The sequence below is a fragment of the Prosopis cineraria genome, unplaced genomic scaffold (assembly GCF_029017545.1).
Source record: "Prosopis cineraria cultivar Desert tree isolate PC_DT_omini unplaced genomic scaffold, ASM2901754v1 PC2, whole genome shotgun sequence".
NCBI classification, from domain to species: Eukaryota; Viridiplantae; Streptophyta; class Magnoliopsida; order Fabales; family Fabaceae; genus Prosopis; species Prosopis cineraria.
The window spans coordinates 2951935-3022862 of NW_026555333.1; the positions used below are offsets into that span (position 1 = coordinate 2951935).

The 70928-nt window shown below is 33.7% G+C and overlaps 7 protein-coding genes and 1 non-coding gene across 14 annotated transcripts; 4 read left to right on the forward strand and 4 right to left on the reverse strand.

The window, feature by feature from the left end:
• Positions 1-5368: 5368 nt before the first annotated feature.
• Positions 5369-8605, forward strand: LOC129303838 (BTB/POZ domain-containing protein At1g21780). Its single transcript, XM_054943380.1, has 4 exons — positions 5369-6352; positions 6447-6592; positions 7491-7606; positions 7791-8605. The coding sequence occupies exons 1-4, from the start codon at positions 6240-6242 to the stop codon at positions 8394-8396; spliced, it is 981 nt and encodes a 326-aa protein (XP_054799355.1). The 5' UTR covers positions 5369-6239; the 3' UTR covers positions 8397-8605.
• Positions 8606-9424: 819 nt separating this feature from the next.
• Positions 9425-23524, forward strand: LOC129302775 (F-box protein 7). Of its 2 annotated transcripts, XM_054941659.1 has the most exons (11): positions 9425-9581; positions 10418-10504; positions 10617-10729; positions 16999-17115; positions 17198-17294; positions 17463-17536; positions 19613-19666; positions 19742-19843; positions 20032-20090; positions 22653-22863; positions 23215-23524. In XM_054941659.1, exons 1-11 carry the CDS (start codon positions 9572-9574, stop codon positions 23272-23274), a joined length of 984 nt encoding a protein of 327 aa, XP_054797634.1. In that variant the 5' UTR covers positions 9425-9571; the 3' UTR covers positions 23275-23524. The 2 variants fall into 2 exon arrangements, with proteins under 2 accessions (XP_054797634.1, XP_054797635.1); XM_054941660.1 differs by lacking the exon at positions 19613-19666.
• Positions 23525-25546: 2022 nt separating this feature from the next.
• LOC129301735 (V-type proton ATPase 16 kDa proteolipid subunit-like) lies at positions 25547-27786 on the reverse strand. The gene is made up of 3 exons (XM_054940327.1): positions 27589-27786; positions 27115-27400; positions 25547-25901 (listed from the first exon to the last, which is right to left on the reverse strand). The coding sequence occupies exons 1-3, from the start codon at positions 27662-27664 to the stop codon at positions 25769-25771; spliced, it is 495 nt and encodes a 164-aa protein (XP_054796302.1). The 5' UTR covers positions 27665-27786; the 3' UTR covers positions 25547-25768.
• Positions 27787-28926: 1140 nt separating this feature from the next.
• Positions 28927-33570, reverse strand: LOC129304206 (chlorophyllide a oxygenase, chloroplastic). The gene is made up of 9 exons (XM_054943894.1): positions 33412-33570; positions 32690-32917; positions 32385-32489; positions 31974-32249; positions 31381-31528; positions 30897-31081; positions 30658-30770; positions 29914-30208; positions 28927-29545 (listed from the first exon to the last, which is right to left on the reverse strand). Exons 1-9 carry the CDS (start codon positions 33487-33489, stop codon positions 29381-29383), a joined length of 1593 nt encoding a protein of 530 aa, XP_054799869.1. The 5' UTR covers positions 33490-33570; the 3' UTR covers positions 28927-29380.
• An 8536-nt stretch (positions 33571-42106) lies between these two features.
• Positions 42107-43939, forward strand: LOC129301864 (uncharacterized). The gene is made up of 6 exons (XM_054940476.1): positions 42107-42124; positions 42260-42694; positions 43030-43347; positions 43437-43540; positions 43657-43720; positions 43805-43939. The coding sequence occupies exons 1-6, from the start codon at positions 42107-42109 to the stop codon at positions 43937-43939; spliced, it is 1074 nt and encodes a 357-aa protein (XP_054796451.1).
• A 17982-nt stretch (positions 43940-61921) lies between these two features.
• Positions 61922-63748, forward strand: LOC129303796 (uncharacterized). 2 transcript variants are annotated; one of them, XM_054943317.1, is made up of 3 exons: positions 61922-62324; positions 62853-63040; positions 63275-63748. In XM_054943317.1, the coding sequence occupies exons 1-3, from the start codon at positions 62024-62026 to the stop codon at positions 63581-63583; spliced, it is 798 nt and encodes a 265-aa protein (XP_054799292.1). In that variant the 5' UTR covers positions 61922-62023; the 3' UTR covers positions 63584-63748. The 2 variants fall into 2 exon arrangements, with proteins under 2 accessions (XP_054799292.1, XP_054799291.1); XM_054943316.1 differs by having other exon boundaries at positions 61925-62324; positions 62853-63130.
• A 957-nt stretch (positions 63749-64705) lies between these two features.
• Positions 64706-64777, reverse strand: TRNAQ-UUG (transfer RNA glutamine (anticodon UUG)). Its single transcript has one exon. It is a non-coding gene; the product is annotated as a tRNA-Gln (tRNA).
• A 1525-nt stretch (positions 64778-66302) lies between these two features.
• Positions 66303-70386, reverse strand: LOC129303641 (filament-like plant protein). 5 transcript variants are annotated; one of them, XM_054943082.1, is made up of 5 exons: positions 70145-70381; positions 69373-69534; positions 68589-68925; positions 66995-68286; positions 66303-66793 (listed from the first exon to the last, which is right to left on the reverse strand). In XM_054943082.1, the coding sequence occupies exons 2-5, from the start codon at positions 69481-69483 to the stop codon at positions 66398-66400; spliced, it is 2136 nt and encodes a 711-aa protein (XP_054799057.1). In that variant the 5' UTR covers positions 69484-69534; positions 70145-70381; the 3' UTR covers positions 66303-66397. The 5 variants fall into 5 exon arrangements, with proteins under 5 accessions (XP_054799057.1, XP_054799056.1, XP_054799058.1 ...); XM_054943081.1 differs by having other exon boundaries at positions 69373-69541; XM_054943083.1 differs by lacking the exon at positions 70145-70381 and adding an exon at positions 69808-70008 and having other exon boundaries at positions 69373-69541.
• Positions 70387-70928: the final 542 nt, after the last annotated feature.

A 70928-nucleotide genomic window follows, 5' to 3' on the forward strand; every position in this document is an offset into this window, starting at 1 on the left:
GATGATCATGAGGAGCAAAAGAGATGAGACATAATGCAATCACACCCATTTAGAAAGAATAGTGGAATGGTTGAGAAGAATCACATAATGAATGTCACCTTGAATTGTGATATCAAGATGAGATTTGGAATCTAAAATCCAGATCGAGTCATGGATACCTGTGATCTATGATACCTATGGCCAAATAAAGAATTGCTTAAATAAGGATGTCATGAGTTATTAGTGGAATTCTAGTTCAGATATTGTGTGTATCTAAGACTCAAGCTTAAATGGTGTTGATAAATGAAAAATCAACATGAGCTCTTAAGATAAAAAACACCATAGCATGCAATTTATATTACATGTGCTCATTTGATTATAATAGTGGATGTGGATGGAAGGACCCTTGTTTCGTCACTATGTGAGTCCTAGAAAGATGAAAATCCTTCCATAGTGCCCTTAAGACTTAGACAATGTCATAAGAGGTTGATTTAGTGAGAGTTACTTTAGCTCATATCTTATAACCATGAATAATTTGACCTAATAAGTTGAGGACTAGGAAAGCGATCAAGTTAGACTTGATTGGCATATGGTTTGAAGGAAGATTAACCCAAAAATACTCTATAATGCTAGTGTTTGAGATATGTCCCTTTAAGATGTAATTGTAAGTGCAGGTAGTAAGTATATGAGAAGGTAGTTTGAGTTAAATAATTAACTCTAGAGGGATTAAATATGCATGAGTAATGTGTAGGGGTAAATTTAGGGTGCTTGAGGCAACTTGTACATGTAATGCAATTATGCAACAAGATGTCTTTATGTGCTGATCTTGTCATAGGACTTCTAAAGCATAAACATCCAAATCGAGGACATCATGCCCATCAAGTATGAAGTTAGAGAGATAGGATTTATACCATGGTAATCCATCAAGTGCAAATAGGAGATGTTGGAATTACATATCCACCCTTGATGCGAATGAAGCAATCATGTCAGAGTAATCAATGGATCCGACATTATTTCAATAATAATGAGTTGACCAAAATTAGGAATTAATGTGAGAATAATTTCTGATTGATTTCCCAAAAAAAAAATATTTCTCTGCAATAATGGTAATTATTCCAATCAATTTATTCCATCCATAATAAGTGAATTAATACAGATTAGATTTTTCTTTTCAAAGGTGGTTTCCCTTCACTGAAAATATATACAAGTGGTTGAAGGTAGAACTCACCCTAGAGCGAACAGTTCTCTAAATCCTCTTTCTTTCTTCAGTGCATCTGTTGTGCATTATAATCTAGATTCTAATAATCTAAACTTGTGTGGATGGTTAGTTAGGTTCTATTACGCCTAGATTTGATAAGTCTCTCATCTGACTCATTTATTTAATTTATTATTTATTTAATATTCCCTCAGTGCGTTCCAGTTAAATGCGCGGATGAGTTCAAAATATTAGCAGAAATTATAAATCGTCTAGGAAAAAATTGAAAAAGGTGAGTGGGATGCGAGATATATTACGTAATAATCACACGCTGGGCCTTGCGTGTTCCTCTCTGTTTCTGTCACAACTTCACTCAAGGTTTACTGCATAGGATCTTTAGAAAAATATCATGTGGCGTCATTAGGCTGTTTTAAACCCGTTGGGGCTTGCTTATTAAAGTCTGTGTGGGATTACGAGTAAAGTGGAATTTACATATATTATAATTATAATTATACATATAATAATTAATTAGCTCAACTGATATATAACTAATGTCATGAAACCTTGACAATGTTTTGAAAATCTGTCAATGCTTTTCACTAATGATCGGAAGACGTTTAAAGAGACTGCTAGAGCGAAAAGAATTATATAAGACATTAAATTTATAATAAACCAAGTTATTCAAGAATAATCAATATATCAAGGTTATATGGAGAATGGATCACGCAGGGGTGAGAGGGAAAGGTGTTGTCAACGTCAGAGTGGTTGAATGTTTTGTTGAAAACTAATATTTGTGGTGTGAAGGAAATGTCACTCTCGTCCCGGCAGTGCCACGGACGAAAGAATTGTGACTCATCAACCCTAATAATGAAATCCCCCCCTTGCCCCTTAATTAGTATGCCCACAGCAACCACACATACTTTCACTTTTCCAGCTCTCCCTCACAAAAACTCGCATATATGTTTAAGCATCACTCATCACTGCCACTCTCTCAAATTTTCTTTGGATTCCTTTCTCATCTTTCCCATGAAAAAGACCACTTCTGATCCACCTTCATTTTTTTTCTTTCTTTTGTTTAATCTTTATTTATCGCTCTCGACTTTTCCTTGAAGCTTAGCTTGTTTGTACTCTTCTCCCCCGACATGCCAAAAAGTTATCTCTTATGATCAGAAAGTGAGAGCTCCAACTGACACTATGACAGGTCGTGAGTTCAGTCCCACCAGCTTCAAAAGTTTAACTTGCCCTGTGTACTCAAAAATTGAAGACGCGCGAAAAGCTGGTAAAATTGTCACTTTCATACGAAAGAAGATATGTTAATCTCTAGTTTTGGCCAAACAAACAAACAAACAAACAAAAAGAAGCTCCATGAGAGTAAGACGCTGTTAAATTTCTTTTCAGGTTAGTTATTATGAGAGATCTAGACCTGGACAACGAATCATGCAACAGAAGTTGATTGTGGTGGTTTGGATTATCTAGAGGCAAAGAAAAATCACGCATTGACAGAAATCTAAGTATGTTAGCCTGATTGCCTGGCCAATTAGCAGTGGTCCATATATATAATTAACGGCCACATTGACATTAGTTGATCACATCTACAACATAGTAAATCATTGTAAACTATACAGATGAGACATTCAGAGCTAGCGGGGTGTGGGCAAACTGAAAACTGAGTAGCATTCAAGCTAGAGATATACCCACCAGCAGATCGATTCAGTAACATGTCGGTGTACAATTATTACTATTACATATTTATATATAATAATTGATTACAAATAAAGGAATCGGATGCACACGTCTATGTACGCTTATTTAATTATTGCAACTCTGCTCAGCTGCTGTCCTATAAACAATACATATTTTCATATTAATTTATATCTTTAAATGTCTTTCATTATTTGGCAAGATTTTTTTGGCTTCAATTTTAAAAGGAACGTATTTGAGTCATAATAATTTCAAAATTATAAACGCACGTCGGTGCGAATCTGGGTAATTTCTTTGTGTTGAGTCTGGATATTCATAATTTCATTATGCAGAGATCCGGCTACTGAGGCAGGTGAACTAGACTATGCAAATTCTGGAAACAGGCTCTCACGTCAGACTTCTCAGTTACTGGGCCGAGACACTGGGCTGGACTCTTGGACTTGTTGTTGAGAAGTAATAGAAGTGTCGATTTTTTGAACTTATTTTTTAAAAATTCCCTTGTGTTTTGACAGTCACGTGTGACTATGAGTTCGTCTTTAGAAAAGGTGCTTTGAGGCAATTTATTAGTCAATGGCGACATTATTTCTCGACAAAGATGTTTTCAAAGAGTAGATGCGTATTTATATCAAAAAGGCCTCTTTTTTAAGTATTTGCTAAAAGCTATGAGAGACAAGACAAATAAATTAAAAAATATCGTATATATTATTAGTTTGAAGGGTACATTATATGCACCATAAAATTAGATAATACAATAATGACTAATAATTATATAATAATATTTAATAATATTTAATTATATAATAATATTAAATAATTTTTTAAAAAATAATTGAGAAATATGCACAATAATAATAGAAAATACTTGAATTTTCTAGATAACATTTATGATTGTGAAAGATAAAATATTCTGACATGTTAATTTAATGTTAAATTTTTATATTGGTGGTTAGCATAGGGCGGTTGATTAAAAGGAACATGATAAAGAGAAACCACAGTAGAAAATTGATTAAGTTTAAAGATGGCAAATTGATAAAAATTATAAAGAAGATCCGGGGTCAGCAGAGATGCAGACAAAAATAGCCTCAGATTAAAACAACCAAAATAGATGATAATGCGAAGCTTAATTACTAACTGTAAAGTATGAGCTGTAAATATTAGAAAAATTACGTCAAACAATTTGACTAACAGATGCATCGACAGATTTACTTATAATCTTCCGTCTCAATGGTTGAAACCTTAGTTTTAGATTTTCAAATTTAATTTGAGTTGTAAATATGTCAGAAAGTTTAAGCCAAAAACACTGCAACCTAGCACAAATTTTTTCTTAATACAAGGCTATGGTTAAATCATGCAAAAGAAAATAATTATGACATGCCTAAATTTATAAAATTACAGCACCTAGGGAAGGATCATTAAAAATCCTAATATCAAGATTGACATTATGAGCCAAATGAGCAAACCAATGTGTGCATTGATTAAATTATATAAACATGCCTTGGTACAAATCAATTATCCAATCTTTTATGATTAGGTCTCTCATCTTCTCTATAATTTTAATTAGCGGATGGTTTATGTAAAATCGTGTTAAATAAGAGTACATGAAAGTTTTAAGAAAATCAAAATTTGAAACATGAAAAAAATATATTGTTTTAAGTTTCAATGAATTTGGATTTTTCTTTTGTATTAAAGAGACAGATTAAAGCCTTGACAAAAGAGTCTTACATCAGTTTATTAGACCAATAAAGGTCGGTGCATTCCATTAAAGGTTAATACTTTTGAGCATCTTTAGCAAACCAGTCTGCTAATTGAATCAGCTCCCTATCGGAGTACAAGAGCTCTACATCCCAGTCCCAGAATAATAATTTCCTCGCCTCATGAATATCCTCCCGCATAGGATGATTTAAATCTCCTCCAGTTTTGAGTAGTTGGAGGCCCTTAAGTGATTCCATATAACACTTAACTCTTGTTATCTGAACTTGTTTGCACAAAGAAAGACCCATTTTCAAATATAACAATTCTGCAGCAACGATTTTGCATTTTCAATCGGCATCATGGCAGCTTCATTAGAAAGCCTTGTTCCACTGTTTCTTTCGTTCTGCATTTTCAACTGAAAAACTAGCTTCACATATATCGGCGTCTCATTTCAGCTCGAGGCCGTACCAATGATTGTTCGATCCATTAGGAAACTCGTATGCTCTGATGTTCATATAATTTTTTGTGATCATAATATTTATACAGATAATTTGCAGCATTACAGGAGACCCAGCTATAATAAAAAGGGTTGAACGAGTGGATTTCAACGGAACCAACTTGAGTGGATTTCAACGGAACCTATGATTGACTCTAGCCATTGCCTATGACTCAACGTTATTACCAAATATTTTGTACGAATGGGCTCGTCTTTCCCCTTCTTTTTGGGCCAAGTATGGGCCCATTTCAATGAGGTTCATGTCCGGCTTCATTTTTTTCTTGGTTTCGCAAATACAATGTAATATAAAAACGAATGCAGAATAATGTTGTAAGAAGCATACAATTAACTGTGACCCAAAAACTAATGCAGAATAATGTTGTAAGAAGCATACAATTAACTGTGACCCAAAACTAAGTTTGAGATGGACACAGCTATCTTACCTTGGTACAATATCTATCACTTAGTCCGGTCATATTTACAAGATAATATCCATCCATTATTTTCTTTGATTTAAAATATAAACATTTTTTTCAACTAATTTTAATTCAAAATATAAATAACATAATATATGCAATAAAATTTTCTCATTTTATCCCTTTGTTTATCAACTTAAATCTTTATATACATTTATTTCTCACTCATCATGAAGTGTACTCAGAATTGGGATTAAAGATAAAAAGATAAAACAATACTTATTTTTATAAGAATGATGATTTTATTGATATGCTATTTTTTTAACAAAAAAATGTTTATATTTTATACTAGATGAGTAATTAAAAACAAAAAATTATTTGTAAAATCTAGAAAAAACATTTATCACTTATTCTCAAAAATTACCAATATCACTTTTACTCTTAATTTAAATAATGTTTTAAATTCGGTTAAATTTAAATTTAACTAATATTTTTTAGAAAAGTAACTGAAGCAGGAGAGCGTCCAATTAGCATCAACCGAAGGGTGGGGCAAATAAAAAAAATGAAGAACCCCTGACCCGCCCAACGTACGAAGACCGGGAAGCTTGTGGTAACCACAAAGACGAAGGGCAAACCAAGCCGAAACGGATTCCCCACACTGTCCCCCTGCGATATTTGACTTCCGTCCCGTTCTTTTGGCCGGAAATCTTTTGCATTTAGGGATCACCCAAAAGTCAGCGCTTCCGAAAACTCAATAGGCATGGCGGATTCAAGGGTGGAGACCATATCAAGGCTAGCCCAATGGAAGATTGACAATTTTGGACCTTGCTCCTACAAGAAATCCGATCCTTTCAAGGTCGGAATCTGGAACTGGTATTCCTCTCCCCCCCCCCACCCAACCCGCCACCTGAACAATATCTAGATTACGCGTGATTGAGCTTGAAACATGTTCAATTGGCATCTTCAGGTATTTATCTATAGAGAGGAATAGGTACCTGTACATACATCTATTTCCTGAGCCTTCCCGGGCTTCTAAGGAACACCCACCCATTGCTCGATTCATTCTCCGAGTTTCTAATACTGGCTCTTCCCGCAGATTCTACATTTCTCCTGGTATCTATCGACGCTTGATTCTACTGTTTATGATCATACAAGATACTGGGTATTTTCTGAATCGTAGCTTTATGTGTCTAAATTGGGGAACTATACTTTTATAAGCAGCATGGGAAACATTTTCTCCCGTGTTTTGGGAGGTTGGAGAGTCGTGTACGATGTTGATCCTTATCTTCTTATCCTTCTTTTGCATACTGAGAAGTTTTGAAAAATTTGCGCCTCACAGAAGTGACAGTTTGTCCTGTTTTACTTTCCTTTTGGCGGTTACCATGCACGTTTGATTGATCCAACATACAATTGTTTTGAAGCCAAAAGCCTACTATAGCTCTAGGAAACGAGACATGAATTCCTGACTAATGATCAAGCCACCAGTTGACCGGCACATAAAGCAGTACATCTGTATCTATAATCATAATAGGCAGTAGTACCAACTTTTGAAGGGCTTAAATGCTATAGATCATAACGTTGGTTTAATTTAATGACTAAAGACTGAAGTCAACTCTATCTTTCTACAGCTTCTCAGTTCTATTATCTTTCTCTTGTTTGCCGGAACTTGTCTTCTTGTTGTTGGCCTAATGTTTGGCTCCTGATCTTTTGTTCCCAGTTGTTATGACAAAATATCAAGCATCGAGGTTTGTAATTTCAAATAATCCAAGTGGGTAGCATAGCACAATTACAGTGTCTTTCATCTGAAACAAAACGAGGCTTAATTTTGTTTATAATGTCCACAAAAGAACAATGCAGTAAAACCTTTGCTTTGCCTATTGTTGACCCATCAAGCCGCTGCAATTGGCATTCACCAGCGTTGAAAATACAATTAAATGTAGCACTTTCTGGATTATGTTGTGTAATGGCGACACAGTTTGTGTCTTCACTTGTGTGTGCTTGCATGCCACAGTTCATGAACGACTGCTCAGAACATGTGATGACTTTGTCTGGCCTGTTGATACCTCATTTGTTGGTCGCTTCATTATTGATGTTGAATTCCTTGACCTGAAGATCTGTCCTTTGAATGTAAGTTCCTGTGCTTTTTAAATTTATTATTATGAAATTGATGCAAGCGAAACAGTTTTTAGAGAAATATGCGGCAGTTGTTTTTCTGACCAAGATGCATAAAATATAATTTATGGCTACTCTTCTGACACCTGAACCGGTTTAAATCTTGCTTGTTAACTATTTTATAATCCTCACAATTCAGGGTGGAGAAGCTAGTTCTATATGGCCGTCTGATGGAAAATTGCAATCTGTTGCTGCGCAAAGTACCCTCCAATGCCTCTCTCGCATGCTTGATGAGGGCATACATGCTGATCTCACCATTAACACCGCAGATGGTACATTGAGAGCTCACAAGGCAGTTTTATCTGCAAGTTCTCCTGTGTTTCAGAGCATGTTTCATCACAACCTGAAGGAAAAAGAATCATCTACCATCCACATAGAAGACATGTCTCTAGAATCTTGTATGGCTCTACTAAGTTACTTATATGGCACAATAAAGCAAGAAGATTTCTGGAAGCACCGGCTTGCGTTGCTTGGAGCAGCCAATAAATATGACATTACTGGTCTTAAAGACACCTGCGAGGAAAGCTTATTGGAAGATCTCAACTCAGGAAATGTCCTTGAGAGGCTACACGAGGCATGGCTTTATCAGCTGCACAAGTTAAAGAAAGGGTGCTTGACGTTCCTATTTGATTTTGGTAAGATATATGACGTTAGAGAAGAAATGAATAACTTCTTCAGGCATGCAGATAGGGAGCTGATGATTGAGATGTTTCAGGAGGTGCTTACAATTTGGAAACCAGTATAGAACCTATAGGTTGCCAAAATCATTGTATAGCCTTTATACTTACATACCTATGCACGACTGTTTTGAGGATTTATTGACTGCTGTATTACATTATGCATAATGCTTAACTGTTGTCTGATTTCCCAGTCCTTGGAATGACAAATGGGGTGTATTGCAGAAGATCTGCCACGTATTAATGCGACGGAACAGCCAGTAGCTAGTTACCCTGATCCCAAAGAGCATCATTAACTCTCCAATCTCCATGCCATAGCCTGTACCTTATAGCATGTTACAAACTTTTTTTAATATTTTTATTATTATTCTCAGTGCTTTTTGTATCCTCTTCAAGCTTAAATATTTTTAGATATATGAGGATCATCATTTTAGTCGTCACTTAACCCTTCCTCCTTTTTTCTTCTTCCCTACTTTTAACATAATTATAATTTTATAAGATGTATGTCTTATTCATGAAATTTGTATATAAAATGTAACATAATTTATTATTACTTATATTAAATTATTTATGAAATAGGAATATGTTATATAAAATTTACGAATAACAAATAAGAGAAACATTGCAATTTTTAAACTTGGATGGGGAAAGGGATGTGGCAGTTGAAATTGGGGGAGGGCAATTAAAAAAAGAGAATATAGTTATGTTTTAAAAATTGAAGCAATAACAGTTAGTTTTTTCATAAAATTTTCTAGAATTTATGCTTATAAGTATCTAAATTAATGTTTCGAATCCTTTCTTAAAAATATTTGATTGAAGACTTATTGTTATTAATTCAATCTTTTATACTTAACTATCATTTTTTTATTAAAAAAGAGGTGGATCGTAGGAGTGCTGTAGAACCTTTTTTTTTTCATTCAAAAAAGTAAAACAAATTATTGGAATAAGCTTGGTTGAAACCGAGTTCAATGAGAAATTAATTTTGCAGGTTGAATTTTGTATATCATATTGGTAAATTAATTTAAATTTATGGCATTGTGGTATGTATATATTTTGTTTTAATTTTTGATTTGTAGTGGTATCCCAGTGAGTCAATTTGCCTCGATAGCCCTCGTTCTGGCGCTCACGTTGCTATTCGCTCGCTTCCTATCCTTCTCTTCTCTCCCTCTCCCTCTCCCTCTCCCCCTTTTTCTTCTCAATCTTCCCGGGAAAGTCGCGAACCAGCCTCACCCTGCTGGTCGTCATGGCTTCAGGTATGATGACACCTGAAGTTGAACCTCCTCACTTCAATCATGGTGTTCTTTTCGGGACTTTCCTGCTTCGATGTTCTAGATTCTTAATTTAAGCCATACCCTTACATGATTGATAATGCATATTATCATGATTTCTAATTTCTAATTTCATTTCTGGGACCCATTCACGGCTTATAAATTTTGCGATTGATAGAAATTGAACTTAACGAAGAACAAGATCAATTCTCGAGCTGAATGCGCATTTAATGCAATTTGTTCGTGTTGAGGGAGGGCGCTCTAAATTTCGTGTGCCATGTTATATTATCTATAAATTTTGATTGGATGGTTCTATTTGGACGAATTATTGGCTTGTCTATCCGACTCTAAATTGCAAGAATTTCACAACGACCGCCTCGCCCGTTGAAGCGTATCTTCGTCTTTTGACAAAATATGTTGGTGATAGGATATCACTTCGCGAGTGTTAGGTTCATTTTAAATCGTAAAAAGACCCAAGGGGATCGGATATTGTGCCTTGATGGACAAGATCACTTATTGTCTGGGGATATTTATTTTCTAAATTTAGTAATAGCTGCACCTGAAACTAGAATTATAGGGCACCCAAGTTACGAGCGACTAATAACAATGGGTATAATGGACTCGTAACCATAAGAAAATGCACAACTTCATGATCAAGACTAACTACTCAAAAGACTTTGTCTAGATTAAGTGATGTTTGGCATATGCATCATGTTCATATTTCCAAGTTTCAATTTGAGCCACCCAAACATTAAGGCTAGTCAAATTCCTCCGTATTTTTATCAACATCCATTTATTTCTAATAGCTATTTGTCATGCAGATCTTGCAGTAACGGTTCCCCAAGAACTGGAATCTGCTTCAAGGCTGAAGACTGTTGAGTACTTTGTTACAAGAAGGCCCTGGCTTGGTATGTTTCGTTTAACTCATGCTGCCACATCTGTTGTTTTAGTTCTTGTGCTGTCTTGCTGCATTTGTCTGGTTCAAGTTCGTTCTTATTTTTTCCAGGCATTCTGTTTCAGATCTTTATGGAGTTAACGTGAGACCTGTTGCACCAGTTGGAAGTACAAGTAGAAAGCCTTATGTGGATTCTGCACTTATACATTGTCGCTTACCTGATGAAATGCTCTGTGAGGTATTTCATATGAAGAAAAGAAGTTCATGTCATTACTGAAAAATGTCAATGGGTATATTTTATCTGATAACTTTTCAATGCCTTTTGTGGTTCAAAATGCTCTATATCCTTTATTCAAACAATAAACCCAATATTTTTTACTATTCTACCCGATATACCCCTTATAAAAGACACTAAATATTTACAATAATTACAATTCTATCCACACTCTCTCTCAAGTTGGATCATAGATGTTAATCATATCCAACTTACTTATACAGTTAAAGGCTGGCCCATGAAGTCCTTTTGCAAAACATCGCAACCTATAGTGTGGTTGGCAAATATATGAGACAGATGGTTCCCTCTTCCACTTTTTCTCTTATAAAGTGCCTATCTATCACCTCATGCTTGGATCTTTCATGTTGTACAGGATTGAAAGCCATATTGATAGCTGCCTTCTTGTCACAATAAAGCTTTAGTGGGGATTCCACCTTGACCTGTATTTCATCCATTATACGCCTTAACCACAATTCTTCCTTTATTCCTTGAGCTAAGACCCACAGTTCAAATTCAGCACTACTCTTGGAGACCACCCTTTGTTTTTGACTCTTCTAGGTTACCAAATTTCCCATATAAATGAACAATAACCAGATGTGGATCTTCTATTTGCATGAGTTCCTCCCCTCTCTACGTCTGTATAGATTTCTATAGTTCTTTGTTCTGTCCTTTTAAAAAACAACCCTTTACCAGGTGTCCCTTTTAGATATTTGAGAATTCTTTATGCTGCTTTCATGAGTTTCTTCCTTGGATCACACATATATTGATTGTCTACACTAACCGCAAAGGCTATATTAGGTCTAGTATGAGAAAGATATATTAGTTTTCCTACCAATCTTTGGTACCTGTCTTTGTCAACTGGTTCATCATTTTCTTCTTCATCTTCATCATTTGAGACATCTTCCCTTTCATCTAGTTCATCCTTCTTGAGTGTCTTCTTTTTCTTCTTCACAACAATTGGTTTGTCTATCGGTTTACAGCCCAGCATTCCAGTTTCTGTTAAAAGATCCAGAATGTAGTTTCTTTGAGATGTATAGATCCCTTTCCTGGACCTTGCAACTTCCATTCCCAGGAAATGTTTTAGTTTCCCGAGATCTTGAACTTCAAATTCTCTTCCAAGAGCTGCCTTAACTCTAGTAATTTCTTCCTCACGATCTCCTGTAATGATTATATCATCAACACATACGATAAGAATACATCTCTTACCATTCTCATTTTTAACAAACATTGTGTGATTATAAATGCATTGCTTGTAGCCTTCAATCTTCAAAACCTTAGAGAATCTGTCACACCATGCTCTTGAAGATTGCTTCAAGCGCAGAGTGATTTCTTGAGTCTGCAAACCTGTCCAACTTTCTCTTCTTCAAATCCTAGGGGTAAAGACATATATACTTCCTCTTTCAATTCTCCATTTAGGAAAGCATTTTTAATGTCTAATTGATAGAGCTGCCAATCAAGATTCCCTACAATCGATAATAACACTCTAATGGTGTTTAATTTAGCTACAGGGGCAAACCTTTCTTTATAATCCAAACCATAAGTTTGTGTAAATCCCCTTGCAACCAATCTAACTTTCAGTTTGTCTAGATTACCATTGGCATCATACTTAGGAGTAAACACCCACTTGAGTCCAACCACTTTCTTTCCTTTAGGCAGGTCTACAATTTCCCATGTGTCATTTTTCTTCAAGGCTTTCATTTCTTCCATGACTGCACTTCTCCACCCAGGCATCTTTAGTGCTTCATGTATATTATTGGGAACTTTCACCCTGTCAACATTAGTAATAAATGTGCTGTACCATGGAGAAAGAGCATTATAACACGCATACTTCTTTATAGGGTGTTGGGTACAAGATCTAGGTTGCTTTCTTATAGCAATTGGTAGATCTAGATCATTTATGAATGTCTCTTCACATGTCTCCACCTCAACAGCTCCCTCATCAGGTTTCACTTGGTTGGCTTTAGGAACTTTGATCGAGTTTGATTCTGGAAGTGCATAGGGCATGATGGTGCTATTATCACATTTCCTCTTTCGTTCATAAATCAGTGTATAATCTTTGTTTCTACCTATTGAGACAGAAGGAGTTTGGGTTTCGAGTAACATAACAGGTTCAGGAACTCTCTCCCCCTCACTTTACAAAAATTGATATTCATCATTCCACTTTCCCTGAAGTGAAGGTTTTGGAAAAAACGGCTCATGTTCAACAAAGTTAACATCAAGGTTGGTGTAGAGGCGCTTAGTGGTAGGGTCATAGCATCAATATCCCTTTTATGAAGGAGAATACAACAACAACAACAACAAGCCTTTATCCCACTAGGTGGGGTCGGCTACATGGATTGCAAGACGCCATTGTGCTCTATCATTTATTAAGCTTTTAGAAATATTATTAATTAAGAGATCACGTTCAACAACTTCCAAGAGTGTTCTCTTAGGCCTTCCTCTACCTCTCTTAATCGGACTCAAAGTTATATGTTCCACTCTTCTCACTGGTGCCTCCCTTGGTCTTCTTTGTACATGCCCAAACCATCTCAACCGATTTTCTACCATTTTTTCCTCAATAGGTGCCACCCTCACTTTTTCACGTATGTGCTCATTTCGAATTTTATCTTTACGTGTATGTCCGCACATCCATCGTAACATTCTCATCTCTGCTACTCCAACTTTATGCTCTTGCTGTCCCGTTAGAGCCCAGCATTCACTACTATATAACATTGCCGGTCTGATAGCAGTACGATAAAACTTTCCTTTAAGTTTATTAGGCACCTTACGGTCACAAATAACTCCTTTAGCTTTTCTCCAATTAAACCACCCAGCTTGAATTCTATGCGAAATATCTCCACTGATTTCGCCATCATTTTGAATAATGGCTCCCAAATATCTAAACTTTTCCACTTGAGGTATGATTTGATCTCCCAATTTCACTTCCAAATTATTTTCGAATAGTCTTTTACCAAATTTACAATATAAATATTCCGTCTTACTTCTACTCAGACGAAAACCTTTCGACTCCAATGTCCTCCTCCATAACTCAAGTTTGCAATTAACCTTTTATGAAGGAGAATAACCTAAGAAAATACATTTGACTGGATGGGGATCAAGTTTGGAGGGATATGAAGTATGAACAAAAGATGTGCAGTCAAAGACTTTGAGAGGAACGGAAGAATTGAGGTGGGTTAAGTTAAGAGATTCCTTGAGTTTGTCAAGTGGAGTAGAGAAGGAGAGGACCCGACTTGGCATTATATTAATAAGATAAGTGGCGGTGAGAATAGCATCCCCTTAGAAATACTTAGGAACATTAGAAGTAAACATTAAGGCTCAAGCGAGCTTAAGAAGGTGTTGGTTTTTCCTTTCAGCAATCCCATTTTAAGACAAGTACTCTTGTGGAGGATGCCATTATTTGAGGAAAAAATCCATTTGGTTATTAAAGTACTCAGTGCCATTATCAGTGTGGATAATTTGAATAGAGGTATGGAATTGATTTTTGATCATGGTATAAAATTCAATGAAAACAGAAGAGACATTACTTTTTTCCTTTAAAAGATAGACCTAACAAAGTCTAGTATGATCATTGATGAATGTGATAAATCATTTAGAATGTGTTCGATTTGGAATTTGTGATGGACCGCATAAGTCACTATGAACAATTGAGAAGGGATGTATTCAGATTGAGGAAAAAAAGTTTGGTGATGTTTGGCTAATTCACTCATTACAATGAAAAGACGTCATTTTATTAGAACAAAGTGCAAGAAACAGATGAGACAAATATTGAAAATTTGGGTGACTCATTCTCCTATGGCACAACATAATATCCATATTGGATTTATTCTTAGAGGTATAAACTAAATTGCATTGAATGCAAGACCATAGGTTAGTCACGGTTGATCCATCTAGATAATAGAGACCATCATATTCCTTAACACTACCAATCATTTTCCCCGATAAAAGGTCCTGAAACATACAATGAGCAGAACAGAAATGAGCACAACAGTTTGCATGTTTTGTAATCTTACTAATGGATAGTAGGTTACATGCTAAATAGGGAACATGTAAAACAGACTCTAACTTCATATGATCAGATGTAATCATGCTGCCCTTGCTAGCTATAGGAGAGGATGATCCATTTGCTGTGTTTAGTTTTTCATTTCCCGCACAAGGTGTATATGTACTGAATAACTTAAAATCACACATCATGTGGTCTGATGCTCTAGAATTCACTATCCATTTGAAATTATTTGAGGTAGAAAGGAAAGCACATGTACCTTTGTGAGCTACAAAAGCAATAGGATTAGATTTTTGAGATGAATTAGTCTTTTGTAAGACACTTAACATCTCTTGAAGTTTACTTAGTTGCTCTTGGTCCACATGAGATGCGATAGATGACTTAGAACATTCTTGGGAACTGTCATTAGATGCTTAATAGCCACGAGACTCTCCTCGCCTTGGTTTCCAATCCAGTGGTTTCCCATGAAGATCCCAACATACATCCCTGGTGTGTCCTTGCTTCTTATAGTGTTCGCAGGTCACCTTTCCTTTCTTGCCCTTTAGATTAGTATCATTACTACGACTAACCAATGCAGAAGGTTCGGAGGGTGAAGTTGGAGTAGGGAGAGACTCTGGCAACATTAGCTTGCATCTAGATGCTTCACGACGTATCTCTGAGAAGAGTTCCTAAGTGGACAGAAGAGGTAATCTACTCAAGATTCTATTTCTAACATCGTCCAATGATGACTTTAGTTCAGCTAGAAATTGGAAGACCTGTTCATGCTCAATCTTCTCCTTGTATTTTATTGCATCACTTGGGTCTTTCCATTCCTCATCAGACATGAGGTCAAGCTCCTGCCATATTGCTGACATCTAGTGCCAATACTCAGTTTCAGTGCGTTCCTTTTGTTTCAATGACTAAGCCTTTGTCTTTAACTCATATAATTGTGCGAGGTCCTCACCATTAGGATATGAGTCATGAACTGCGACCCAAATATCTGTTGTAGTGGGTAAAAACATGAAGCTTCACTTGATTTCGGGAATCATAGCATTAATAAGCCAAGAAAAGACTAGTGAATTGTTTGTATGCCACTGGGTGAAGGCCTGCAACTCTGTTTCATTGGGCATTTTTGTAGCTCCAGTGAGAAAATTCATCTTGCCTCTACCACCGATTGCTAACTTGATAGCTTGTGCCCATTCACGATAGTTTGACCCATTCAACTTGTCGGTCACGATCAGTATTGAAGACCCTTCGAAGCTAGTAGTCGACGTATGGGGACCACCAGCTTTACTCGGATCTCTTGATGAGGAGTCCACAGTCTTGGACATCGGGTCTATTGTTGAACCCTTCAACTGTGGAGAACTCGACTTGTCTGAGGTACCTTCATTGTTAGAGTTGCTGCCGAAGTCGTGAAAGGGAACCGGCTCTGATGCCATGTGGTTCAAAATGCTCTACATCCTTTATTCATCAAGTCAAGAAATATATACAAGCTTGGGAATCAATCTAATCCCATAAACCAAGCCGAGGATATCGAAAAAGAATAAAAAACAATAAAACCAATATCTTTGACTATTCTACCTGATATTTCCCTCATAAAAGACACTAAATATTTACAACAATTACAATTCTATCCACACCTTTAAATGCTGAACCAACATTATTTTACACTTCTGCCATCTGTTGCCAGAATGGACTGAAACAATCTGCTTCTGCTCTCCTGTTTGCTTTAATTTCATTTTATCTTTACTTAAACTTGTGTGGTAATGTCATATTCTTGACTCTGATGGAGAGGCAGGAAGGGGGTACCATGTCTTCTGCGGAACTAGCAAAATGTACTGATAGGCCATGTTTCTAAAATTATGTCAAACTGCTTTAAACAAAAATCAACTACTTTTTGGAATAGGCTGTGTGAATTTCTTGGACTGTTCATATCTCTAACCTGGAAAATGAAGTACTTTTCACCTCTAAGTCCTTGAATTTGAGTACTTTTTTTTTCCTTAGAAAAAGTGGTGTGAAAAGACTCTTGATAACCAACTTGGTAGTGCTTCTTGAGTTGTCTTCAGTCCTTGAGTTGATAGAAAAAACTGTTCTTAAAGTAGGCCCTAGAACTTTCAATCTATTTGAAACATGTGTCCACAACTCCTTAGGCTTTTCCAGTGATTTCTGAACAAATTAGAGTGAGAATTTATTGATAGAAAGGTATGCAGCTGTGCCCCAGAGAAAACTCTGATGCATATATATTCTTTATAAGGTATTTGCCCGGATGAATCCATATGACTTGGGAAGGGCATCTTGTGTCTGTCGAAAATGGTGGTACACAATTCGTAACCCTGTATACTGGCGCACTGCTTGCTTGAAGGCTTGGCAGGTAAACTCAGTAAAGGGGTTACCTTTTACATCTCACTGCATATAAATTGATAGTTTCTAAACTTGGAGCCACTTGTATGAAGATCTCTGGACTGGTTGAAAACTACAAGATCTTGCATTCTAAGTATGAGAGTTCATGGCGGAAAATGTGGCTCCTAAGACCAAGGTTGCGAACTGATGGTAAAATCAGCAATCTTTTATTTCATAATCTTACTCTGTACTCCTTACATTGACCAATTGCATGAAGTGGTTCAATTTAATTTTGTGTAATTTCAAGGAAGGAGATTCATGCTTTTACCCCCTTTCCCTTTTTTCTTACGGGTGACTTCTTTGGGCCCCTCATTTCAGGTCTTTATGTTAGTAGGAATAGTTACATTCGAGTTGGAGTTGCTGAGTGGAAGACCACTAATCCAGTCCATTTGGTAGGATATTTTTTCAGATGCTGGCTATATATATATATATATATATTTGTATGGATTTTCTTCTACTTTTGTGGACATCCTGTTTTTCATTTGCCAACAACTATTTTGACTGAATGTAGATTTAAGTATGCAGCGTCCAATGCATAATGTTTCTTTTTGGAAACCTTTCTATACGAGTTTTACAATGTGCATTTTCGTTGAACAACTGCTGTAACTCTCTGAAGTTCACTGCATAACTTCTGAGCAATATGGTAGCCCTTGTGTTATTGACTTTTAAAGTTTTGTCTTTTAAGATAAATAAAAATAAAAAAGATGCAACAAACCTCAAAAGGCAAACTATAGTTCCGTGTACCCTCAGGATCAGGACCCTGTAGGATAGGTATAAAGTAATAGTTCTTTGAAAGATAGTTTGTTGGTCTTACAACTTTAAGTAGGGATTTTATATAGGGTTAAAGCACTAATTTGCCTTTGAACTTTACTTTTTTTAGGAGCGCTAGGCATCCTAAAGTTAAAGGTGGTGCAATATTACCCTTCATGTATTAAAAAACAAAACAATGTTGCCTCTCTATTAAATATCCATTAATTTGACTGTTAGTTGACCTAACAAATTATAGGGAATGAACTAGAAAATTATAAAAAATGACTCAAAAAATTACAAACAGGACCTTGTAAGAAAATTAATATTGATTAAATCCCTTAAATTACAAACAAATTCCAATAGACTAATTTTATTTATAAAAGACCAATTGGACTGGCTATTAGGTGATTATCATATCACTATTACTAGCAACAACATGCATAAGTAATTAAAAATATTATTTTTTAAATAACATCTTTTTAAAATATTAATACTTTAATATTTAATAATTTACATATTATTCTTACTATTTACAAATCTTCACGCATAATTTATAAGCAAACTTTTGAGATAAATAAATTTTTGCAAGAGGATTTGTTAATTTTGGAGGAAGACTTATAATTTATTATATTATTTTAATTTACAAATCACTTATAACTTTTAGAAAAACTAGTTGAGCTATTAATATTTACTCCCTTCATTCAAAAATGTAAGGTATTTTTAACCAAATTTCACCCCCTAATAAAGTAGTTACTTGTTTTCAAGCTAACTCTATCTTTTCATTTTTACACCTATTTAATATGGTGTTTTATCCACAAATAAATATAAAGTAATTTATTCAATAGGGGCACTTTTGAAAAAAAATGCAATGATTACTCCTTGAAATATTAAAAATGCCATACATTTTTTAATACCTAACCCCTTAAAAAATGTCTTATATTTTTTAATAGAAGGAGTAAAAGACAAATTTTAAATTTTGGATAAATATTTATAAATAATATTATTTTAATTATTAAATATTAAAATATTTAATATTTTAACTGGATTTTATTGGAGCAAATGTTATATTTTTTAATTACTTATCGGTATTTTCAACATTGGTGACCTGATAAGCACCTTGTTGTCGGTCAAATTGGTTGATTAAAATGATATTTTCATATTTTATGTGGGTAAGAACTAAGAAATAACATTAGGCTATTAGAATTTTTTTATAATTTAACGGACTTAATCAGTATTAATTTTCTTATAAGGACAAGGTTGTTTTCAATAATTTTTTTTGGATCAACTAATGGTCAGATTAACAGATATTTAAGGGAGCAGTGATATTGCTCCATTTTTTAATATATGAAGGGCAATATTACTCTACCCTTGACTTTAGGGTCCCTAACGTTGTTAGAAAAAAAGTTCAGAGACAAGTTAGCACTTTAACCCTTTTATATATTTAACTTGCCTATGCTTAATTATTAGTTATGGTTGTAAAGTACGATTATTAGTGTAGAGGGGAAAATTATGAATGTACTGCATTCCAGACTGTTCCTTGTAGTCGTGAGTGCTTTTTCTTTTTCCCCTATATGTTAATGTTGGAATAATAAGAAATAAAGTTTCTATGGACCCTGTTGAAGTTTGTCTTTTCAGAAAACGACACTAATATTTATGTACAATAATATTCTTATTTTTGTCCATATAAAAAATAACTTCTTTCCTTTATTCTCATGTAGGTCTGCTATTTTCGGTACATGAGATTTTTTCCTTCTGGGCGATTTCTTTATAAGGTTATGATTCTGTGCCTAGTTGATGTAATATTTATATTATTGTTGTACCTGATTGTCCAATTTTATGTCGTGCAGAATTCTTCTCAAAAAATTAAGAATGTTGTGAAGTGCATGAACTTCCGATCATCTAAAGCAGACTGTGTCTTTGGTGGCCACTACACATTGTCAGATGACAAGGTTAGGTTTAAATATATGTCAAATTAACTAATAGAACCTTTTCCCTAATCTGTCTGTTTCATTATTTCTTCTGTAAACTTCATCATCTACATATTTTTACTGACATTTCCTTTTAAGGAATGGCATCACGTATTGGTATATTTCTTTATGTGGCTGTTGAGGTATTTCTAATTAAACTATCATTGCAGGTTGAAGCGGCTGTCTTGTATCCAGGCATGCGGCCTACTGTGTTGAGGATTCGCTTAAGGTAGTTTGACATGTTCACTTGAATATTCTGCCGTCTTGAAAGTTATTTTCATGAACCGGATGAAACAGTTATCTTCTCTAATTAGGTTGTCTGTAGCTTGTGCTATCATTCAACCCAAAAAATAAGTTTGTGTTGTTACACTCATTCTCGGGGAGTAAACAAAATTTTCTTGGTATTGAGATTTCGTGTTGCGCTGGAAGTGAAAGAGATGGCATAATAGTGATGGGCTGATGGATAGGTTTAATTTTTTCCAATTTGGAATTCACCGTTCCCAAATTGATGGCATAATAGTGACAGACAGCCAGAAGCATAAGGATACTTTTTTCTATGGAATTAGAAATGGTTTTTGTTTGCGCTTGGGAAGAAAGCAGAATTAGGATGGGAACAATTTGGTATTGGAATTAGAAATGGTTTTTATTTAGGCTTATGAAGAAAGAAGAAAAATGATGGGGCAAGGTTGTTTGATAGAAAATTACCTGAACAGAGGGCAGTTTTTTATATCATAATGAAAACTTTTACCCTATGATTGGATGGAGAGAAAAATAGACTGATGGAACCCTCTACTCTATTAACCTTAAAAACAAGCAAAACAAAAAAATACACCTCAAATGGAACTATTGCTGAATAACATAGTTGGATTACAAGCAAAATAAGGACTGAAAATATATGGAACAGCACCAAATACACTCCAACGAGCAGCAATACAAATATAATCACTCACTTGCAAGCACACACTGAGCAGAAAGAAAAAATGATGAAGAAAGCCTATCTCCCTCTGCCCACCCCCAACTTGGTATTCGAGAGGCCAAAGCTCTCCCACTCTCAATTTTCAAAAGACTTCCCCCCTTCCCTTTGCATGAAAGGACAGATCTAAAGAGCCAAAAAGTAGTCATTGCCCCTACCAACAGTACTTGTACCTTTGGCTGCTCCTAACCTGACTTGTCCTTTACCATTTTAATCCTTCAGATAAAAACGTTGGGATAAATCTCTTGACCACTGGTGTTTAGTCTTCTCTAAATTCCTAGATTGTCTACCATATAGATCTTAGGAAATGACATCCAAATCTTTCGGGAATCACCAACTGTACTAGAGAGGAAGGAAAACTATTTGAGAAAACTCCTAAAAATAGTAAAGAAATTTATTATTTTTTTGAAATTTCTCCTCTCAGTTTTCTCTCTTCCCTATTTTCCCCCACTTTTCTCTCAATCCAAACAAAGCTTTAATGCAAAATGCAAATGAAAGAATGAAGACTTACTTCCGTTTGGTTACAGAATAGATTTTGATTGGAAATAAATAGAAAAGCATGTATTGACTATTGTGTTTGATATGATATGTACAGGAAGATAAATTTTTTTATTTTCGTATATTTAAGTAAATGAACAAAATAACCTTAGAAGAATTTCTTTTTCTCCCGTGTTCTTCTTCTTTCCTAGGTCCAATCTTCCTCTCCACTCACTCATCTATTCCTAGCTCCATTATTCATCTGAAGCAAAAATTGAAAGATATGAACTATTAATCTAAATCTAAAATCCTCAAGTACTGATAAAACGAAAAAAAAACTATACGATTCTAACTGCTGAAAATGAAAATGAAGATAGGAAAATCCGCATGAATCTTGACATTGCAAGTGTAGATTAATCTTCATGTGCCACTGGCCACTGCAACCACTGTCCCAGATATGATAATCCCCCTTGCTAGCCTTCACCACCGTGTCACCATCCTCCCCATCTACAGGCTTCCTGCCACCACCCATGCAATGCTTGCTGCTGAAATCAGCAATAGAAGACAGCGACGACAACAAGCCTTATCCCTCTAGGTGAGGTTGGCTACATGGATTATATAACACATTGCACTCTATCATTAACCAAACCTTTGAGAATGTTGTTAATCAAGAGGTCTAGACATGGGCTGTGGATAGACATGTGAAGTAAAATAGAACTTGGGCTGTGGATGGTCAAGACAGTAGACAAGTATTATAAATTATTCTGTAGAACATGTTGGACACAATAAACTGAAGTGTGGTGGGTCTGGAGCAATGGATGAGAGGATCCTGGAGGGTAGGGGAGAGGATATTGGAGGATACTTTAGTCATTGTAATATTCATTCCATGGTCAAAATCCTTGTTCCTCCCATTCTTAGGAGAAATTATTCCTTTATTCGTGGGAATGAGCTTTCCTTTTTAATGTGAATAGCAATACCCAAATGTACAAATCGGTGGAATGGAGATGCTTTTCCCATACTTCGGATGGCCCATTTCCGGGCACCAAACCAGCTCTTAGTTAAGAGCTGTTATCAATGCTTTGGAATACTTATTGAACTTCCAAAACTAATATATCTGGATTTCTGTGTCTGGCAAAAAAAATATATATATATATACATATATATATGTAAAAATTTATATATGATTTGCTTGCTTTAGAGAAAGAGGAAGATGTGAAAGTTTGCTAGACTTTGTATCACGTTTTAAATTACATGGCTTTGAATTTTTATTTCCTGACAGTGTGAATTTTCCCCCCTAGTACGCTGTTAAGCTTTTTTCTATGGATCTGCTTGTGGTACAAGGTTAAGAGGGACAGCTGCTGGGGCTAATAATAGGATGGACTTGATCTCCCTTGTCACTAGCGGCGTGAATGAGAGTGAGGCTAGTGGACCTGATGAAGGCATTCTTGGAGTTGTTGAGGGATGGCAAGATGATGAAACACACAACCCAGATGTGCCAGCAGTCTCACACAAGAGGGGCATGACATCCTTTGTCTTTGTTCCATTTGATGAGGTCCGTTATTTACCTTTTAAAAAAAATTCTAAATTATTGGGTAGAATTTGGATTTTCATGATTCAGCAACTTAATCGGAGCGATGAAAAATCCATGAGCCGTGGGTGTTAACACGTGCATCTTATTTTCTGTTCTGTTGGCTGATTACCATCTCCTTTTGTTTAACGCTCCAAGTGTTTCTTTACCTATCTTTAAGGTTTTGCTAGCCTTTTAGAATTCATTAATTATCTCCATGCTAACATGTAAGGTGGATTATGGGGTAGATTTTTTCCCTAAATGATTTGGGTATGATTATGATCGAAAACATCTCTATGGACGCTTTTAATTAAATATTTGCTTTCCGGTGTATAGGCGGAGGCGTCAGTTTTCAATCTGCCCGTAGAGAAGATGGATTATTTTGTACCTGGTTGACTATTGCCTTGGAACAATATTGGGTTATATTTGTAAATAAATCTGTTGATTCCAAAAGGTCCCCCGAAATTGTGTATTTATATATGGATGGCAATTGGGTGATGATTTGATGCCCGCATCAAGCTGTGGAGTTGTTTTCAATTTCACTTCGATTGTGTAGAGGTGCACAAAGCTATCTTGTGAATTTAGTTACTTGATTGACTTGTGTAGCTGTCGATCGAATTGTTAGATTGCATCAATTATTTGATAAGGTTGAGGGGACAAGTTGGGTGCAAGATCTGAAGGCAGACGTAACTAGTAAACATGTCGTTAATGTTTAATCATTTCATCCCCCCAATATCAAGGCAATAATTTGAATTAGACAAGCTTTTTGTCAAGTATAATTTAAATATTTGAAAACAATTATGCCTCATTTGATATGTTGGAAATGATTTTGATAAAAATGAAAATGAATATAAAAGTGGATATATATATGAAAATAAAAATGAAATTTAAAAATATGTTTGGTGTATTTATAAAATAGAGAGATTATTTTTATTTAATATTGATATTTAAAATATAAAAAGACTAAAATGTTCCCATCTCCAACAAATCATGCTCAACCCAAAATCATCGTCCACTGCCCTTCAATTTCACAACTTCACCAAATCAAAAACAAAATTGAAAGTCAAAATCCAAACCAAACGTAGAAATCACTAGACTAGACTAGAAAATCAAAATCACCAAACTAAAAATAAAGTTGAAATCACCACACCAAACTTTGAATTCAACTAGATATTGGAAATGCCCTCCTCTTTGGTTCTTCTCTATCTCTATGTGTGAAGAGTGAGGGCAAATATTGTTGAGGATCGAGAAGAATAAGTGGAGAGTGAAGGAAGAGGCCACTTGTCAAGAGGGAGATCTAGACTTGGTCATCACTAACGAGGAAACTTACACCAAAGACAAATATTGCTAAGGATTGAGAGGGAGAAATGGAGTTTTGGATGAGTAATGATCAATGAAGGATGGAGACCAAATGGCTAAGCAATAAAGGTCAAAGATCAAAAATTAGAGGTCAGAAGATTACAACTGGTTCAATGGTGAGTGGTTAACAAGAGATGAAACAGGAGCTAACAGAAATCATTGACTTTTAACAATTGTGACCATGACGGTGGCAACCTAGTCATCTCGCCAACCATCTCTCCATCACTCACATTAGGTCTTCATGCTACCACAGCATTGACTATGGAGTCCCAAAGTAGACGGGCAAAAAGGTCAAGGTGTTGGAGATGTAAATGGAGAGGAAATATGGAATTGCAAAATTGAGATTTTATTATGAAAATTAATTCCATCATTTTTGGTGAAATGGCTTCCACATAGAATTGGCTTACATCATACCAAACAAGCCAAAATCTCATTTCCATCATCAATTCCATTTTCACCCTTCTCAATTCAAGCATAGCAAACAGGCCTTATTGGTCTCTGTTTTTTTCCCTCCAAGTGATTCAAACTGTTCTCAACATATGAATTCTTATATAGCGAAACCTAGAAGTTATCAGAAATAAATAATCATGCAAACTGGATCATGGGCTTTAACTCAAACATTAGCTGTTTTCCACCAGCCATCACAGTGATTATGGCAATGATCAAGGGTCTTAAACTCTCCTAATCTAGGCCTTAAGAGAGTTAATATATTTACTGATTTTGCCGAATCGGTTAACTTAATTACCAGATGTGATGTATCTCAACATCCTAATAAGGATGTGATTGATCGCGCTAGATATTTGTTGTATAGGGAATTTCTGTCTCTAAATATGTATAGAGAGAGCAACTTTTATGCGCATACCTTAGTTCGGAATTTCCCTTACTTGGTGGAAAGTTTTTGTGCTTTTGATCATCCATTACCTTACTGTAGATAGGTGGTTCCTAGCCAGAGGCTTAGATCTAGCCCCATATGCTGATTTTTTTTTTTTGGGCAACATATACTGACTTGGTTCTCTCTCTCTCTCTCTCTCTCTCTCTCTGTTTTTTTTTAATGATATTCCTATTTTCAATCCAAAAAAAAGTTATCAACAGGTATTAGCGATTCACCAAAAATTGTGTCTGTAATGTACCATCAAATCGAAGGTTAAGGAGAAGCATCTCGAGGCTGATAGGAAAGGCGCAATGACCTATCGTCCCCCTCTCAGCCTCCACCTGTAGGTGTTCTGCAAGAGAAAAGCATCAAGAAACAGAAATACTAACGCCACAGAACACTCTTTAACATATCAAGAAATTTGCAAATTCACAAGACTACATAAATTTTGATCGTTTATAGGAGAATATTTTGAATGTTTCACAGAACTCTAGATTAGCGTTACTTCAATATCAATCCATCCAAATGAATAATCCCGCAAGAAAATACAACATAAAACCGACCGAATTCAGATTTCGGAAAGAGGAGTTGCCAGCTAAAATAAATGTAATCATGGGAAAACAATAGTATTTGACTATGATCTAAAATTTATCCTCCGAACTAATCAGCACGAGATTGGCCTGCTCGGGATGAGAGAATGATACCCACGATGAGGCCATAGAGAGCAAGAGCTTCGGCAAAGATCAATATAAGAATCATACCAACAAACAGCTTCGGTTGCTGGGCGTTTGCCCTGAAAGTTAAACAAAGCCCAAAAAAAAAAAAAAAAATGTTATGAGAAGTTACACAAGACATACACATTGCATATATTCATCGATAACAAAATACATTACAAGCTACAATGGCCCAACAAAGTAAGAATAAGATATAAAAGTACATAAGCACAAAAATTTAGCGTAAGCATGAGCAAGCAGCTAAACAACTCAAACTCTAGTAATAAATAAGCTCAAAGAAACCAAAATGCTTGCAAAGAAATTTATATCAACCTTCCGCAGAATGGATAAGTTGTGCTCAATATTTCTGCAATACATTTAAGAAGAGCACGCAAATCCAGAAAAGAACAAAAAATATCCAATTGAATTTCTCAAACACCGCCGTTATCCCACAAATAACACTCAAAGCACTGCATGCATTTACAATTCAGTTTACATGCCAACTATACAAAAGGAAGTAAAAGGCACAGCATCTCATCATACATGGTAATCAAGATCTAGAATCTTCTCATATAATTAATAAAATCACATCCTTTTTTATGACGACAAATTTGGACCACAAAAATATAAATACCACATTTCCTCTAGCATGAATCGAATGATTTGCTATATGTTTTATCTTTTACATTGACTTCTTGAAGAATGATCGTTAATATGAAAACATACAACAGAACTGGAAAAAATATAGCGATATTTAAGTAGAAGATAGAGCAGACTAAGAATCTTCAAGAACAAAAAATTTTGAGAGTTAAATGTGCTTGCCAAACCGCATTAGTAATCTCCATTACCTGTACAATCCGGATGCACAACTGATATCATCCATTAATACAAGGAAACGAATTTTCACAGACGACAACATTCAAAGATGATATTCATAAACAGCTGACTTAATGTTCAATTTCACACCGCGAACAAGCTCTACTTGACTCGAGTAATTAATATGAATTTAATATTACTATTGCTTAATCCCGCTTTATACCCAGACACTGTCCCTAGTCTACACTAGAATCAAATATAAAATAAAGGATCGAGCTAGTCATATCTATGATCATCCCCCACCTTCCTTACAAGAGGTGGGAAATGATGATAGATTTAGGGGAAATGATTAACTCTTTCGTTTCCTTTTCTGATTTTCCTCTTGGTTTCTTGTATTTTGTTGTTTCTTCATTAATATATGGTTCAGCATTTGTACAAAACTACGTAGAAAAACATGAGTAGATAAATAAAACATACCGAACTCCAGCATCACCAACAATTCCAATTGCCATTCCAGCAGAGAGTCCAGCAAGGCCACAAGCAAGGCCAGATGACAAGTGGGCGTAGCCATCAAAGAGATAGTATGATTTAGCCTTGGGGTTTATTCCAGTACTAATAATAACAGCAATAATTAGTCCATAAATACCCAGCACTCCAGCCATAACTACTGGAACAATGGATTTCATAACCAGCTCGGGCCGCATAACACCCATGGAAGCTACGCCTACTCCACTCTTTGCAGTTCCATATGCAGCTCCCATACCTGAGATCAACAAACAAATTTGTCGCGATGACACTTATTTCAAACAAGCAAGAAAACACAGAAACAAACACATATTCAACAAAAAGATCATTAGGAATCCCTTATTTGAATTCGACGCGGAATTTAACGGCTAAAAAAAGAGGAAGACGAAAAGAAAATGAACAAGACATGGAAAAACAGGGAGTTACAGGAGAAGACGAGAGCAGCAGCGGCTCCGAGGAAGCCGAAAAAAGGAGCAGTTTCGTCACCGCTGAAACCTGCCATCTCACACAGACTTCTTCTCCTTCTCCTTGGAATGGAAGATGAAGATGGAAGAGATCGGATCAAAGCAAATAATTCAATGTCCAATAATTGATTTGTTCGTTTCGATCAAGGCAATTGATAGGAGTCGCAGTTGCGAATTTACAATAGTATATACGTTTGCAGCCCTTCTCGAATTAACCATTTAAAAAAAAAATTTAATTTTTTAATTTTTTAACTTTTAATTTATTTATAACTTAATTTTTTTAATTATAATTTACTGTGACTCAACTTTTTAATTATAATTCATTACAATTCAATCTCTCAATTTTTGATTTACTTATAACTTGATTCTTATTTTTAATTTTTTTTAAAAAAATTATCAAATAAAAGAGATAAAAAAATACTCATATATTATTTTAAAATACTCTCTTCTAATTCATTAATGTGACATATAAGTTAACATGAAAAAAAATTAACAAAAGTTAAGGAACTAATTTGTAAGTGATTTAAAAGTTGAGGGAATAAGTCATAGGTGAGTTATAATTAAAGGATTGAATCATAGTGAGTTATAGTTGAGTGACTGAGTTACAAATGATTTAAAACTTGGAGGATTAAAAAATTAATTTTTTTTTTTGTTTTTTTGATAAAATTCTGGAATTAACAATTGTCTGAATGGGCTCATTCATCGTTTTGGGCTACAGCATGGGCCCATTACCAAGAAGGTTTTCAATTCCGGATTCAATTTCACTTGGTTTTTATTTCAAAAAAAAATATATTTCAATTTCAGACAACATTAATACATAAAAAAGTGTATGGTGGTCCTACATGCATGAATTAACAGTAAATTAATTGTTGGATGGATGAAAACAAAATAATAAAAGTAGAAGGGAGGATTATATTTTGTCACTCTTAATTTTAGGAAAAATTCATATAGTTTTAAAAATAAAAGAGAAGTATATGTAATTAAAGTAAAATAGGAGGAAAGTCAACGCATTTTACTCCAAAAATCGACTCATTTCATCTTCCAAAAAAAAAAAAGCAAAATAAAGTTGTGAATCTAATCAAATGTAAATCCTTGATGCTCAAACTAGGTCTGAAACGGACAATATTCTATTTAATCGCTGTTATTCAATGAAGTGCATTGCATAAGACTTGCTCCAGAGTAATGCACGGAACAGCTAGTTGCCTTGTTACTCTTTTCTCTGATTATGAGGCTGATTTTAACTCACTCCACATATCAACAATATTTAAGTAAATTCAGAATTAACATATTGAATGTCAGATTGGAAGTTCAATAACGTTTTGAGTCTGTCTATTCCATTACATGATTTTTTGTATGACAGGAATAATCAAAAATTGTAATTCCAAGTGAATGACAAACTTCAAAATATTATTGAATAACGTTACATCATAAGAGAGCTGCCTCACATACAGGTTGGGGTTAAGCCACCTCTTGAGATAATGGATATATCAGAATGCAAAAATGGACAGAAAAACAATGAATTTGACACTGTACACATAAATAATAAAAGAAGTGTACAGCTTATGTTGATTGATAAAGAAGGTTCTGATCATTTCCTTAGCTCTCCCACGGCCTTTCAGATGCGTCTTCAGGAACCAAGGCAAGGTTAACTGCCAGCAGGCACGTTTAGCTGCAAGAAAGTCTGAGGCAAGGTATGAATCCAGGTCCCCAAAAAGCATCATTAACTCTAACTGTGCAGTTGCCATGAATAAATTCTATTTGCTGAAGGGCAGTCGTTTAGCTCCTTGCTCCAAGGCATCTCTCCAGAGCCTGTACCTTACCCCAAGCTTGTCATATGATACCGGGAAGTTCCAGACATTAGCACCTTTGTTCATCCGTTCCTGCTGCCCTTCCACTAGCCGTAGATCCTCATTTAAAACCTTTAATATGCCAGCATCACCCCATCAATGAGGAAAGTTGAATATGAAAGTGAAGAATCTCTTAATGCTGAATGAAATAAACCAATATGCTACATAATAACAGAAATTCACGTCAAAGTTTCTGAAAGGCTCGAAACTGACAAGTTTAAAATGCAATAAATTAATTTGTGGGCATAAATATCTCCTGTTCATTATAGCATGTCAAATATTTTATGGTAATCCTCAGCGCTTTTTGCATCAACTTTAAGCTTAAATATTTTTCTTTTAGATATAATAGGATATCCAATTCAATCATCACTTAATCCTTCTTCTTTTATCTGCTTCTCTAGTTCTAAAATGGGTAATCATGCATTGAACAATCACTCTACCTGTTCTGCAAAATGTCTCCATAGATATTGCATAAAAGGCATGTGCTTAAGCAGAGGAGCAAAATCCAGAGACATTCTGTATAGTAATCTTGTTTTTTGTTTTGTCGACGGTAAGCAGACATGAAGTTGGTGCAGGTGCGTGGCACACTGCTTGGTGTTCTGTCCCTCCAGTTTTCCAGGTTTTGAAATTCCAATGGTTGATAGAACCATGCAAGGCGGTCGAAATTCCATATCAATTGGATAAGGGTCCCAGTGCCCTTGTAGCCCAGACGCAGGAGTGAAAAATTTTACCAAGCTGCAAGTCCAAATACACAAAATGGGGCTGAGTTGGTTCGAATTCATTTCATGACATAAAACTTCTACTTATGCTGGTTTAGTCATTCATAATGCTAGATGATCAACAAATAAGGCATATTGATTAATTTTGGATTACGGATTAAAGGTAAGTGAATCAACTGCATTCATACGTAACTTAGTCCAAAGCAAGGTAGTAATTGTATAATAAACTGGCAATATGAAGAATACAAATCAATTAACCTGCTCAATTGCTAGATAAAATTCTTTTAGTTAACTCAAAGCTACAATATTTGTCCAAAATAGGTATCAAAAGTTTTACAATCAATTCGTAATGAATTAAACTGTCACTTCATTAAAAAGTATTTGGGTCAATTCATCACTTGGATTCTTCTTACCATTTTAAATGACAAATTACTCTCAGATTTAACAGTATGAACCAAAACAAACCTGGGAACGCTCCATCCCTTAGCAAAAGTTGAAGTGTGAGTAAAAGGAGCGTGTGCAAGGTCCAAAAGGTTGTCCAAAAGTAATCCATGTTCTATAGGAAGTTCCATGACAATCTGTCACACCCAAAGAGGCACCATCCAGGCATCTAAGTCTCTTTAAAAATTGTGCGATAATAATTATTGCTTCGTACATTTATTGCAAACAGCATATAAAGGAGAAGGATTGTATTCATAAAGTACCTCAGCATGTACTTCAAACCCTGATGGAGGTTGTAATGATGGAAGTGTGCTTTCAGGAGGGTCAGTACCAGGCCAAATCCAGATCATCCCCTCTTGCTCAAAACATGGCAATGCCTTGATCTTTACATTTAATTGTCGAGTGGATGGCATTTTCTCACATTTTCCATCAGTTGCATACTCCCAGCCTGATTTCACCCACATGTTAACTTTTGAGTCTCTATACATGTGCACGTGCAAGACTGGTAGTGTTATACATTCATATTTGAATAAGTGCATGCAACAACAACAACAAGCTTTATCCCATTGGATGAGATTGGCGACATAGATTGCATGAGTCATTATGCTCTATCAACAACCCATTCTAAAAATATACTTGAATATGTGGATGGATGAGAAATGGTAATAGGATGTAATTAGACTACAATGAACATGTGTATGGAAGAAAGAGAATATAGTCTCATAATTTGTTTCAGTCATTGCATACCATGATAGGGGCACTGGATACGACCCTCCCTCACGGAACCAAGGTGCAGAGGACAGGCTCTGTGTGCACAGGTATTCTGGACGCATCCAGGTTTCCCATCTTTCCCTCTAAAGATAACCCATGGTTCATCAAAACAGTCAATTGGGATCTGAAACAGAAAAGTAGTAATACATTCGTGAATCATGAGAATTCACATTCATATTCATATTCAGATATCAGAGTCACAAGTGTAAGAAAAAAATGGGGAGAAAGTGTAGAAGAAAATATTAAAAAGCAAGTTAAAAAATAAGTGGTGAAATTTCTCTCTTGCAATCAGTCAAATTTGCCAACAAAAACAAAAGGGCATTATAAATATCTTGCAGAAAAATCCACCTGCGAACCTTATATGGAATAACGACTAAGGTTAGGCTAGAGATCTTCAGTTCAGTTACAAGCTATGCCAAACGTCTATCCCTTTTATGATGTCATTTACTCAAAGACAACGTCCACTATCCTATCATAATAGTTTCCACTTAATCTGAATTAATGTGAGAAGACAAACACTATCAAGTAAATGATATAAAAAGCATCATGGTACAATTCCAATGACTTACCATAGTATCATCCTTCAGGTCATTAGAGAAAGCAACAGGGTACCAGAAATTCTTCAACTGGGGATGGTAGGATTGAACTGGACCTGACACGTTCAAGCTTCTCCGAGGCAGTTTTCCTTTGTCAATATCAACAGATTGTGCAGAAGTACTGGGAGATAAGGATGCTTGGTCAACTTCAGTTGCAGAGTTGCCTTGTAACAGCCTATCATTCACCAATGCTTCCATGTGAGCTAGTTTATCTAAAGCAGTGGAAACCCTTGCTTCAGATATATGAACCTGTTTGGTCAATAAGTTTCATAAATATGGTCAAAGCTTAAAAGTTCATAAGCAATTTCACACCGGGTAAGTTGAATGATAGACATCTCAGTTTCAAGTTGTGCTAATTAGTCTACAGCTGCTAATGATCTATACCTGTCTATGCGCTTGAGCTAATTCTTCCTGCAAATCTGCCAACTCTTTTTTCATGGTGCTGATTGACTTATAATCACGAGCTAGAGGATTAAGGACATCAACCACCTAAGCCCATTTTTACACAAAAAACCAATCACATGAAATGAAACAAGCATGTTTAGACAGTAAATATATTATTCTGACATTGCCAAGTTCATAAAGATTCAATTTCAAGTGATTGAACCTCAATCAAAAGATACCAGGGTTTGTCCATATATCAAACATGACTTAAAAAATAAATCATACCAATCAAAATCAGTCAATACCTTTTCATGGAGGAGCATAATGGTAAGCACATCTTGACGAGCCCGCCAATCACAGTACTGAATATCATATCTAGCCACTTCTAGGGCTTGGTATATATCCAAAAATTTCCCTTTATACTGAGGGACTTTAGATCTTGGATCCTCCACATCAAAGAGCGCACCCCACGCATTCTTCCTACATAGATCCTCTCCAAATACAGCAAACACTCTAAATCTTCCTTGCAAACCCTGAAACACATCATACCATACAATTTGTAAATGTAATGTCTAAAAACTATATATTCGCTGAGGCATAGAAGAGACAGAAAATGTAGCCTACAAAATAGAAAATGATGGGCTTCGTAGCTATGCTAAGTGATCATATCTAGAGTTTTGATGAACCCCAGATGAGTTAGGTACCGAAACCCACAGCAAATCAATCAATATGACGTTGAGCATGATATTTTCTGCCACAGATAATTTCAGATAACAAGCATCTATATTTATCTTATCTCGTGAAACAGAGGAGAAACCAATTTGAATTCGTGTAAATTATATTAGGACAAAACAAGTTTTCCTCAGAATTAAGAAGGAAACCAATCACTTTAGCAGTAAAACAAATAGCAACGTGAATCCGCAAGCCCTAATACAACTGAAACCCAGCTTAATGCCAATTTAGCCTGGTTCTCGATCAAAAACAGCCTGGCAGACCTTAATGGCGAACAAAGAGATGAAACGCGCACCTTCTTATGATCAAGTTTGCACGATCTAAAAGAGGAAATGGGCAAAGAGAGAGCTACCGCAGTTGCTACGGCGTTCATGGCGGTGCGAAGCTGACAGAACAGAGGGAGCGAGGAGAAAGATTAGTGAAAGAGTACCAATTTGGTGATTTTGTTGATAAGAGGTTGGTGCACCGCGCGATCTCGGCTGGCCTTCAAAGGGGCGCCACGTGGACGCAATGCCTGCATACGTGGCAGCTCCATCTTCCACATGTTCTTCAGGGCTCTGACACTCCTCAAGTAGCAGTGGGGCCCCTGATCTTGCCAGCTCGGACGGGAGAAGATATATTCTCTATCCTTTGCGTGCTGGGTCGTTTGTCATTTTGTGGGACGTTGTGCTTGGGAAAAGCTCGGAAAGATCTGTCTCTTGGTTTTCGGGGTTGTGAGATAAATTTATTAAAAAAAAAACAAAAATAAAATCTCAAAAAGAAAGGGATATCAGACCATCAACTCTTCCATGGTACAGCGGACCGGTTGTCGAATAGTAGATTTTATTGTCTAATCTCTAATGGGAACCTATACGGTCATCCGTCACTTGCATCCATTATCCATCGCTGCCTGCGTCAAATCTCCCAAAGAAAATGGCAGTATTATATTTCCTCGTTTTTAAAAAAATTCATATTTTTTATAAAAAAATATATCATTAATTTTTTATTTTTTTATTTTTTATAATATTGTATCAATAGAGCAAACGAAGGACAAAATATTTTAAAAGGCAATATATTTAATAAAAATAAACTATGGAAATTATGTACAAAATAATAATTTAACTGAAGTTCCTTAATTTTGATAAAAAAATTAAAAGTAATTTATATATGAAATCCTGATGTGTAGTGCTATTTTTTTTCAAATGTACGGTCTTATATCTACAGTCCATTGGTCATAAATTTTGCGGATTTGTTATTGTCCTGAGTTGCTTAATGAGATTTGAGGAATGGGACAATGACAATCAAGTCTCAAAAAAAAATAATTAAATTTAGTTAGATCCCAAGTAATTTCAAAAGGTCAATAAAGTCTCATGCTTTTTTTTTGACAAATTAGAATTATAATAAAAATGACTAAAATGCTCCTATGATTAAATATAACATCTACATTTATCAGCCCAATATTTCTCTCTCAAGCAAACCCGTTTACGCCGTTAATGAAAGCTGCATGTAAGTGGAAGAGAGACAAGTTGAAGAATACCCATTTCCAAATCAAAGTTGATCTTAAAAGAGGTGGAGTTGTCTTGATTATTGACTCAAATAAGCTTTTATTCTTTGCCTACATAAGTTTGTTTGGCTGGTGCATTTAGATAGTTTTTTTTTTTTCAAATCTCTGCATCTGAACAAAAAGATTGACTCAAGATGACACTTGTAGGGAAAAAGATGGAATGCTTTTTTGCAATTGAACATGAAAGGTTTTTTTTTATTTCACATTTCTAGAGATTTGGCTCGACATTTTGCAACTGAAAGTATAAGAATTTATCGTCGAGTGTCCATATTTTAAAATAGAATGCTATTGCTACCTCACTGATGCAAAAATTCCTGATGTCAAAAGTAACTTATTTTTGAGTGATATACTATGACATTTTATTTTGCTTATTGTAGATTGATGTTATTGAGTACGATGAAAAGTAGTTGTTTAAAAAAATTTTGTTATTTTTATTTTAGTGGAAATATTGTACAAGATATGCATAGGACAATGTATTATGATAGGGAGAATTGTAATTGAAGAATGATTAGAGAAGGAATGTCTCTTGAAGGACTTGCTAAATTGATTGTATCATGCTTGAATTATGATTTAAATGGAATAGACTTGAAGTATACAATAAAGTTTGATTGTAATGCATTTTAAACTGTAAAGACGATGAAAGGATAAATAAATTAATGAAGTTGAATGATGATTTTGCTTATGTGTACATCATTGAAAAGATACAGCAAAGTACAGAGACAAAAAGAGATTTAATTGATAGGTAAGTTTTTTAAATAGTTGAATGATTATTATTATGCTAGTATGAATATGAATGGTAGTAATAAACATGATTTGAATGGAAATGCAAAGTAAGATGTTTAGCTAGGAATTTACATGCTACACGTGATCTTGAAGTTCTTACATGTACAATACAAAGTATCCAAACACCAATACCTGAGCTATATATACAGTTCATATTAGAGGATTTTTTTGGTACATAGCAACCCCTCTTTTGTAAATCCAAGTTCATGCTTTTGTGTATGTGGACAACTGATATGTGCAGATGCATTAGATGAATTAATACTTGTAACTTATATGTACAGTTCATATCTTTTATGATCACTAAAAGTGTGTCGTCTTAAAATTTCAAATAAAGGTTGCCAATTATCCATAAGGTAGTTGTAAAATTTAGTATCTCATTTGTAAATTACTGGAACCATGTCTTAAAATAATTTGGAAGCTTTACAAGTTCAAAAATTCAATAGTTATTCCATCCAAAACTTCGAGAACGAGTTGTAAATTATTTGTAAGCAAGTTGCAAAATTTGACATCTTCGTTGCAAATTACTAGAGCGATGTTCTAAAATAATTTAGTAGTTTTACAAGTTTAAGAATTCAATAGTTCTTCTACCCAAAATTTCAAGAAGGAGTTGCAAATTATTGGTAAGGAAGTTGCAAAATCTAGTGTCTCAATTGCAAATTACTGGAATATTATCCTAAAATAATTTAGAAGCTTTACAAGTTCAAGAATTCAATAGTTATTCCACCCAAAACTTTGAGAAAGAGTTGCAAATTATTCATAAGGAAGTTGCAAAATTTGATATCTCAGTTGCAAATTACTGAAGTCATGTCTTAAAATAATTTAAAAGTTTTACAAGTTCAAGAATTCAATAATTGTTCCACCCAAAACTTCAAGAAGGAGTTGTAAATTATTTGTAAGGAAGTTATAAAATTTAGTATCCCTATTACAAATTACTGGAACCATATCTTAAAATAATTTAGTTGCTTTGCAAGTTCAACAATTCAATAGTTCTTCCACCCAAAATTTTGAGAAGGAGTTGCAAATTATTTGTAACAAAGTTGTAAAATCTTGTGTCTCAGCTGCAAATTACTAGAGTATTGTGCTAGGATAATAAATTTTTTAAGAATTTAATAGTTCTTCCATCTAAAATTTCGAGTAGGAGTTGCAAATTATTCGTAAAAAAATTATAAAATTTGGTGTTTGAGTTGCAAATTACTGAATCGTTGTTCTAGAAGAATAACTTTTTTAAGAATTTAATAGTTTCTCCATCCAAAATTTCAAGTAGAAGTTGTAAATTATTTGTAAGGAAGTTGTAAAATTTGATGTCTAAATTACAAATTATTGAAGCATTATCCTAAAAGAATAACCTTTTTAAGAATTTAATAATTCTTCCATCCAAAATTTCGAGTAGAAGTTGCAAAGTATTCATAAAGAAGTTACAAAATTTGGTGTCTGAGTTGTAAATTACTAGAGCGTTGTTCTAAAATAATAACTTTTTTAAGAATTTAATAGTTCTTCCACCTAAAATTTTGAAAAAGAGTTACAAATTATTCGTAATGGTGAATGTTGATGAGGATCAGGCTATTCAACGAGGCAAATGTGTCACAACCATCAAAAATTAACGACCAAAACAAATCACAGATTAAAAATGCTATTAAATTAAAATCTCCATTGTAAAAAAATTGTGAAAACAGGTTACAAAGTCTAGGGAAGGAAGTTCTACAAGCCATCAAACATTGTAATTACATTGTACACACATCACTAAAATTCATTAAACTTCTTTCTTGCCTTCTTTGGTCTGTTAGCTTCTAAAATAGAGGCAAAAACTTTGTTTCTCACTTTATTTCTCGTGTGATTTACTAGCCACCATACCACATCTATCCTAAACTGTCTCAATTGTTCTTGAAAAAAATATAAGGAAATTTTAAGTTTGACATTAATAATTGAAAGAAAAAAAATTAGAAAAATTATGGAACACATATACATACATTTGAAAAGTTCTCCATTATGAGTCCTCCTTTTCTTCTTCTATCATCCCATTTTGCACAGTACTATATGATGTATACTCTACAGTCAGCTCTACAAATATGAGCAGTCAAGGTAGCATAAATTAAAACTTTGGCAAATATGAAAAAGAAGAAACGAGATAGCAAGTTGTTTTATCACACCTGATGCTATAGCCAGAGTTACATGCATGCTTTATCATAATAGGCTAATAGTAGTCATTTTTGAAAACATCATGCCATTGTGATTATAAATAAGCTAAACTTAAACAACATGTATACATGGTGATTACAATCCCAAGCCACATCATGACAAATCTCATCCACATACGAATGCTAGGAATCCTCTAAAACACACACAAAGACATAATAAACACACACACACACAGAGACAATCAAATATCTAGATATTTGATTGTCATTTTCCCAAAAATTAAGCATTCGATAAATCCAAGACAAGAACATTGGGTTATATCATGATTGAGGGAATTTTCCATAGACTTCAAAACTAGGAAGTTTCTTGTTCTATTGTATTTAGACAACCATCCTTCTTATTATTTAGGGGGGAGTGTGAAAACATGCATATTTGTAATTTTTTCCTTCACCCTTGACTTTGTGTTATGTAGATCAGTTTTTAAGCCCAAGAAATTGAAATAAATGTGTTTGATTTGGTTTTAATTTTCATTCTTAATTAATCCTCTCTTGCAAGCCATTAGCATAAAATACATGCATATAAATAGTAAACATATTATAATCCACTTGGCACAAAGTGCAATGGAAAGGAATCCTACTAGTGATAGTAGCAGTACAAACAAAACTAGCAGAGAAGAGCATAATGCTCTTCAAGGAGAAGAAATCAATTGCCAAAACAGGTCAAGAAACGTGTTATAATACAATGCTCCCTTAATTTCCATGACTTGCTTAAGTTTAATTTACTATATTTGTTTATATTATTTATAAGTGAAGCAAAAATAGTGGAAGAAAAAAATTTGGGAAAATGACAATAAAGTCCCAAAATATCAATTTTATACCAGTTAAGTCCCAACAAATTCTAAAAGGCTAATCAAGTCCCAAGGTCCTTAAGTGGTATTTTGATGTCACAGGAAAAGACCGAAACACCCTTCTTCAAGTAAAAGCTCGTTTTCTTCTCTGCCCGAACGAGTCTCTATGCGACGCGAAGCTCTATTCTCTGGGTCTGCATTTTTTGATCCATACGGTGAACGAGGGCTTGGTTGGGCCAGGGGAGAGTGATTTTTTTGGGGGTAGCACACGTAGCCGGCAATTGAGAGTTGAACACTTGAAGGAGAAGAGGGAAACGTTGGTGGCAATGACAGAGGTGAGGGAAAATCAGTGGCGAGGGCCAAGATTTTGGCGATAACGACAACGGAGAGCCAGGGGCGAGGTCTTTTCTGTTAAGGTTTGGATTTATATGCCTAAATTGTATTTTTTTTTGCCTTTATTGTTTGTTGGGATTTGAAGACCTAGATCCCTGAGCTGGGCGTTCATTTTTTTCTGGTGGAAGCAGCTGAATCCCTTCCTCTTTCCTGCTCTGTTTCACGCTATTAGAGGTGTGTGTATATGCATGTTCAGTTTTTCTTTTTTCCTTCCTTTTTAGTTGTTGAAGTCCTGCTTGTGTATGTGTATTGGCTGATTGGCTAAAAGTTTGATCTGCTTTCTTCTCGTGTATGTAAAAGATTGAAGCTCTCCTCTTCCCCTTCATTGTAAACCACTTGCTGATCCACAATCATGTTATCTTAATCTCGCATAAGATATTGAACACTGTTTGATGAATTAAATTGTAAGAGCTTGGCAAACAAATGGTCAATGACAATGAAAACACGGACTGTACCTTTAACTATTATCAAGAATAAGACAATGCTGCTTATGGCATTTATTTAAGATAAACTTTTCCAATTTGACATAAATTTAGAATCAATGGCTGTCTGACTCTGAATATTTCCATTGACATGTTTTACATGCCCAAGAAATACTAAAATATTGAAGTCATGAAAAGTAGGTAAACTTGAAATTTAGGGTTACTATTTTGTGCCAATGCACTTGCAAGTAAACGAGTCTGTTCCAGTGCAGCTAAGTTTAGAATATTTGGACCTCTCATTTGATCTGCAGACGACAATAGAGACTGCAAAATGAATGGTAAAAGCTTACTAGTGTTAATCTTTGATGTTATTCTATCATGATAGTGAACTAAATTTGGTTAATAAAAGTAAAAGCTTGAGAGTTGTTAGAATTGCTTAGTTGTTCATCTCACAAATTTGTCAATGATAAATGCTCTCAAGGTATTTGTAGGTAGGCTTGAAAGAAGTTGATGAAAATGAGATTGTTTAATTTTCATAGTAGAACCTTGAGGAGTTATCTATGCTACCTAAGAAAGTTTATGTTTGTACATAAATTATAAAGTTAATCTACCTATTAAAATTATGCAACATCTAAAGGGAAATTGTTAGACAAAATGATAATTAAGATTTTTTTTAAAGTTTGTAAGAAGAGTTGTGTTAATGATGGTGGTTAAATGCTTACTAGTGTTGTTGATTATTTGGTAGAAGTTGTAGAAGGGTTATTAAAGATTAAGGGATTAATGATGTTAGAAATCGAATGCCTATGGGGATGATCAAGAAAAGAAACTTCTATTCTACCGATTTGACCATGAAGAAATTTACTTGATCTGAGTAGACTTTGGGTAGTATGAATCCTCAATGATATTTGAAGGAATTGGGCACAATGGGCTGAATGACGTGATTATAGTTGTTCTCTTTGGATATTACATTTGTGTGGAGCAATGATTTTCATTTCAGTGCACAATTTACTGATGCTTGGCTGTGCAAATCTGTTGTGCTTCTTCTTTGCAAATAATTTTTCAATCAATGGAAATGCTGACAATATTTAAGTTCTCTTCACCAATGCATGCAAATATTTTAATGTTCAATGAGTAAAAATAAATTTTCAATTTGCTTCACTTCTTTTGGGCAATTCCGTACAGATGTATCTGTATTAATCTATTTTGTTTTTTCATGAGTAGTTCAATGAATATATGTCTTTCTTCCTGGACCCAGCCTCTCCCCCCACCAACATAAAAAAAACCCCACTCCCTGTAACTTAAGGTGTGTTTTTTATGCCTGTTTCCTGTAAGTGGTTATCCTACTGAAGATCCTTTTTTGGATTAGGAATTTAACGTAAAAAGAAATAGTTTTGGGAATTTATTGCAAAAAGAGACATTTTTTTAGCTGTCAAAGAAAAGAAGGTAATTTTCTAGGTTTTGTTAGTGCAATCTTTATTGCCCAAAACTTGTTTGTGTTTTTCTCAATTTCTCTTTGCAAAAGTTCAGCTTCTCTCTTCTTGTGGACATGCATGTTTGTTGTGCCCTTTGACCATGAGCAAAGTTGTTAGGCTTTATTAATGAAATTCTGCTTGTTTCTGCTTACTTTCTTTCAATTTATTGGTTTAATTTTAACCAGTGTTTTTTTTTGGGACTTGCATTGGTGATAATTAGGTGGGAAGCTTGTTTATTAGAGCACAAAGAACCAAGAAACTATGGACAACAAGAAAGCTACAACAAAAAAGAAGTCTGGATACGACAACTTTAAGAAAGAGTTTCTTAAAAAAAATGAAGGAAGATTCAGTGGTCTTATATAAGACAATGACTTAATGAGAGAAAGTTGGCGAAAATTATCAAATGCTGAACAAGAAAGATATAGAAACATGGCTTTGTTAGATGGACAAGGCAAGGAATCAGCATCTTATTCCACGGCAATGGTATCACTAACTTGTATTTATTTTAAATTAATGAGATTTTTTACTATGATTGTTATGCATTGTATGGTGTTATATTATTCTTCTTGATTTGTAGGTTTCATTTAATACAAGTTGCTCTCCTGGCCAGTTCAAGGAAGTTGTGGAATACATATCCAAACATAAAAGGTTATGTACTAAGGTCAAGAAAATGGGGTTCTAATCTCTCTTGGATTTTAAATTTAATAAACTACCCAGAGAGTTATGTGAACAAGTAATTGCTGCTTTTGACAAACCAACCTCAACACTTAGAATTAGAGGGAAGAAATTAAGTGTTGATAGAAAGGATGTGCACACTATCTTAGGTGTGCCTTATGGTGGGAAAGCTATTTTTTTAGATGATGACAGCGAAGCATGTCAGGCATTAAAGAAGAATTATCTTGGCAAACCCTTCACTGAGTTGAAGAGTCTGGTAATATCCGGCAAGGCTGAAAAAAATTTTGAAACGGTGTTTTTGTTATTCACTTTAGGAACATTTCTTTGTCCCACAACAAGTACAACTGTTAGTATGAGGAGTATTAAAAGTTTGAGTGGAAAGAAAAATGTTCAAGAATATGATTGGTCATCTTTTGTGTTGTCGGAGCTTATTAGAGAAAGTTTGACTTATAAGACAGCATTAAGGAGTGGACGAAAGAAGAAGAATGTAGGAGGATGCTTATTTTTCTTACTGGTACAGTCTATTTGAAATCCTTCTATATTTTGTTCTAGTTTATTTGTTATTGATTAAATTATAATTATCCTTATGGTGCAGATATTTTACATGCACCACTTTCCATTAGGCCCAACACCGTCAATAGATGGTGGAACGCCTGTGATGCATTTGTGGAACCAACACATAGTGCAAAAATGGGTTAAGCTGGAAAAAGAAAGCATCCATGGTATTCTTTACGGTGGTCAGGCTAATGAAGTGTCTGAAGTTTTACCTCCACTTGCAACGATAACTCACTCGGTATATAAATGTTTATACTTTGTGGTTAAATGTTTTGGTTTTCACTTACTTAATAAGCTTGGTGTTGAAACTTGGTTAGGGTGTGAGGGAGATATATGAAGACTTTTTGCAATATGCTAATACATTTGCAAGTAAAGTGCTGAAGTTGCAACAAAGTCTTAACCAGCTTCAAATATCTGATAGTAAAGCTATCATGCGAGTTGCCGAACCAAGCGAAGAAGAAGTAGAGAAAGAAGACTGTGGAGATAAAAATGAAGCTGAAGAAGATGATAAAGATGGAGACAAGGGCGAAGATGAAGCTAAAGATGCACATGAAGTTGGGGATGAAGATGGGGATGAGGATGAGGATGAGGATGATGACGGACATGAAACTGCAGCTGGAGCTGGATCTAAAGAAGATGAAGATGAAGGCTCTAATAGTAAGGAAGAAAGTGATGAAAGACAAGATGGTAAGAAGAGGAGGAGAATAGATGAAAGCCCAATGGTTCGAAGGTCTGAGAGGAAAAAGGTTGAAGTAAATTGGTCACCTTTATTGAAAGAACCAATACAAGGGAGAATTACAAAAGAACAACAAATATATGAATATTGCACTAGGCGAACCAATCAAGCAGAGGGTGAAAAGTAAGTAATGTGATATTACTTTTCGATAATCATGGTACATTATGATTGATATAATAACACATTTTTTTGGTAGGTGTGTCGTTGAGATGTACGATTACTACTTAACTAGGGTCGAATGCTAAAGTCTTGGTCCTAAAAAATGGATAAGTACAGCGGTATGTCTAATAGTTTTAACTCATTAGTTGCTTAATTGGATAGCACATTGAGTATTGGATGTGATCCTTGTAGGTCATGAGCATGGTCGCAAAAGTGATGGTTGGTGAGCAACTTCGTGAAGGGAAGGTATGGAGGTACATATTTGATTCAAAATTTATGGCGACCCTAAGGGATAAAAAGTTAAGATGGTCTGTCTTTGAGGATGCAAAGATGCTCATGCCCGATCAACTTGGATATAACCTTGGAAATTGTGATTACCTCTTCTTGCCCATGCTTGTGTTCAATCACTGGTTTTGTTATTGTGCTGATTTGAAAAATGACAAATTTTTCATCCTTGATTCATTGGCTGGGAAGTTATTTAAAGAGAAGAAGATGATGGCCGGATTTATGGTATGCTTTATTAGTGCTTTTGCATAACTACTTTAGGTGACTTAAATTTTTACATGAGAATAGTTATCTAACTCTAGAACTATTTGTAGAGAACTAGCATAATTGAGTTGTTACAAGCATGTAACCTGGAGAAATATGGAGAGGATTTTCAGATGGAGATGATATTTGAAGAACTTTCCAAACAGAGTAATGTGTAAGTAACTATCTATGAAAACAAGAACCTTTTAATGTATTCATTTCTAGTAGACAATTTGCCTTACCTTAATTGCTCATATTTGTAGAGATGATTGTGGGGTATATGTCATAAAGTACTATACAGAATGGGATTGGTAGAAGAAGAAAAGGAGGACTGACCATGGAGGACTTTTCAAACGTATGTATATGTGATCCATAATCTTTCTAATTTTTTTCTTCCAATTATCAATGTAAAACTTAAACTTTCTTTATGTTTTTTTAGGAACAACTGAGACAGTTTAGGGTGGATGTGGTGTGGTGGCTGGTAAATCACACGAGAAATGAAGTAAGAAATGAAGTATTTGCCTCTGTCTCAGCAACTAATCGACCAAAGAGGGCAGGAAAGGAGTATAGATGAATTTTTAGTCTGTGACATGTTTTCACCATTCTGATTTTGTAGAAATTTCCTCTTCTACAATTTTTTCCCTCATGTGTTTTAGCTGAAGGTTGACTATGTAATTTGTACAAGTGAGGACATGCTCAATTGAATTTGAAGCTGTATCCAAATTTTAGGGCTTATAAGAATATTTTTACCAATATATTGCAAGGCGTATAAGAATAGAATTTTTGGCTGCAAAATTAGGCTGGCCTTTGTGGGATATGCTTGATTAATTTTGTATCCAAAACATGTTATTTGATCAAAATTTAGTCACATACATGCATTTTACCTAACTGAATTATGATTTTGTGTAAACAAGATTGCCAACACCTCCATTTGGATTTTATATCACAGGTACTAATTAATACTTATTATTTTCAACAAATTAAAATAACATGTATTTCCTGCCAATTGATACAGCCGGGCTGCTATTTATATTACTTTAATCATATGGTGATCCAATTCAATGTAACAAATGAATCATGCAATTTTCTAAATAAAACACTTGGTGTGACTATCAAGCAAGCTGAACAAGCAACCAAATCAATTATATATAGCCAATGTCGCAACTGTGTGTCAAAATTTTGGGTGGGGTAAGTAATGAATTCTCAACAAAGTAATTATTTTAGGACAAAGCTCCAGTAATTTGCAAGTGAGAAATCAAATTTTGCAATTCTCTTAGAAACAATTTACAACTGGTACTCCAAATTTTGGATCAAAGAACTATTAAATTCGTTGAAGTTAAATCCTTTAGGACAAAGCTCCAGTAATTTGTAAGTGAGAAACTAAATTTTGCAATTCCCTTAGAAACAATTTGCAACTGGTACTCTAAATTTTGGATCGAAGAACTATTAAATTCGTTAAAGAGTTAAATCCTTTAGGACAAAGCTCCAGTAATTTGCAAATGAGAAACCAAATTTTACAATTCCCTTAGAAATAATTTGCAACTGGTACTCCAAATTTTAGATCGAAGAACTATTAAATTTGTTGAAGTTAAATCCTTTAGGACAAAGCTCCAGCAACTTACAAGTGAGAAACCAAATTTTACAATTCCCTTAGAAATAATTTACAACTAGTACTCCAAATTTTGGATCGAAGAACTATTAAATTCGCTGAAGTTAAATCCTTTAGGACAAAGCTCCAGTAATTTGCAAGTGAGAAACCAAATTTTGCAATTCCCTTAGAAACAATTTGCAACTGGTACTCCAAATTTTAGATCAAAGAACTATTAAATTCGTTGAAGAGTTAACTCCTTTAGGACAAAGCTCCAGTTATTTGCAAGTGAGAAACCAAATTTTGCAATGCCCTTAGAAACAATTTACAACTGGTACTCCAAATTTTAGATCAAAGAACTATTAAATTCGTTGAAGAGTTAACTCCTTTAGGACAAAGCTCCAGTAATTTGCAAGTGAGAAACCAAAGTTTGTAATGTCCTTAAAAATAATTTACAACTCGTACTCCAAATTTTGAATCGAAGAACTATTAAATTCATTGAAGAGTTAAATCCTTTAGGACAAAGCTTCAGTAATTTGCAAGTGAGAAATCAAATTTTGCAATGCCCTTAGAAAAAATTTGCAACTGGTACTCTACATTTTAGAATGAAGAACTATTAAATTTGTTGGAGATTTAAATCCTTTAGGACAAAGCTCCAGTAATTTGTTAGTGAGAATCTAAATTTTGCAATGTCCTTAGAAACAATTTGCAACTACTACTCGGAATTTTGGATCGAAGAACTATTGAATTCGTAGAAGTATTTTGCAATTTAGACACCAAATTTTGCAAATTCCTTACGAAAAATTGGCAACTCGTACATGAAATCTTGGATCGTCGAACTAGAAGATATGAACTGTTCATGTAAGAAACATGTATTAATTCATCTAATGCATCTGCACATATCAGCTGCCCACATACATAAAGACATGAACTTGGATTTACAAATGAAGGGTTGCTATGTACTAAAAAAACCCCTAATACTACCAATATATATCTACATAAACCTATACATGTCAACCAAATCCAAGTTGATCTAGTCTCAGGTTATAGAAACATCAACTTGAATTTACAAAACAAGGGCTGCTATATGCCAAAAAAACCCCTAAAACAACCATTATGTTTATGTCACCTAAATCCAAGTTCATGTGGTAACACATTTACAATAACATCAACTTGGATTTGGATTTCTACACCTCTTCCTTGTATGACCTGCTTCATGGCAGCGAGAACAATGATAAACCTTCTTTTGTTGATGTTGAGACTCGATCCTCACATGATGAGGTCTGCCAGCTGGTCGAGATGTTCTAGGAGGCAGCAAAAAGGTTTGGTTCATGAGCTGAGACACTGTCAACGCATTTGGCTTTGGCATGTTATGGGTCTCAACAGGATGCATAATGCCACTGTATATTTTCTCTTGTGAGCTATGAAGATAACATTCCTCGACATAGCTATACACATTACCATGCACTTCTTTAATGGCTACACAAGCATATGGGCAAGGAATGCCAGACATTTGCCAAACTTTGCATGTGCATTCCCTTAGTATCAGATTCACACATATATCTCCACACGGTGTCCGAACCAAGGCAATATGTGAGCCATGCAGCTGAACTATCATAACTTCTGCCCTCAAAATATTTTCCTTCAACTTTGCTTCAACATTGGGACCAACTATGCTTTTCCACTTACTCATGGCTGCCTTACTTGCAAAAAATTTCTTGCTCAACTTGTCTCTATACTCATTTATAAGAACACATATATTATGCCTCCTCTCTTCAAGAATCCATGCATTGAATGATTCGGCCAAGTTGGTTGTTATTTTATCCCATCTTCGAAATGGGAACAATGATAGTGCCCACCGATCAACATCGCCTTAATTTTCAACCCATCTTGCTAATTGTGAAGAGAACATCCTCAAATTTTCCATGGCTATATGAAATTCGTGCTCATGCCTTGCGTAGGCAATGTAATCAAGCAACTTTAGTGCCTCTTCTTTGCTGTTCCTTCCCATTCCCCTACAAACTTTATTAAACTCAGAGCTAAAATTCTCCTTAACATGTCGATAGTAAAATGCATGTCTATCACCATCAAATATGGCTCTAACAGCACCAATAATAGCATTATTTCTATCAGAAACAATAGTTACCTGTAGCGAACCAAGGATATCTTTAATATTTTAAAGAAACCAAGTCCAATCATCATGAGTTTCACTCCCAACTATTGCAAAAGCTAATGGAAATAACTCATTATCGGCATCATATGTTGAAGCTGCCAGTAAGGTGCCTTGATAAGGACCACTAAGGAAACATCCATCCACATATAAAATAGGCCTAGCCCCAAGCAAGAATCCTTTAATGGAACAACCATATGCAATAAATAAACGTTCAAATCTATTGTTCTCAAAAGCCACCCATTTTGCTACAGTGTCAGTATCAATCTCCATTAGTCTATTACACAACCAAGGAACAAGCATATATGATTATGATTGGTCAGGAAGCCCATTTATTTCTACCAATGCCCTCTCTTTCGCTCTTAAAGCTTGACGATAAGTTAGACTTATGCCATAGTCTCTATATATGTCAGCTTTGATTTCATTGGGTCTTTTTTCCACATTAGACCTTACTATGTCATCAATTATAGACGAAGTCAGTGTGCACCTTGTACTGTAAGAAACTTCAAGGTCTTCTTAGGCAGAATGTAAGTGCTCATTCTTGAAAGTTGTTACATGAAGTAAGGGCATAGACTTCCTTAATGAATATACTGTTATCTTCCATTAACATCCTTTTGCCTTGCAAACTGAAATTATTTTATTTGTGTTGTTCTTCACAAATTTATATTCAAACCTGTATGCAATACTATACTTGTAGATTGCTCGTCTATAATCATCAGCACTCGCAAAAATCTGCCCAGGTCCTACTAGCAAATCCTTCCACTTTATTGCATTTAGCTCAGGCATTGGTGTTGGGATACTTTGTATTGCACATGGTAGAACTTCAAGATCTTGTGTAGCATGTGAATTCTCAGCTGAACATCCTACTCTGCATTTTCATTCAAATCATGTTTATTACTACCATCCATATTTATATTAGCATAATATTAATTATGCAACTATCAAAAAGACTTACCCATCAATTGAATCTCTTGTTGCCTCTGTACTTTGCTGTATCTTCCCAATTATGTACACATGAGCAAAATTATCATTCAATTTCATTAATTGATTTATCCCTTCATCATCTTTAAGGTCTAAAAGAGCATTGCAATCAAATTTTATTTTGTACTTCAACTCTATTCCATTTAAATCACAATTTAAGCATGATAAAATCAATCTAACAAGTCCTTCAAGAGACATTCCTTCTCTAATCATTCTTCCATTACAGCTCCCCCCATCATAACGCATTGTCCTATGCATATTTTTTACAATATCTCCACCAAAATGAAAATAACAAAAAATTTCCTTAACACAACTACTTTCCATCGTACCCAATAATATCAACCTACAAGAAATAAAATAAAATGTAATAATATATCACTTAGAAATAAGTTACTTTTGACATAAGTGATTTTCACATCAGTCAAACAGTGACAGCGTTCCATCTTAAAATATGGATACTCGATGATAATTTCTTACACTTTCAGTTACAAAATGTCAAATCTTCATGCCAAATATTTTATAACGTCAAATAAAAAAAATTCTTTCATGTTCAGTTGTAGAAAACCATTCCATCTTTTTCCTTACGAAAGCCATTTTGCAAGAAATTAGACCTTCATGGAGTAAACCTTTTTGTTTAGATGAAAGGATTTGCAAAAAAAAAAATACCTGTCTACACGCACCAGCACAAAACCTTAAGCTTTCTTGAGTCAATAATTAAGACAACTCCACCTTTTCCAAGCATAACTCTGTTTCAGGAATGGGTACTCTTCAACGTACAGCTCCACCTCTTACATGCACCTCTCATTAATGGCGGGAAAGAGACAAATCAGGAGGGAAATGTTGGAGATGATGAGTGTACATGTTATATTTACTCATAGGGGCATTTTCATCATTTCCTTCGTAATTCTGATTGGGGAAAAATAACATGGGACTTGATTGGCCTTTTAGAATTTGTTGGGACTTAACTGGTATAAAATTAGTCTTTTGGGACTTAATTGTCATTTTCCCAAAAAAATGTTGCTACTTGCTCTACCATCACTTTATGATAAATATCCAGTGCTCATGTTTGAGTTTAGTACATTTCTTCATCTCTAACGCCTGACATTAGAAACAATGGTAGGCCTTTAAACTTATAAGGATAATAAACTAATAAAGAGACAAATAATTCTAAAAAGAGAGAAATAGAGCAAGAATCTCACATTGTTAGTCTCTTAATAGCCAAAATACTAAGAAAGTCTCCAAGTAAGATAAACTGGAACTTTATTACTCAATGTGTCTAGCCTTTAAAGTTGGCTAGTCTAGTTATAATGCTGAACATAAATGAAAATAATTAATAAATAACAAAAATATCTCTAAATATCTCTAACAACTTAAAGGTCCACTTATTTAGCAATTAACAGGAAATAATTAAAATAAACAACATCCTTAAAAATCTACATAACAGCATCAACTTCTATCATCTTCCTCCTTTTTTGTCTCTAATAGGTGATTAGTAGTTGGTTTTGCTGACTTGATCTCTTATCAAACAGACAGTGGTGGAGACATGTTATGGTGAGGGTGGCAACTTTGTGTCCCTCTCAATTTCCCATTTTTCTTTGAGATGGTACATATATGTATTTGTGCCAACTTGGTTTTACTTTTACTTTATTGAGCCCAGCTTAGTTGAGTTAGTAGTTATTCTGTGGTAATATTTTTCTTCACTTTACCAATATACAACTCTAAAAAAAATTAGACTTTTAAGAATTAGTCATGATAAGGCATTTTCTGCACCTCAATATTGTACTCACTATTCATAGACAAACACTGATAGTATATTGGCAGTCACCTAAAACATAGTTCATTTGCTATAATAGATTTCTTTTGATTTGTGTTTAATAAGTTAATCATATAATCATGTTTTCCAACTGAATCCCTACTCATAACTTCAATTTAAAGATGAAAGTAATGTCTTCACTATATTTGCCAATTTTGCTTGACCAATGATCAATTGAACTTCTTTGGTTATGGTTCAATGTTCTTATATGAACTATATTGTTATCACAAATATGTCAAGATGCCCCATTATGAAATAGAGACAAACCCTATTGATAAAAAACAAGACGAGGAAGAGATAACGAACCTGAGCTCTGCTTGGGTGGGGAAGGTAGGGCAGGGAAGAGACAAATAGCTTTCCTCTACTTGGTTGCAAGTGATCATTTAGGATAAAGAAGAGAATGATCGCCGGTGTTGCTAACGATGGGTTAGGGAAGAGATGATGGATAGCTTTTCTCTACTCACTTGCAAGTAATCGTTGGGGTAGAGTAGAGAAGGAGCTACCTCAAAATTTCACCAGCCAAATAAGGGTATTTTAGTCATTTCCCATTATATTAAAATGCCACTTAAGGACATGGGGACTTAACTGGTATTTTAAAATGTCTTAGGACTTACCTTGAATAAAATTAGTTATTTGGGACTTGATTATCATTTTCCTTTTGAGGGATATGGTTGCTCCGATTCTTAATCGACACATGTATTGAAAAATTTGAGGTGAGAAATTTTTCATTTCAAAATGCGAGTAAATAAAAAAATTGATATACAATCCCTTGTATTTTTTGCATGTAGCGTTAACACGACTATGCAAATTATTCCCTCCAATCTCAAATAGTACCACTATAAAACATACGAGAGAGGTTTGGATTTAGTCTAGAAGATTAATTAATTTATTTTACAAATGCCCCTCATTAATTATATAGTCAAGCTTTATCGCAGTAATAATGAGAGCGGGGGATGATATAGAGTATTTAATTTGTTTAGTTACTGTGTATTTGAAGAAAAAATAATTTGAGATAGATTTAATAAAACAAGCTATTTTTAGTAATATTTGTAAAATGACTACTATTAATTTAACTACGAAACAAGAGGGATTATAGTATATTTTGTGATTAACAAGAATGCCATTCATAGAGCCAACCTCAAAAAGGTCACAAAAATACTATAATCTCGTTAGAGGGATTGTAGTGTATGATACTAAACAATATATATTAGGTTAAAATGCATAAAATTCTTTTGAACTTTGAGATAGTTGCATATAACACTCTTTACTATTAAAAATTTAAAATTAACCTTCTTAACCTTTAGTTTTGTTTTTCAAAACTCCCTGATGTTAATTATATTTTTTTATGAGGATTAAAATGTTATTTAACTAAAAAATATTATTAAACAAGATATTATACTGTAGAACTATGGCTAATTAAATTCTTATATTTTTTGAATAGTGAGGCGTTGATAATAACCAAAACAAATATTATTATCACCGTATAAAATTTTAAATATTTACTTTTGTGTTATTTTTATCTTTTTTTTTTGTTATCAATGGTGCATAGTTTTTTAATATTAAAAGATAAATTAATCTAACATGGTAATATTTAAAATTTTAATTATTTTAGCCATATGCATTACATTAATATAAATAAAAATTTATCTTTTAAAACAATAAAATTAACAAAAAAACATGAATAAAACTAATATAAACATAAATATTTAAAATTTTATATAGTGATAATAATTTTTTTTGTTATCAATGCCTTAACTATCCAAAAAATATAAGAAATTTATTATAAATAGTTATACAATATAATATTTTTGTTTAATAATATTTTTTAGTTGAATGATATTTTAACCCCCATAAAAAATAATATAATTAACAATAGGGTTTTGAAAAATAAAATTAAAGGTTAGGGGGTTAATTTTAAACTTTGAAAGATAAAGGAGTTATATACAACTGTATCAAAATTTAAAAATTTTTTATATATTTTAGCCTATATATTATATAATAATTTAAAAAAATTAAATTGCAGTTACTGAGGGTGTGTGCTTAATTATTTATTTATATAATTTAAGTATATAAACAATAAACCAGATCTTTAAGTGAAAAGAATGAGTACAGTGTAAATGCGAGAATAAATGTCTAAAACTGGCTTAGAGATAAAAATTTTGCTTAATTTTCTTAGATATTTTTGACACTTGATGATTTAGGGTGCGTTTGATTTGAGAAAAATAAAAGAGGGGGAGCTCCCTTTCTCTCATTTGATCCCTTCAAATTGCGAGTTTTTTGTATGAGAGCCAAATATTAGGATTAATTTATCCTCATTTATCTACTTATATTCCATGAATGCCATCGAAAAAATAAACTCCTATTCTTGCTTGCTATTATCGTTCGCTACCTCCATTAATATTCTTCAAGCGTTGGTCATCTTCATAAACTGATGGAGTTACCGAAACAATGTTGATCATGAGCTCTACGGATCTGCTAGTTATAATTCAATTAAAAAATAAAGCCCATCGATCGGCATTCATGATTTTGATTTCAAGAATTTGCAATGATGAAGCTGAAGGACCAACTACTTTACTTCGATTCAATTTAATTCATGGTCCATGAGAACTAAAAAAAAACAAACATGATTAAAAAGAGAGCCATCACCATTCTGGATATAAATAAAAAATTATAACTCGCCATCCGGTTGCAACTATGGAAGCCATCTCCATTCACTAGAGTCATCTATTTAGTTATTATTTATTTAATCAAATGATTGTCCATGGTAGAATTTTGTTTAGTTTAAATTAATTCATATAAGATGGAAGTAAAAAACAAAAAAGTTAATTTGTAAATAATAATAAATTAGTCATTACCTCTGATTTTCTCCTCTCTTGAATCAAATAAAAAATCATAAATAAAATTTTATTTCCCATCCAATGAAACCAAATGAGATAATATAAAAATATTATCCTCCCCTCCCCTCCCCCTCCATTGAAATCAGACACAGCCTTAGAATGTTTGGCACTACTCCACCAAAAGAATTCTAAGTTACATCCATGTCAAGAAGGGCACATTATCTTTATCATGAAACTATAAAATGTCTTGTATAATATATGGGATTAAGAAAAAAATCACCTATTTTTTCCCCTTTTGTTTGTCTGTGGACATTATGTGAATATGGATATTTGTGAGAAATTTTTGTTTAATAATATGTAACTCTCGTTTGGGCAGAATTGACTTCAAATTCTTAAAAGTCAAATGTTTAATAAAAAATAACAACATTTAAGTATTTAACTAGTAATATTTTGAATTATATAATGATATATCAAATGTTAGCATTTCTTTTTGAATAAAGAAAGTTTACCCCCTTCCTTCTTTCATCTCATTAAAATCATTTTCAAGAAATTTTGTATCAAACTCTTTAATAATATATTCTCTTTTCAATATATACAAGCAAAATAGGTCGTTAGTTTTTCACAATATGACAAATTAAGATTTGAATCTCATTAGAGATGTGTCTACATTCTCTGTCTCCAGTAAAGAATAGCTATGCACAAACAAACAAATTAAAAGGGGGAGAATCACATATAAGAACTACTTAAAAAAATTATTTATAAATAATAATTAACACGAAATGAATTGTTGTTAAGATGAAAATGTGACTTTTTTTTTTAGAATGGGACTTGTTGTTTGTCATTATCTATGAATAATTTTTTTAAGTGATCTTCAAATGTGATTCTCCCTTAACAAAACATATAAGAGTATCCATCATCCATCTGGTTGTGGTGCATAGTCTTAATAATGTTTATAGTTAGAAAAAACCCTTGTAACAAATTAACAAAACAAATATTAACTTTTAGCTATATATTTAAGTTGGATTGGTTTAAATTTTATCCAATATGAACATCACCACTTCCCTTATAGAAGGCAAAGCAAAGTCACAATTAGAAAATTCCATAAAATAGAATTGACAGGCATATTATTGTATTGATATTCCAAACAATAATTAAAAAAATGTTTGAGTAGACTGCATTTAATTTATAACATGATAATCAATCTTGAATTTATTTTGGTTAGATTCAACTACTCTAACAATGCACAAATAATAGAAAAGATGATAACTACATAAAATGTACTATGAAACTAATTTGAAACAAACCAGTGAAACTTAAAAATATAAAGTTTAAAGTAAGATATAACATTCATTCATTGTGTTTGCATATTTTTATACAATATCATGTCCCTGTTTTGAAAACATTTTTTCAAAATCAAATATATGAAAAAAATATTTTGATAAAAATCACTTGGCTTAACCCATAATTCAATAAAACTCTTTAGAATAATTTTAGAAGTCCCAAAATACTATATTTATTAAAATGTTCCAAAACTAAAAATAACAAATTAAATATGCAGTCCTAAGCCATAGCAATAAACAATAAATTAGACATATGCAATACAAGATAATTGTGTTATCGCTCAACTCTCTAATACCATCCCTTATGCTCTACTAGATTTCTTACCTGAAAATTATAAGAAGTAACATACATGATATAACATGTTAGTGACAAATAGACATTTTAACCTATACCAGCAAATCAATACAAACTTATTTCACAATCCATATACATATATAGGTGTTTTCACAATTTCATTTTGCAAACTAATTTCACAACCATGGGAATGCAATTTTCACAATAAATAATAAATTTTATTTATTTAAAATAATCAAACAAGTGATATAAGCCCTGACCCATTCTTGTAGCTCGCTTTATCCATCTTATACTACTAGCTGGAGTCTAGATTGAGAATACATTTAGCCAAAAGCGTATTGCCTACTGTAATGCTTCCCTTGACATTATCATTTAATTACCACACTTAGCACATAAAGGCAATAAGGAGTCATTAGGCTCCTATATTGACTCTGATAATATCAGAGTTTAATAATATTCAATAATATGTTTGAAATTGTTTAGGATTCCAAAAACCATTAAATAACATGTTGAAACTCAAAATTATAGGCAATAATATACAATGGAAGCAAATAAAGGTATAAAATCACATTACATGAGAAAATTAGGCAAATAGGTCATTTTTGCCTAAACAATCACATATGCCGCGAGCATTTAATAAAGAACTATGTCGCTACACATATTAGAACTTGTCTAAAATGAACTTTTGACGTGTATCATTTTCACATACAAGGTTTGATTGGAGTGATTCAAACGCTCACTTGTAGTTTATTTCATAATTTAACTAATATTATAAGTTTCATTTCAATTCAATATTTCATTTAAAAATTAGATACTCGAATGTAAAATAACCATTTTATATCATTTCACAACATATGAGTGTCTCAAACCCTCAACTATTAGTGATTAGGCGATACCGCACTCTCACTACTCCTAACTTAAGTCTTTCTCTTTGCTCTTATCAGCATCTAACCCCATAAAATAGCAACCACGAGGTGAAATAGAATTTCAATAACCAAAATAATCCACAACTATCTATTAACAAGTAAACCATAAACAAATATATAAAATATTATTATAAATCACATACTAATGCATGCACGTATTGTTATACAATCAATATCTCATATATGATCATATTACCCATCCAAACCTTCCAATGAATCTATAGGCTATACACTGGACCTATAAATTGATCCAAGCTTATGTTTTATAGGAGAACTACTCAACGAAAAGTGTTGTATCTCACTCTTGAACTATAGGTTCCTCCATTCCTAAGTAATCAGAGTGTTGTATACTCTAACGTTGCACCCTTTCGGGTACTAAGAAGCTCATAGCCATGTTATGATTGCCCGATGTCCCTTGGTAATAGTTTATCACATATTACTACACTGGATGTCCTATGATGCTAGCTTGATCATTAAATTTCAAATACTACTCTCCCAGGGTAAACTTACACCCCCTATTATGGTCATGACTTTTACACACATACACTGCACTATCATACTTTCACAAACAATACAATTTACACACTTTATCATATTTATATTTCTAATTTCTTATCATTTAGTTAAAACACAATAAAGAACCCTATAATATTTTTCTCAAATCATTTTCTTTTCTTTAGAATTCTAACTCCTACTTCTTATATATAATAAAATACTTAATTTTACAATACACTTGTAGACATTTAAATAAATTAATAAATAGCATGAATTATCCCATTATCTTAACCCTTTCATTATCAAAAAGGTTAACCCATGGTACTTTTTATTCTTTTCATTTCAAATTGCTTAATAAACATTTGAGCCATGATAATCTACCAAGATTAAACACTATATGTCAATTTTAAAATTGAACACAAATACTTATTAGTACAATTAAACTAACTTAAGCTTCTAATCCCTTCCACCATGCAAATTGTAAGTCTTAACTAATTTTCATGAACTGTCTACAATTTCTACTAAGTCTATCACTATCAATATAGACTTTTCACACTTTAAAACCTCTCAATTGAGACTAAAATTAAGTCAAAGCCTCAAAATTCAACCATCAACCAGAACAATAATTACAAATCTTTCATTTAACTTTCAATGACTCTTCTACAGCTATTAGGCTAGAAAACAACCCCTCAAAACCTCACAATTTAGTTTATCTATATGACAAACCAAGAGAAAATATGGCAGAACATGAGAATAGGAAGATACTAAACTTACCCGGTAAACAATATATCAAAACTTTCTCCTACGTATCCGGAGATCTTTGCCCTAGCAGAGCAATATCTACTCCCTCTCTTTTATCATGTTTATCCCTTTTCCCTTTAGAAAATCACAAGCTAATCCCTTGTTAAAAGTCAATTTTTTTACTCATGCACCGCGATGTATTATGTCATGCATCGGTGCGTGGCACAGTGGGTGGGAGACTCTGTCCTGGATCATTATACTTTTACACAATCTTGATCAAACAATTGCCTAAGGACCCAAAAAGTCAATTCATAATCCCAAAATCATAGTTAACATAACTAATCTACTAATTTACTACCTTAATTAGCAATTAATTTTTGAATTAAGAATTCAGGATATTATACCTATAAAACTATACTTCTCTCCTTAAAAGAAGGTGTCCAATATCCCACGATTCCAAACTAAGGAAAAGGACCCTGATAGAGGACCATCCACTGTGCACCAAGTGGAGGTATATCATGTGGCAATAATTAAGTCATAATCTCTCATCACATTCACTCTTATATTTCCAACAAGAACATCACATCCATAAGGTCTCAAAACACACGAACATGCTAGAAAAGAGCCACACATATTGCTTATACAACTTTAAATATTCACAAGCATGCTTGAAAGGATTCGAGTAATCATATATAATTCTTATTAAAATTCAATTCAAAACACTAGATACTTAAAGAGAATCAAAATAATAAACACAAAATTACACAAGCATGCTATAAATGTTTAAACACGTATTCCTTCAAATCCAAGCGACTAAACAAATTCTCAGTAGACATAGCCATTCCCGATATAATTCATACATAGATATAAAAATTAACAGCTTTCCAAGAATATGAAAGAATAAACCATTGTTACTTATTTTCTACGCTAAAACTACACATGTCGGAACGTGCTTAATACTATCAACTCAAATATTACTATAATTTTTTTGAAACTTTGGAATCAACTAAATAAATTGTTGGGATTTGATGCTACCCAAATGAAACTGCCATCTATAACTCTCGCTCACAATTTCAACCTCTCCCTCTTGCAAATCTCTCATGGCTATGGAAGTAAAGAAGGATGCCTTGGGGAATTCCCAAGCATCAACTGACAGTGGCCCAAGTCCACTGTTATTGTTGTTGTTGTTATTTATTATATAGTATATTATTTATTTTCTTTCCTTCGCATCTGGTCTCGCCTCTTCTCTTCTTATGTTATAAAAATCTATTTATTTATATACATAATATATAATATTTTTAAAATTTTCAACATTTAAAAGTTTAGGCATTCTACTTATATATAATTTTTTTGAATGATTAAATAATTAATTTATGACGAATTTGAAGCACTATTTTAATTGCTTATTTTATCCCATACAATTTTATATCCTTTTTTCCCTAAATTATGTCTTTATTACATTTTTAAGTAAATTATCTTTACTCAAGTTAATTACATGGTAAATTTCAATTACTATGAAATCTTATTCCAAGGTTATTAAAATTCTAAAAAATAAAAGTTAGGATGTTATATACTCCTCTGGTCTTATTTATAAAGTAGAGAGAGAATAATTTTTTTGATTTTATTTATAAGTCACATTATTAAATTTTTATCACAAATTTTTTCTTTTACTCTCCATTAAATGTTGGAGAGAAAAAATATATAATTAAAATATGTATATTTAATAGGGGCAAAGTTGATAATTTATTAAATTTTAAGATAGAATTAATGAGTTTTAAAGTTTTTCTTGATACTGATGAAATATGTTAAAAGTAACTTATAAATAAGATCATAGAAATACAACACAAACTAAAGACAAATAAAACATTAATACAGTCTCTCCCTTTGCTAAAATATGGACATACATTTACTTTCACAAAAGCTTTAAATTTTGCATTTATGACTTATAAATTTTTAAGCCAAAGGCTATGGTTACAAGTAGGTAGAAAAGTTTTTTTTTTAAAAAAAAATGTTGCAGTTAAAAAATTATTATTTTAATAATAATTTGTTATTGTTTTACGATGTTCTTACTTTTATACATGCTTAAAAATATAAACACCTTATTTTGCTTCTGAACTTGTAACTTGTGAAAAAAAAAACAAGATAATTTTAAAATTATATAAATATGAAATATATCAATATGATATTATAAAAAAATAATGTAAAAATTATTATTTTAAATGTCAATAGTTATGGTCAAGCATGCTTTAAACTTTTTTAACAGAATGAAAAAAAAATAAGGATAACCAGAAAAATGTTGCAAAAAAGTTTAAAGGAAATAATTGAATTTAAAAAAAAAATTGATGGACCCGCTGTTAATTCTTCTGTTCTATGAACATTAAAATATTTTATACTTTATTATATATAAGATAATTAATTGATCCAAGGAAAACACCCACCCATTTTTACACCCACTTATAAGCTCCTTTTACTTTTAATTTTTAAAACTCAAGGTATTCTTTGATATTTCACCGTTAAAATCCGAAGATGCGAGGCAATATAGATGAGCACGAGTTTATGAATGCCTAACTCATAGCATATACCCTTTTAAAAAATTAAAAGTCAAAAAATATAAAATATTTTTAATTTTTTAAGATATAATTATTATTTTTTTAAAAGTAACTCTATTGATAATGACTTTATATTTATTATAGGATGTTTAATAAGAATAAATATAAAAAGATAGGATTAATTTAAAATTAAGTAACTACTTTATTAAGGGTGAAATTTGATTAAAAATATTTTATATGTTTTAATAGAGGAAACATTTTAAATGGATATATATATTTTTCTAGAAGTATTCATGTCTCGTAGATTATTCCACATAAGAGAATTATCCATACAAATCATCGAAATTAGAGTGCGATTTATTCCTCAAATTACGCGAACAGTGTCCAAACTTGCGTATAGTTATTATGTTTTTTTTTTCCCCTCTCATTCACTGGCTCATAATGTTTAGCCGTTGATTATCAGGCTTTATACTGTTTTACAAATTTTTAAAATAATAAATAAATAATAGAACGGATTTTTTTTTTTTTGCCAACATAGAACGGAGAATCAACGCATCAATATGTGTGTGTGTAATACATATTTATAAATAAATATATTCATTGAAAATGTTGCCTGATTTTTTCATGCCAAGCAAAGAGTCTTTCCTAGTTTTGACAACAACAACAAAAAAACAAAAAAACAAAAAGTCTTGCTACGAATTTATTCTTAAACTTGAATTCCGTACTTTATTGTCTTCATTCCATGTAATTATTAAAGAGAAGAAAAAATTTAAGTTCGGAGACCTAATTGGTTTATGCCAAGCGCATTATTGATATCTTTTACTAACATACTCTTAATAAAATTTGCTCTCCTGTTAAAAAATATAAAATATTTTTTTAAGAGTTAGATATTAAAAAATATAAAATATTTTAAATATTTTAAAATATAATTATTTTATTTTTTTAAAAGTGTTCATAATAAAAAAATATTTTATATTTATTTTAAAGTAAAATATTATATTAAATAAGAGTAAATATAGAAAAATAATGTTAGAAAGATAATATTAACTTGAAAATAAATAACTATATTATTGAAAAATAAAATTCGGTTAAAAATATTTTATATTTTTTAATAATAATATTATAATCAATCTTTTATTTTTGTGTATTAATAATAAAATTTTAAATAAAAAATCTTGAACTAATTGTGCAACCAAACTTAATCCCCCTTACTTTAATATAAGACATCTTTTAGAAATCTTGCTTGATTCAAAATATAGTGAATTGAATAACTTTTATAATTTTTTTAACTATATCCTTATTTTATTTATTACTCTTTGATATAGGAAAACCAAACGATGACTCACAATAATTTGAAATTTCACGGTGTATTATTTCATGGAGAACAACACTAATTGAAATAATCTCACAATTGAAAAAATTCAGTTCATAAATTCACTCATTCTTCTTAAAATACAAAAGACTAAATTGTTTAAATAGACTCCTAAAAACCTAAATGATGCAACTCTAATTAATCTAGGAATCAAAATGGATAGACTATATCCTTAATGGATATATTGTATCCTTATTTAAGTTTAATACAAAACAAGCTAATTATTTAAAATTAAATATGAAAATAAAATAAGATAAACTAATTTTTAAATTTTTTTTAAAAAATAATATTAATTAAACTAATTGTACTCATAAGTCTGAGTATCTTAAGTTAGGCTCAACATGCTAAGAGTGTTTTTGGGTCTTCTAGGACTCATTTATCTTTAAGATTTCTTGATCATGTAGGACATCCTTAATTAACGAATTTAGGGCTACTTTCATCCTCTTTGCTTTTAATCTAGTTAGTAATCCTTTAATGCCCTGCAACGGATTAAAAATACTAAATGTTAGATTCTGACTTGTCTCTTGATTCTTATCATTCCCTCTCTCTTGAAAAGGATTCATCTTTAAATCACATGTATCAAATAAAGAAAAGTCTACAATGTTAAATGTAGCTGACACATTCCTATAGAAGCTAGAAAGGTTTATTTTATAGATATTATTATTAATTCATTCCAACACTCAAAAAGGTCCATTGGCTTTTGAATGTTACTTTGTCTTCTTTAGATTTGGAAATCTCTTGAGATGTACCTAAATCCAATCTTCAAGTTCAAAGACAACTTTCATGCACTTTTTGTTAGCTTACTTATCATACTGCTCATTTTTTCTTTCAATTGAAACCTACACCTTAAAAGGAGAATGAGACGCAGAGTACGCATTTGGACTTAAAGTAAGATTATGGCCCAATTTATCGCTTCCAAGTGTGCACTTATGTATTGAGACTTCAATGTGTTGATTTGAGCTCTCAACACATATTATAGCCTCTTAATTATGGATATCTTTACTTGAGTTTTTCTGTATTTGAATGATATGATTTTGGGTGGCTTAATGACAAAGCATGCCACCATAGATATGGTTCGTACATATATTGCCATGTAGGACTTAATTGCCATGTAGGGTGTCATCTTGGATGCCCATCACTTTTTTTTTTTTAATTATGCATTACAACTTTAATTATTATTATTAATATTTTTATATAAAGTATTTAACAAAAATATAAATAAAAAGATATGAATATTTTTAGAATTTTAATTAATATTGTTTATAAATTATAAATTATAAATTAATTAACAATGATTTACAGCGCTATATCAATACATAATTAATTAATCCTAAAGGAGAATGCCCGCATTCTTTGAACCTTATTCTCGAAACAAACAATCGCAGGTGTGGGTCAAGCGCAACTACTACGCCGCAGAGTCAATTTCAGCCACAAAGTCAAAACGTCAAATGTGAAATAGCTTCGTGTTTATCAGGCCGTAAAAACAAAACTTCGTTTTTATAGCTGGTAACGTCAATTCCAGAATAAGCCTTCTCCGAGCTTATCGGACGCATGTTTTTCCAGTGCCTGGTTCTCCACAACAAAGAGCGACCGAACAGTGTTATGGGCGGCAGGAGCACTAGCGGAGATCGCAGCAAAATTGGGGGTTTCTTCTTTGCAACTCTGCTGCTTTGGTTAGGCTCTGTTTGCTATTGCATACTTTTCAACAATCGCATAGACCTTCTCTTCATCATCGCCGGTTCTCTCTTCTACCAAGCGGCTAACTGGGTCGTACGAATCTTCTTCTCTCGAGACCCGCTTTTCGTTAACACCTCCGTCTCTCTTCTCCATTCCACCGCCACTTCAGCCTCAGGTTCCTTTTTTCTCGTTTATTTTTGGAGATTTTCTCACTCCGGGGGCTAAGTTGCATTGTTATTGTAAATTAATTTAATAAATATTTGTAATCTATCAAGTAAGTGTTAGAACCCTAAGCAATTTTATGAGATTATGCATTCAAACCTCTAAATTATGCAGCGTGATGCCCATATGCGGTGGTGCAGGTAGGGTTACCACGAACGTCTCGGTAATGTAATTAATTAACTGGAAACAGTACGAAATGTCACAAGTGCTGGTTACAACATTTTATAAGCGTCCTTGCTTATGAATTTGTTGAAGAAAAATCAATCAATGTTTAAGACGACTAATGTCAACGTTGCTGAATTTGTTTCTTTGATTCATTCTGTTGTTTTTTTTTTTTTTTTGGGGGGGGGGGTTGGGTTTGCACTTCATAAGTTTTAATTGCTAGCATATTCTATTTCTACCGATGCTTCATTTTATATGTATTTTTTACCCCTTTTAAATCATTTTTCATGGGGATTTTGCTGTTTGCTGTGTTCTGCAGTGGTTTTCATATTGTATAGACAGTGGTCAACGAACGGGTCAAAGGGTATGTTTGAGCACTCACGGTTGGTTGAAGGTACTTGGCCATGGGCTTATGAAGCGTTGTGTTTTTCATGTGGTTACTTTGCATATGATCAGTGGGATATGCTCCGTTACCACTTATATAGTGGTTGGATCCCTTCCATCCTGGTACATCATCTGGTTCTCCTCCTCTGCTTTAGCCTTGCCCTATATCGAAATGTCACCATCAACTACCTTATTCTTACCCTTATCTGCGAGGTATTCCTCAGTTATTTCAGGGTTCTTCTCCAAGTTTTTGGCCCATCTGAAAAACCATCTCTTGTGTTTTAAGCCGTAGTGTTTATTTTATTCCATGGCAAAGTCAAGTGTTTAAACTAAAGAGGATTTTATGTTGTTGTGCAGCTGCATTCAATCTTTCTGCATGTTAGAAAAGTGAGACGGATGGCTGGTTTTCGGGATGCGAAAAACAAAATTGCTAAGGTAGAATGGTTACTTAATTGGGGAACCTTCTTTGTGGCAAGGCTTGCATCTCACATTCTGATCACAGTCAAGCTCATAAAGGATGCTCACAGATTTGGAAGGGGCGTGGAGCTGCCATTGGCTCTGTTTGGCATGGCTGGCATGAATTTGCTGAATATCGGACTTGGTATTGATCTTTTCAATGCTTTCAAGAGGGAGAGAGAGTCACAGACGACTTATCGTCGTGAATGAGAGTGAAGCCGGAAAAATAATACTGTCTAATTTGATCATTCGCCATTTGTTTTGTTTGTGTTAGAATAACCTCGCAAGAAATCATAGCAGACGATGACATATTTGTCTCAGAGGGTTTCTTCTGCCTCCAGATTATCTCAAGTAGGGATATTTAACTTATACTTATTCTAATGGGCCTGATTCAGTTTCAATCATATTGGGACAGGTCTCATTTAAATTTGAAAACAATCGGGACGAGATGAGAAAGGAATTTGAGATAGGATAAGACACGAGATTATCCTTAGAATGACTCATTCCATCCCAAATATTATATATATATATATATATATATAATTTTTTATTTTAAAAATATACATTAAATATATTAATTATATTAATATAATTTATACTTATATTAATTATATCAATTATAATTTTAATATCTACAATTCTCATTTAAAACTAATATATTTTTATATTGATAATTTTAATAACACAATGTAAGTAGTATAGGATGATATTTTTCTTTATAATATATTAATTATAATAATAACATTTATTTTTATATTTATCTATTTAATAATTTCTATTTATTGTATTTTTTATTTTATTTTTAAAAGAGTAATTAATTTAACATATCTTAATTAAAAAATGATAATTTTATATTGTGTCTGACTTGTTTGTAGTTGTTGCACTTGTAGTCTAAAATTTATTTGTAATTATTATTATATGTTATGGATTTATAAGTTATAATTGTGATTGATGTAATTTAATAATTAATTTTTAATTGTTGTAATTTAGATATTCATATTATTTTGATTTTAAACTTAATATATTATGTGATTTGAAATTTGAATAAATGTTATTATTGTAACATTTTTTTTACATTGTTTAATTTATCGAGATGATGAGGCATTCTAATATTGTCCTGATTTTATTTTGATTTTTAATGAGATTAAAAAATTTTATGAGATGAAATACAAGATAAATATATATATATATATATATATATATTTTTTTTTACGACAAGACGCGGGACATGCATGAATACCCTAATGTCAAGTCATGTTCTAAAAAAATATTGTGTGTTTTGGATTGTGCTATGCGGTGTCATTCCATAGCAGCCTTTCCAAAATGAAAGGCAGGTCCCACCGGGAGTCGAACCCAGGTCGCTGGATTCAAAGTCCAGAGTGCTAACCACTACACCATGGAACCAATGTGCTTTTATCTGAAAATATTTTAATTTAACGACTCCTGCTGTTCCCTCAAGACTTCTGCACTTTTCAGTGAAACTCTCGTTGATTGGCATGTAACAGCCCAGGAACCTATAAAAAAATTTCAGTACAATAGATTTTTTTTTTTTTTCCAGTTTGGAGAAGCGGCCAATTCACCAATCACCATTATTAGAGTAATTACCCCCCTCCAAATTCATCATTTTATAAGATATTTAGATGATAGCAAAGGTATTTTTGTTTCTTTAGAACCTAGAAAAGACCTGATGAAGGTTGAGTTGGGTTTTAGACTCGTGAAATTTTTTTGAGAAATTTAAAAAAGGAAATAGCACATAGTTTTTTTATTTATCAACAAAGATACAATTACTTTCATCCAAAATACATTATTTTGAAAAATAATTTCATAATAAAATCGATCTTTATTCAAAAATTAGAAAAAATATACATGCACTGGGTCAAGCCAGGTGAATATGCTACCTACAGCTTGACCGGCATGCTCGCTCTGCCCAATGCAACTCAATATGCCATTATCAGGTAAGATCGAGGCCATTGTGTCATTCATCTTCATAAACACTCAGTGGCAAAGCCAGAATTCTGAGTCAGGAGGGGCAATGATGGAGTTAGGATCTTTGGTCAAAAGAAAACATTTTTGTTTCTTTCAAATCAATGATTTCTCTTTTCTTCTTTCTTTTTCTTTATTTCTTATAGAGTTTTCAATTGTAGATTTGTAATTGCAGTGAGCTAACAAAAAACATTCACTCAATTTATTCTTAAGTTTTGAATTTTCATTATTTATCATTGTCTTTTTGTAACTAATCCTTGAGTATTATTCAGGATGAAGAGTGAGTCTATTTAGTCATATTAATTTTTTTTATTTTTTAAACAATTAATAAATAATATTGACATTTAGGCATAGTGAAATTATAGGTTAATATTCACAAGGTTAAATTAAAAATTTGAATAAATCTAGACTAAAAAAGTAAGATTGAAATGGTTTAAAGTTTAAAATATAAAAATAAAGGGTGCAAAGTATAATAAATAAAAGATGTAAATTATAAAATATAAAAATCTATACTCCCAAACACATCATTTTTTCCAAGTGAGAGGGAGCATATGCCCCCCTCAATTACATGTGGCTCCGCCACTGTAAACACCCCTTGTAGAAAAGTAAGACGGAATAAAAGGAAAGTGCCCACAGCATGACAGCCGTATGTTTCGTTGTTCACGACCAGTGCGGATGAAGCAGAGCTCCCACTTAATATGGCCAGTAGAAACCAGAAATAGGATATGTAACTAATTCTTCAAGACAAAAATGAAGGTTTTCGATAAAATATCCTAAAAAGTTTGGTCAGCCGCAGAGAACTGGAACATCAATACCCCTGATCATGCAGACAATTGGAATCTCAGTTAAAATGTTCATGCCATAGACCAGACTAGTAAGCTTTTAAAATAAAAGACGAAATTATATTTTTTCCCCAGATAAAAGCCTGTAATTGGTGCTAATGGAGTGTCATTAAATCTTTTTTTTAATGATAACTCAGATGTCTCTAATCTACACACCATGGTACATGAATGAAATCCATGTTAGTTTGTATCCAACACTCTAAATTTCTAGCCGAATTCCACTTTTTGTTCGAGAGAAAAATTTAGCAAAGCCATTTCGACTTCTCTCAGAACTGACATTTGGTAACCTGGCTGATGATGATAAAGAAGACGAAGGTGGCGAGCCTTCATTTTTGTTCAGTGACGGGCTATGGCTCCCTTCGGCTTGTTTTGAAGAACTGGAACCTCTTTTAGGTGAAAATGTATCAATAGAATGCAGCTTCCACGTGTCTCCACTGGCTCGAGCAATGAGTGATGGGCTTGCAGAGAACTCGGGAATGCTAGCAGTGTCAATGAGAAAATCTTCTAGTGTTGCCAGAGATTTCAACTGATTACCCAAAGATGCGATTGTTTTCTGGCACTCAGCTAGCTTTCCAGCAGCTAATGCTAGGTCTTCCTGGCACAGAAAAAGACCATAAGCATCAAATGAATGTTATAGGTTTTAATTGCCTGTTACTATGTTGTGTATGAATATGCAAGGGTCAGGACTTAATTTGTACTTCTGAGACCTACATTGGATAACAGGTTGTAGAGACTAGATTTGATCATTGCATGTATATTGTTTATAAAGCATATAAAGATGTCAATGAAGACCAACCTTCTTCATCTTCTTTTCGCCGTATGAGCTAACTGCGCACCTGAGGTTCTCTCCTTGCTTCTTCCTTTCCAGTTCTTCTTCTAATTCTTTACACATAATGGCAATTTCAACTGATGTAGCCCTCTCCCTATCAACCTCTGCTTCTAAAGAGTCAACCTTAGCAAATATTGTCTGTGCCTCTTCCTCCATTCTCACAAGTTGATTTTCTATCATTTCCTTTGATTTGTAGGCAACTTCTAGCACTCTTTGCATCTCGTCCAGTTTCATCTCCGCTTGTCTCAATTGAAGCTGCGCTACCTCAATACAGTCTTCACTTTTCATCAAAGCTATCTCCAGCTCAGCTTTCTCTGCTTCTGCCTTCTCTAACCTCCCTATTAGTTCAGACATTTGCTGATTCATATTTTCAAGCTCTGTTCTGGGGGAGCCTTCTTCATAAATGCACTGATTTGCAGCAACTGGTTCCAGGCAAGAACTCTCATTCTTAGTTTCAGACAATGAAGCAAGTCGTTCCATTTCAAGAAAATCGTCCATAAGATCAATGTTGATTGAACCGGATGAGGGTTGCCGGCACTTTTCGTTTTTGAACTGATCAAGCTCAGCAATTAGCGCAGATGCCCATGAATCGGAACAGCTTGTCTCACACTTGTTTGATTCCAAGCCATTCATCTTATGGAAATCAACGATCTCCACTGCATTAAGCCGTTCCCCACTGTCAGATTGACTATCTGAGAGAGATTCCACACAAATTGAGGCTGAAGCAGAGGATTTATGATCGTTAATTGAGGACGTTCTACGAGACATGCTTTTCAATCTCCGGCACTCAGCCTCAAGCTTGGCCATTTTCTTAATGCTTTCCAAGTGTTGTTTGCTAGCTGTCTCAGCTGCTTTAGTGCTCAAGTCCCTCTCAATTGTCCTGATTTTCAACTCTTCAAGTTGAGCAGTTAGATCATGCTTGAGATTCAAGTTCTCTTTCTCCAAATGTTCAACCTTTTGGTACAGATCATGATAAACTGTAACAGGAGATCTAGCATTAGAAGTATCTAGTTTACTCTGGAGCTCAAGGAGCTGTTTTTCAAGTTTAAGTTTAGCTGATTCCAAGTCATGAGTTTTCTCTACTACAGCATCATGTATATTTTGTTCCTGTTCTTCTCTTGTCTGCCTTAACTGTCTAACACACTCTTTAAGTGCACCATCCAGATGGATGACTCGATCTTCAAGCACAGAATTCTTGAAAGCCGCTGATTCTAATTGCTTCTTCCAAACAGCTGCTTCATTTTCAGCCTTTTCCCAGCCTAAAGCATATAACTAAATTAGAGGAATGACTTAAAAAAAAAATGCAATCAGAATCATACAAGTTAATTATAAAATATAATAATGCTAGGATCGTTGCTTGAGCCTTTAGATAGATTCCACATGAAGCCCAAACTGATTCTGATATGCCGTTAACATGATTTAAATGTAGTTTATCCTTAAATTTCTATAACATTTTCTTTGACAGGGAGGAAACTCTTGTTTACTTGTACAATTAGTAGATGGATACAAGAGAAATGCAATATTAAAAATGTGTACTAATCATTAACGACAATAGCGGTACCTGCAATGGCTTCTTCAGCAACTTTTGCATGCTGTTTAACCAAATCTTCTTTGGCACTGACATTCACAAGCGCTGCAGACAGCTTCTCTGACAACTTCTTTAGACCCTCGTTAACATCACCTTCCTTTACATTTTTGAAATTGTCTTTAGAATCATTGCCCTCATCTTCTAATGAACCATCACTTCCATTGTCTGTAGCAGGTATAGCTTTTGAGGTGACCTCAGATGCTTGTGCATCAATAGATAAACTACAGCCAACATCCTCAGAACAAGGTTCTGCTTTTGAGGTGACGTCAGGTGATTGATTGCTTCCATTAGGAGATTCCCTCAATGCCTCCTGCTCCATGGATTAAAAAAAATTACAAGAAATATCTCACCAACAGTGGGGAAATCAAATTACCAGACGTATCAGAAAAGAGATTGATAAAGTAGATGCTAAATTTCTTTTTGTTCAATACAGCGAATTGGCCCCTTCATGCTGAAACTAACAGTATCGTAAAAATAAGCTATCGGGAGTTAAGCATATGATATTTCATATTTGTTCTTGATTCAAGACTAGTGTCAGGTAGAATAGCTAGAGATTCGCGTTATGAATAGAGTCAGGGTTCTGGATGCACTTTCAAACCAGCGGCTAAAAATTGCGCTGGAACAAATGACAGCATATATGAGTCACCGGGCAGTATGGATTAATCATGATTGAGGTTAAGGTAGGATGCTATAACCTCGAAGTTTGGACGAGACTTTCCCATTAGATTCATGAATCATGAGACTAGAATGTGTACACCTGTTCATCCGAGGATCTCTCAGAATGGGATGACACGGATCCTGTTCCGTCAGAGCTGCCGGAGCTGTTCTCAGAAGATTTCCGCTTCCAAGACCACCTCTTTTTCTCCATCACCAGTTTCAATAATCTCTACATTAGATTCCGAATTGCAGGGGGTTTCATCTGCACACTTTAGACATTACACAAAATGTTCAGAAGGTCATCGAAAATCCACCGTCGCTCAAGAAAACAAGAGAAAAACTACGCCCTAGCCTTCACTTCAAAGAGCAGAATATCAAAAAGATACTTCCTCTTTATCAGTGACAGTTGCTTAAACAGAAAGATGACTCAGGACTCAGCTTAACATCCTAGACCAGCTTTGTTTCTAACCTACCCCATACCAACTATGAAGACAAAGATATCAAGAACAAAAATACAGGCAGGATGACAGGATACCAGGTGTCAGGTGGAGGAGAATAATTTTTAAAGCTCCCTCAACATAGCCTCCCCACCCAAATTTCCTCAGAGGAAAAAATTTACAATAATTCCAATAACCACCACCAAATTCACTGAGCGTGGGCGATGAAACATCTTGTATTGCAGAGAATGGAATAACTTAAGCATATCGGATACCCAAATGCAGAAGAACCCAAATATACAAGTGATTATCACAGCAGTAGAGCACAATACACCACCTTACCACAGATGAAATACATGACGAAAAAATAAGTTCATTTACGGTTGTGAGCATTTAAGGCAGAAAACTGTAGAACAAAGAAAAAGATAAATTTACCTTTGACCAACAGGAGACCAAGACCAACCAAACCTGAGCCAATGAGCGTCAGGCCGACAGGAAGGGTTCAGAGTTCAGCGCGCAGATAAAAAGATGGTGGAAGTAGAGAAAGGGAGCATTGGTAGTAATGAACAGTCTTGAAAATGAATGGGCAAAAAATCCGTAGAATGTCAGGGGCATTCATATTACCAGCTAAGAAAGAAGGGGAAGGGTGGGAAGAGCTGCAGATAATGAGGGCTTCTATTTCTTGTTTTCAGCTCCTCTCCGGTATTTTTTTTTTTTTAAATACAAAAGATAAAATTACAGCTAATAACCAGATTTCCAGAGTTTTAAAAATATTTAGTTATTTGAAATTTAGGGTCATGAACTGCAATTTTGACTAGGAAAAAGGGGGCCATGTGAGTGTGCATGTAGTAGGGTTGTGAAAATCAAGATGGTGCGACCACCAACACTTTATGCAGCTTTTTGGGAAAAATGAATTCGAATTTGTTTGGGCATTCCATAATTCGAAGTGGAGGTGAGCAGCTGTTGTTCCCGCCCACGGAAGGGGATGTGAGGATACTGATAGGGATCGGGCTCTTAATATTGATCTCCTTCATTATCATAATTTGCCTCCAACCCCTCCTCTTGTCTTTTGCTGGCTTCCAATTTTTGTTGGCTTTTTATGGTTTTACTTTTAATTACCATCTTCGTTTAATTTATGGAAGACAACTGTCTTGCTTAGTTGTTTCCCTTTCAATGTGCTTCTTCGTCTGGACGATGCTCCAAACTAAAGATGCCAATT

Coding starts and splice junctions, on each gene's coding strand:
- LOC129303641 (XM_054943082.1), bottom strand. CDS start 69,483: ATGGAGAAAAAGAGGTGGTCTTGGAAGCGGAAATCTTCTGAGAACAGC. Junction 68,287..68,588: donor TGCTGAAGAAGCCATTGCAG/GTACCGCTATTG, acceptor TATATGCTTTAG/GCTGGGAAAAGGCTGAAAAT. Junction 66,794..66,994: donor GCGAAAAGAAGATGAAGAAG/GTTGGTCTTCAT, acceptor TTTCTGTGCCAG/GAAGACCTAGCATTAGCTGC.
- LOC129301864 (XM_054940476.1), top strand. Junction 43,348..43,436: donor AGATGATGGCCGGATTTATG/GTATGCTTTATT, acceptor AACTATTTGTAG/AGAACTAGCATAATTGAGTT. Junction 43,541..43,656: donor CTTTCCAAACAGAGTAATGT/GTAAGTAACTAT, acceptor TATGTCATAAAG/TACTATACAGAATGGGATTG.
- LOC129302775 (XM_054941659.1), top strand. Junction 10,730..16,998: donor CTGATGAAATGCTCTGTGAG/GTATTTCATATG, acceptor ATTCTTTATAAG/GTATTTGCCCGGATGAATCC. Junction 19,667..19,741: donor CTGGGCGATTTCTTTATAAG/GTTATGATTCTG, acceptor TATGTCGTGCAG/AATTCTTCTCAAAAAATTAA.
- LOC129301735 (XM_054940327.1), bottom strand. CDS start 27,664: ATGGCAGGTTTCAGCGGTGACGAAACTGCTCCTTTTTTCGGCTTCCTC. Junction 27,401..27,588: donor TGCTGCTCTCGTCTTCTCCT/GTAACTCCCTGT, acceptor TGTTGATCTCAG/GTATGGGAGCTGCATATGGA. Junction 25,902..27,114: donor GTTGGTGATGCTGGAGTTCG/GTATGTTTTATT, acceptor TTTAACTTTCAG/GGCAAACGCCCAGCAACCGA.
- LOC129303796 (XM_054943316.1), top strand. CDS start 62,024: ATGTTTTTCCAGTGCCTGGTTCTCCACAACAAAGAGCGACCGAACAGT. Junction 62,325..62,852: donor CACCGCCACTTCAGCCTCAG/GTTCCTTTTTTC, acceptor TGTGTTCTGCAG/TGGTTTTCATATTGTATAGA. Junction 63,131..63,274: donor TTCTTACCCTTATCTGCGAG/GTATTCCTCAGT, acceptor GTTGTTGTGCAG/CTGCATTCAATCTTTCTGCA.
- LOC129304206 (XM_054943894.1), bottom strand. CDS start 33,489: ATGAACGCCGTAGCAACTGCGGTAGCTCTCTCTTTGCCCATTTCCTCT. Junction 32,490..32,689: donor TTATGCTCCTCCATGAAAAG/GTATTGACTGAT, acceptor AAATGGGCTTAG/GTGGTTGATGTCCTTAATCC. Junction 29,546..29,913: donor GGAGACATTTTGCAGAACAG/GTAGAGTGATTG, acceptor GGCATATTAAAG/GTTTTAAATGAGGATCTACG.
- LOC129303838 (XM_054943380.1), top strand. CDS start 6,240: ATGGCGGATTCAAGGGTGGAGACCATATCAAGGCTAGCCCAATGGAAG. Junction 6,593..7,490: donor CAGATTCTACATTTCTCCTG/GTATCTATCGAC, acceptor TGCATGCCACAG/TTCATGAACGACTGCTCAGA. Junction 7,607..7,790: donor TGAAGATCTGTCCTTTGAAT/GTAAGTTCCTGT, acceptor CTCACAATTCAG/GGTGGAGAAGCTAGTTCTAT.